The sequence below is a fragment of the Oncorhynchus tshawytscha genome, linkage group LG07, assembly GCF_018296145.1.
Source record: "Oncorhynchus tshawytscha isolate Ot180627B linkage group LG07, Otsh_v2.0, whole genome shotgun sequence".
Taxonomy (NCBI): domain Eukaryota; kingdom Metazoa; phylum Chordata; class Actinopteri; order Salmoniformes; family Salmonidae; genus Oncorhynchus; species Oncorhynchus tshawytscha.
Window position 1 is genome coordinate 65,147,584 of NC_056435.1, and position 72,089 is coordinate 65,219,672.

Here is a 72,089-nt window from a genome sequence, read left to right on the forward strand (position 1 = left end):
TGTATATATATTTTCCGCTGCCACCCGAGACACACATGCACGTACATTCACAACCTCAAGCACATGCATGAAACTCAAACCCACACTAATGCAAAGGGACACCACACCACCACCCCCCACCCCAACACCACACACGTGTAACCTGAACACATGTATGTCTGCATCTCCCTCCCTCCCACACACAAACACACACACACACACACACACACACACCTTCATGATTCACTAATGTGAAGCAGAGATGAAGAGCAATACTGCCCCCTGCTGTTTTATGTTTTAACACAGAACCAGAGTCCTAGGATCAGTTGAGTCTTTCAGATCCTAATGAATCAGATTATAAACTGGAAAGGACCTGATTCTAGATCCAACATTAAATAGTCACGTGAAAAACACAAGTTTCATATGTATATATTTTTCACACATTTCTCCCTTATGATTATTTTTCACCACTTCCACTATGTTTTTCCAAACATTTACAATGAATTTGCTCTCGCATATAACAATTATTTCCTTGCAATATTTTATTTTGCTATCAATACTTATCTCTTGCGTTCAAGATCATTATTTTTGTTTGCAATGCTAAAAATGTTGTTCTCACTTTCAGAAGTTTTGCTTGATATTAATGCACAAAAGTAACTCACTCACTAGAGGATTGCACCATATAATAATACTATTATTTTATTAAATGTTTAAAGCACCAATCCTTATTTAAAACATTAAAAAAAGTTTTCTCCCCACCCCAGTTTCAGTAAAAAGTTGAGGGATGGGAATGGAGAAATGCAACCACTCTCAAACCCATAGATTACGCCATGGATGCAAGGACTGACCATCCATTATATCAAAATTATAGTTTTAACCATGTTGACGCAATACAGTGTTTGTTTACATTTACTTTGTTAAAAACATTGGAGTAAATGTGGAGTTTTCTAACATATGAAACTGCAAATCAAATGTTTTCAAGTCTATGATTTTCACATTTGAACTTGCAATTCCACATGTGAAAGTCATATCTGAAGGTGGAGTTTAAAAAATATATGAAACGACAAATGTGATTTTCACATCTGAATGTTTTTTTTTACATGTGAAAATCCAATTGCACATGTGAATGTTGTTCACGTGTGAAACTGCTTATCAGATTCTCAAGTGAACATTTTTAACATGTGAAACTGCAAATTTCACAAGTGAAACTGCAATTCACATGTGAGTTGAAAACAACATATTATTCTCTTCACATGTGAAAGGTGGTGTTAATATGTGAACTCTACATTTAATACATATACCATGTGCCAATCTCTCCTGGTCCATACACTAATTTGAAGGTAAGGACGTGTGATTTAGGTGAACTATCCTTTTAAGTTAGTTTCCACACTTTGTCTTTATTTTAGCTTGTTCTTCCTTGAGTTTTATTCCCTGCAAGGACCTTAAAACAGACTACAATTTGTGAGGTTGCTTCCAACTTCATTTTTCTACCCCTCTCTGGTGGTTTAATCCAGGAAATAGGGGGTTTACTGAGCAGAGACTGTGGAATAGCGTCAATTTATATTCAGTTACAGTGCATCCGGGAAAGTATCCAGACCCCTTCACTTTTTATACATTTTGTTACGTTATTCCTGATTCAAAAATGTATGTGTATGTTTTTTCCCCTTATCAATCCACACACAATACCCCTTAATTGACAAAGCGAAAGCAGGGTTTTAGAAATGTTTGCTAATTTATTACAAATAAAAACAGAAATACCTTATTTACATAAGTATTCAGACCCTTTGCTATGAGACTTGAAATTGAGCTCAAGTGCATCCTGTTTCTATTGATCATCCTTGAGATGTTTCTACAACTTGATTGGAGTCCACGTGTGGTCAATTCAATTGATTGGACATGATTTGGAAAGGCACACACCTGTCTATATGAAGGTCCAACAGTTGACAGTGCATGTCAGAGCAAAAAAACAATGTTTTTCAGCGGCAGGGACTGGGAGACTATTCAGGATCGAGGGAAAGATTAACAGAACAAAGTACAGAGAGATCCTTGATGAAAACCTGCGCTCAGGACCTCAGACTAATGGCACCGGAGGAGATGGCTCCTAACCAATTGTGCTATTGTGTGTGTTTTTCACGTTATTTGTAACTTATTTTGTACATAATGTTTCTGCCACCATCTCTTATGACCGAAAAGAGCTTCTGGATATCAGGACAGCAATTACTCACCTGTAATATCTTATGTTTCACCGAGTCGTGGCTGAACGACGACATGGATAACATACAGCTGGGTGGGTTTTCGGTGCGTCAGCAAGACAGAACAGCTGCCTCCGGTAAGACAAGGGGTAGAGGTCTGTGTCTATTTGCAAATAACAGTTGGTTCACAAAATCTAATATTAAGGAAGTCTCAAAGTTTTGCTCGCCAGAGGTAGAGTTTCTCATGGTAAGCTGTAGACCACACTATTTACCAGGAGAGTTTTCATCTATATTTTTTGTAGCTGTCCATTTACCACCACAAACCAATGCTGGCACTAAGACTGCACTCAACAAGCTGCATAAAGCTATAAGCAAACAAGAAAATGCTCATCCAGAGGCGGCGCTCCTAGTGGCCGGGGACTTTAATGCATTTTACCTCATTTCTAACGGCATGTCACATGTGCAACCAGAGGAAAAAAATCTTTAGACCACCTTTACTCTACACACAGAGACGCCTATAAAGCTCTCTCCCTCGCCTACCATTTGGCAAATCTGAACATAACCCTATCCTCCGGATTCCTGCTTACAAGCAAAAACTAAAGCAGGAAGTACCAATGGTCAGATGATGCAGATGCAGATGCTAAGCTACAGGACTGTTTTCCTAGCACAGACTGGAATATGCTTTATAATTCTTCCGATGGCATTGAGGAGTACACCACATCAGTCAATGGCTTCATCAATAAGTGCATCGATGACATTGTCCCCAAAGTGATTGTACGTACATACCCGAAGCCATGGATTACAGGCAACATCCACACTGACCTAAATGGTAGAGCTGCCGCTTATAAGAAATCCCGCTATGCCCTCTGACGAACCATCAAACAGGCAAAGCATCAATACAGGACTAAGATTGAATCGGATATGGACGAACAATGTCAGAGTGGCATACACTAAGATACAGTGGAATAGAATATAGTATATGCATATGAGATGACTAATAAAAAATGTAAACATTATTCAAGTGACCAGTGTTCCATTTATTAAAGTGGCCAGTGATTTCAAGTCTATGTATATAGGCAGCAGCCTCTAATTTCCTAGTTATGGCTATTTAACAGTCTGATGGCCTTAAGATAGCTGTTTTTCAGTCTCTCGTTCCCAGCTTTGATTCAACTGTACTGACCTCGCCTTCTGGATGATAACAGGGTGAACAGGTAGTGGCGCGGGTGGTTGTTGTCCTTGATGATCTTTTTGGCCTTCCTGTGACATTGGGTGCTGTAGGTGGTCTGGAAGGCAAGTAGTTTCCCTCGGAAACGTTGGGCAGACCGCACCACCCTCTGGAGTGCCCTGCGGTTGCGGGCGGTGCAGTTGCCGTACCAGACGGTGATACAGCCCAACAGGATGCTCTCAATTGTGCATCTGTAAAATTTTGTGAGGGTTTTATGTGCCAAGCCAAATTTCTTAGCCTCCTGAGGTTGAAGAGGCGCTATTCTTCACCACACGGTCAGTGTGGGTGGACCATTTCAGTTTGTCAGTAATGTGTACGAGGAACTTCAAGCTTTTCACCTTCTCCACTGTGATGCCATCGATGTGAATAGGGGGGGTGATCCCTCTGCTGTTTCCTGAAGTCCATGATCATCTCCTTTGTTTTGTTGACGTTGAGTGAGAGGTTATTTTCCTGAAACCACACTGCCAGAGCCCTCACCTCCTCTCTGTAGGCTTTCTTGTCATTGATGGTAATCAAGCTTACTGCTGTTGTGTCCTCTGCCAACTGGATGATTGAGTTGGAGGTGTGCATGGCCATGCAGTCATGGGTGAACAGGGAGTACAGGAGGGGGCTGAGCTTGCACCCTTGTGGGCCCCAATGTTGTTTCCTACCATCACCACCTGAGGGCGGCCCGTCAGGAAGTCCAGGACCCAGTTGCACAGGGCGGGGTTCAGACCCAGGGCCTCGAGCTAAATGATGAGCTTGAAGGGTACTATGGTGTTGAATGCTGAGCTATAGTCAATGAACAGCATTCTTACATAGGTATTTATCTTGTTCAAATGGGACAATGTGTGCAGTGCGATGGCGATTGCATCGTCTGTGGATCTATTTGGGCGGTAAGCAAATTGAAGTGGGTCTAGTGTGTCAGGTAATGTAGAGGTGATATGATCCTTAACTAGCCTCTCAAAGCACTTCATGATGACAGAAGTGAGTTATGGGGCGATAGTCATTTAGTTCAGTAACCTTTGCTTTCTTGGGTACAGGAACAATGGTGGACATCTTGAAGCAAGTGGGGACAGCAGACTGGGAGAGATTGAATATATCTGTAAACACACCAGCCAGTTGGTCTGCGCATGCTCTGAGGACACGGCTAGATTTTCCATCTGGGCTGGCAGCCTTGCGAAGGGTTAACACGCTTAAATGTCTTACTCACATCGCCTACGGAGAAGGAGAGCCCACAGTCCCTGGTAGCAGGCCTTGTCGGTGGCAATGTGTTGTCTTCAAAGCAGACAAAGAAAGTGTTTAACTTGTCCAGAAGCAAGATGTCGGTGTCCGCGACGTGACTGGTTTTGCTTTTGTAGTCCGTAATTGTCTGTAGAACCTGCCACATACATCTCGTGTCTGAGGCGTTGAATTGCGACTCCATTTTGTCTCTATACTGACGTTTTTCCTGTTTGATTGCCTTACAGAGGGAATAACTACACGGTTTGTATTCTAACATATTCCCAGTAACCTTTGTTGGGGAATAATCAGAATTGGTTGGTAACATAGGTAAGATGTTTTATATTCATCATATGTTTGTAAGTTACTTCTCATCAGAATGTTATTTTTGTATAATACTGTGGCGGGGTGGCAGTTATCTGTTCTATGTCAAGACTAAGTTGCATGGGCCGCAGAGAGGGGAGAGGTCAAGGGGTCATCATGTGTAAACATATCTTTTGCTCTTTTGCTCCACTGTGTCTGTGTGCCAGTCACTCCCTACTTTTCCCATCGGGGAAAGGAGGATGGCAGTGTCTGGAATCATTCTATGCTCCCTCTTTGTTGACCTATAGGGTCACTCTCCTCTCCGTGAGTTTGTCCAGGATTGGTTGTATTTGGAGTTGGTTGTATCTAAATGACAATTTGATATATGCCTGTTGATATGGAGGATTGGTTTATGGTTCTGGGGTTTGAGTAAGGAGACAAAGCTGAACGATTTATTATGTCTATGCTGTCTGACTATGTGTGTTCTTTGCTATTAAAGCATCTCAGTTGCAATGTAGGGGGGCTCTCAGAGAATTCATGGATAGATACAGAATTGCCTGAGAGTCACAGGGTTGTGATAGAGCTCATATAATTAAAGATGGACTTTGATAACTAACTCTGACTTGTGTGTGGTTTGCGCTCATGATTAGGTAAATAGAGGAAATTTCCACGACACCTTACCAGGGTTAAATACGGTGGTTCACTCTTTCAGTTTTATGCCATCTATCCACAGTTTCTGGTTAGGGTAAGTTTTAGTCACTGTGGGTACAACATCTCCTATACACTTCCTGATAAACTCAGTCACCGCATAAGTATATTCGTCAATGTTATTCTCGGAGGCTACCCGGAACATATCCCAGTCCGCGTGATCAAAACAATCTTGAAGCATGGATTCTGATTGGTCAGACCAGCGTTGAATAGTCCTTAGCACGGGTACTTTCTGTTTGAGTTTCTGCCTATTGTTCGTGATCAGATTTGTCGAAGGGAGGGCGGGAGAGGGTCTTGTAGGCATTCCAGAAATTGGAGTAGCAGTGGTCGAGTGTTTTAGCAGCACGAGTACTGCAGTCAAAAGGTTGATAGATATTTGGTAGCGATATCCTCATATTTGCTTTGTTAAAATCCTCAGCTACAATAACTGCGGCCTCAGGATATGTGGTTTCCTTGTATGCATAAAGTCCAGTGAAGTTCTTTGAGGGCCGTCGTGGTATCGGCATGAGGTGGAATGTGACTATAACCGAAGAGAATTCTCTTTGGAGGTAATATGGTTGGCATGTGATTGTGAGGTATTCTAGGTCGGGTGAACAAAAGGACTTGAGTTCCTGTATATTATCACAATCACACCATGAGTAGTTAATCATGAAACATACACCCCCGCTCTTCTTCTTACCGGAGATATATTTAATCCTTTCTGCGGGGCGGCGCACAATTGGCCCAGCGTCATCCGGGTTAGGGGAGGTTTGGCCGGCAGAGATGTCCTTGTCCCATTGCGCACTAATGATTCCTGTGGTGGGCCGGGCGCAGTACAGTAGTGGCCAAACATTTTGAAAAATGTTAATTTCCAAATATTAATTTCCACAAGGTTTGCTGCTTCAGCATCTAGATATTTTTGTCAGATGTTACTATGGAATAATGAAGTAGAATTACAAAAATTTCATAAGTGTCAAAGGCTTTTTTTGACAATTACATGAAGTTGATGCAAAGAGTCAATATTTGCAGTGTTGACCCTTCTTTTTCAAGACCTCTGCAATCGGCCCTGGCATGCTGTCAATTACCTTCTGGGCCACATCCTGACTGATGGCAGCCCATTCTTGCATAGTCAATGCTTGGAGTTTGTCAGAATTTGTGGGTTTTTGTTTGTCCATCTGCCTCTTGAGGATTGACCACAAGTTCTCAATGGGATTAAGGTCTGGGGAGTTTCCTGGCCATGGACCCCAAATATCAATGTTTTGTTCCCCGAGCCACTTTTGCCTTATGACAAGGTGCTCCATTATGCTGGAAAATGCATTGTTGATCACCAAACTGTTCCTGGATGGTTGGGAGAAGTTGCTCTCGGAGGATGTGTTGGTACCATTCTTTATTCATGGCTGTGTTCATGGCTGTGTTCTAAGGCAAAATTGTGAGTGATCCCACTTCCTTGGCTGAGAAGCAACCCCACACATGAATGGTCTCAGGATGCTTTACTGTTGGCATGACACAGGACTGATGGTAGCGCTCACCTTGTCTTCTCCGGACAAACTTTTTTCCGGATGCCCCAAACAATCGGAAAGGGGATTCATCAGAGAAAATAACACAACTCCAGTCCTCAGCAGTCCAATCCCAGTACCTTTTGCAGAATATCAGTCTGTCCCTGATGTTTTTCCTGGATAGAAGTGGCTTCTTTGCTGCCCTTCTTGACACCAGGCCATCCTCCAAAAGTCTTCATCTCACTGTGCGTGCAGATGCACTCACACCTGCCTGCTGCCATTCCTGAGCAAGCTCTGTACTGGTGGCGCCCCGATCCCACAGCTGAATCAACTTTAGGAGACGATCCGGGCGCTTGCTGGACTTTCTTGGGTGCCCTGAAGCCTTCACAACAATTTAACCGTTATCCTTGAAGTTCTTGATGATCTGATAAATGGTTGATTTAGGTGCAATGTTACTGGCAGCAATATTCTTGCCTGTGAAGCCCTTTTTGTGCAAAGCAATGATGACGGCACGTGTTTCCTTGCAGGTAACCATGGTTGACAGAGGAAGAACAATGATTCCAAGCACCACCCTCCTTTTGAAGCTTCCAGTCTGTTATTCGAACTCATGACAGAGTGATTTCCAGCCTTGTCCTCGTCAAAACACACGTGTTAATGAGAGAATCACTCACATGATGTCAGCTGGTCATTTTGAAATTATGTAAATATATCACTAGCCACTTTAAACAATGGGCTGAAATGTAGTGGAAATGTATCACTAGCCACTTTTTGCCACTTGGGATTCAGTTCCTTTGCATGGCTGTGTATAAGAAAGAATTGGGAATTTGAAATGAACTGCAATTCATCTGATCACTGGTCTTCATGTTTTTAACATTCTGCAGTATGAATGCAAATTGCCATCATACAAACTGAGGCAGTAGACTTTGTGAAAATGTATATTTGTGTAATTCTCAAAACGTTTTGTCACGACTGTACACGCTGACACGTTCGCCAGGTGTACAGTGTTTCCCCCGACACATTGGTACGGCTGGCTTCCGGGTTAAGTGGGCATTGTGTCAAGAAGCAGTGCGGCTTGTGTTTGTGTTCGGAGGACGCATGGCTCCCGGCCTTCGCCTCTCCCGGGAGTTGCAGCGATGAGACAAGACTTTAAGCAATTGGATAGCACGAAATTGGGAAAGTCGTATTCCTGGTCGTAATGCTGGTAATTCTGGTGAGTTACCACAGCTCTGATATCCAAAAGTTCTTCCCGGCTGTATCTAATAACACAAAACATTTTCAGGCTTAATAACGTAGGAAATAACACATCAAAAAACAAAATACTTGAAAGTTGCCTACGGGCTAGAAGCTCGGCTGCCCTCTCTGCCGACGCCATTTTTCATAACTAGGCTAAGGACCCTGGGACTGAACACCTTCCTCTGCAACAGGATCCTGGACTTCCTGACGGGCAGCCCCCAGTGGTAGGTCTGATCACCAACAACAATGAGAGTGGTGTAGTGCCAGGATAACAACCTCTCATTCAACGTGATCAAGACAAAGGAGATGATCATGGACTACAGGAAAAGGAGGGCTGAGCATGCTCTTATTCTCTTCGATGGGGCAGTAGTGGAGCAGATTGAGTGCTTCAAGTTCCTTGGTGTCCACATCACCAACAAATTATGATGGTCTAAACACACCAAGACAGTCGTGAAGAGGGCACCACAACGCCTATTCCCCCCTCCGGAGTCTGAAAAGATTTGGCATGCTTCATCAGATCCTCAAAACGTTCTACAGCCTCACCATCGAGGGCATCCTGATTGGTTGCATCACTGCCTGGTATGGCAACTGCTCAGCCTTCGACCGCAAGGCACTACAGAGGGTAGTGAGTACAGCCCAGTACATCAATGGGGCCAAGCTTCCTGCCATCCAGGACCTCTATACCAGGCGGTGTCAGAGGAAGGCCTTAAAAATGACTCCAGCCAAAGACTCCAGCCACCCTAGTCATGGACATTCCTCTGTGCTACCGCACGGCAAGCGATACCGGAGTGCCAAGTCAAGGTCCAAAAGGCTTCTTAACAACTTTTAACCCCAAGCCATAACTCCTGAACAGCTAATCAAATGGCTTCCCAGACTATTTGCATTGCCCCCCCACCACCATTTGTATGCTGCTGCTACTCTCTATTTATTATCTAAGTGTAACCGTATAGCTTCCTTCCCTCTCCTCGCCTCGAACCAGGGACCCTCTGCACACATCAACAACTGACACCCACGAAGCATCGTTACCAATCGCTCCACAAAAGCCACGGCCCTTGCAGAGCAAGGGGAACAACTACTTCAAGGTCTCAGAGCGAGTGACATCACCGATTGAAACGCTATTAGCGTGCATCCCGCTAACTAGCTAGCCATTTCACATCGGTTACATAAGCATATCAAATCAAATCAAATCAAATGTTATTTGTCACATACACATGGTTAGCAGATGTTAATGCGAGTGTAGCGAAATGCTTGTGCTTCTAGTTCCGACAATGCAGTAATAACGAACAAGTAATCTAACTAACAATTCCAAAAAAAAAACTACTGTCTTATACACAGTGTAAGGGGATAAAGAATATGTACATAAGGATATATGAATGAGTGATGGTACAGAGCAGCATAGGCAAGATACAGTAGATGATATCGAGTACAGTATATACATATGAGATGAGTATGTAAACCAAGTGGCATAGTTAAAGTGGCTAGTGATACATGTATTACATAAGGATGCAGTCGATGATATAGAGTACAGTATCTACGTATGCATATGAGATGAATAATGTAGGGTAATGTAGGGTAAGTAACATTATATAAGGTAGCATTGTTTAGTCACTTTACCTCTACCTTCATGTACATATTACCTCAATTACCTAGACTAACCTGTGACCTCGCACATTGACTCTGTACCGGTAACCCCTGTATATAGCCTCGCTACTGTTAAAGAGCAACAATAAAATTAAAACCTCTGAAGGATCCGACACTTTTTCAATTTTAGCCTAAAATGACATACCCAAATCTAACTGCCTGTAGCTCAGGACATGAAGCAAGGATATGCATATTCTTGATACCATTTGAAAGGAAACACTTTGCAGTTTGTGGAAATGTGAAATTAATGTAGGAGAATATAACATATTAAATCTTGTAAAAGATAATACAAAGAAAAAAACATTTTTTTTTGTACCATCATATTTGAAATGCAAGAGAAAGGCAATAATGTATTATTCCAGCCCAGGCACAATTTAGACTTTGGCCACTAGATGGAGGCAGTGTGTGTGTGCAATGTTTTAGACTGATCCAATGAACCATTGCATATTTGTTCAAAATGTATCAAGACTTTCAAAATGTGCCTAATTGGTTTATTCAAACATTTAAGTTCATAATTGTGCACTCTCCTCAAACAGTAGTGTGGTATTATTTCACTGTAATAGCTACTGTAAAATGTACAGTGCAGTTAGATTAACACAAATTTGACAAATAAAATTTGATTTGACTGGGGGTGAAGGTTCACCTTCCAACAGGACAACGACGCTCAGCACACAGCCAAGACAAAGCAGGAGTGGCTTCGGGGCAAGTCTATTAATGTTGAGTGGCCCAGCCAGAGCCCGGATTTTAACCCGATCAAACAGGGAACAGGGTTCTGGGTACTGCCTGTTCAGGTACAGATTTGTACCTTGTCAGCTCAGGGATTTGGACTTGCAACTTTTTGGTTACTAGTCGAACGCTCTAACCACTAGGCTACCCTGTCACCCCGATGACAGAGCTTGAGAGGATCTGCAGAGAACAATGGGAGAAACTCCCCAAATACAGATGTTCCAAGCTTGTAGCATCATACCTAAGAAGACTCGAGGCTGTAATCGCTGCCAAAGGTGCTTCAACAAAGTACTGAGTAAAGGGTCTGAATACCTATATAAATGTGATATTTCTGTATTTTTTAAAAATCATAATAATTTGCAAAAATGTCTAAAAACCTGTTTTTGCTTTGTTATTATGGGGTATTTTGTGTAGATTGAGGTACTAAAAAAAATAGAATAAGGCTGTAACACAACAAAATGTATAAAAAGTGGAGGGGTCTGAATAGTTTCCGAATGCATTGTTTATCAAATTTGAATCAATCTAATATGACATTGATCTGAATAAGTATATTTTGTACCCTCTGTATTGTAGCCGTGTCATATCATTGCCAATGTGTTGAGATGAAATCACTGGAAAGCCACAGATACCTGACATAACCTGGTAGATAACAATGGTTAGCCGAAGAAATGTGATTTATAGCCACTCAGTCATTATTAAGGCTTCTGATTAGCATACAATTCCTATTCAGTTTTTATGGAGGCAACGTTCTGACAGATAATAAATGGAGGGAAAAAAATAGAGAATATTGCACTCCAGAGACAACAGTCCTTTAGGCCCAAGTCACTGCTAAGCTTACCTCAACATTGACTTACTAATGCATCCACAGGTGCAAATCAATGCGACTGAGAGACTGAACATTATTACTGTTGTCACTGAGCGATAGAGGGCTGAGCACGGCCGTTAGAAGGATATCAGCGTTTACAACCACACAGGAAGTGTATTATTCAGTCCAGTCTAATCAGCACCAGTCTGTTCCACAATGGAACAACAGTCCAGTCTCATCAGCACCAGTCTGTTCCACAATGGAACAACAGTCCAGTCTAATCAGCACCAGTCTGTTCCACAATGGAACAACAGTCCAGTCTAATCAGCACCAGTCTGTTCCACAATGGAACAACAGTCCAGTCTAATCAGCACCAGTCTGTCCCACAACGGGAGGGACAGTCCAGGACAAACAAAGACACAGATAACAGGTCACAATGGACAGGCAGGGCAGAATGGTGCACACACACACACACACACACACACACACACACACACACACACGTTCATAAAAAGAGAAAATACAGTGTACAGAAAAGACTCAAAGATATACTAGTCATTTAGAGTAACCTTATACAGACACACATTTCTGAGCACCTTGCCTATCTGTCACTTTGTGCAGGCTCTGTTTCCGTTGTGATGTACACTGACGTATCAGGGTGACCCCTGACCCCCATGACACAGTGGTGTTGGTTTTTTCTGGATCAAAAAAATGGCTTAGATGGTTGGAGTGGAAGTGGTCATGGCAATGGGCTGAAGGGCTGAATTCAGCCTTCACCAAGGTCCGGGGGGACCCACTGCAAATTGGGTATAATGCCTGGTACCTCAGCCCAAAAGAACCCTGAATTGCTCAATTTTGGGATTTTTTTCTTCTTCTGAAAACCTGACTGTCCAGATTTTATTTTGGTGCATTATCTTCTCTACAAACTTTCTGCCCCAAAATAATTGTGTAGTTATTTTGTTTGTTTGTTCTTTTCTACTGTATGGCCCAAGAATTTCCTAAGCAGGAAAAACCCTGTGGTCAAGGCATTGTTCGAGACCAAAGAGTTGAGTCTAATGCAATGGAACAGTGGCTTTTATTACTGGGTGGGATCCATAACATGTCACTAACCTGCCACCTCCCACGCTAGTCTGAGGTCTACTGGCTAAAGTGTGCTAATTGTACTCACGCACATTTGCACACACACACACACACACACACACACACACACACACACACACACACACACACAGGACCAAGCTGAGGGATTAGTTATGCATTGAGTTAAAAAAGGGAACGGTCAAAACCCCAAAACAGCTCTGCATCTGCTCATACAGTACAAGTTAACGGATCAACTTTGGTCTCCTCTGTATACGGTGCATTCGGAAAGTATTCAGACCCCTTCACATTTCCCCACATCATTTTTGTTACGTTACACCCTTATTCTAAAATTGATTCAATTGTTTTTTTTCCCCTCATCATTCCACACAAAATAGCCCATAATGACAAAACAAAAACAGTTTTTGAGAAATGTTTGCTCCTCTGTGCAGATCCTCATAAGCTCTGCCAGGTTGGATGGGGAGCGTTGCTGCACAGCTATTTTCAGCTCTCTCCAGAGATGTTCGATCGGGTTCAAGGCCGTGCTCTGGCTGGGCCACTCAAGGACATTCAGAGACTTGTCCCGGAGCCACTCCTGTTTTGTCTTGGCTGTGTGCTTAGGGTTGTTGACTTGTTGGAAGGTGAACCTTTGCCCCAGTCTGAGGTCCTAAGCGCTCTGAAACAGGCTTTCATCAAGGATCTCTCTGTACTTTGCTCTGTTCATCTTTCCCTCGATCCTGATTAGTCTCCCAGTCCCAGCCGCTGAAAAATCATCCCCACAGCATCATGCTGCACTACCATGTTTCACCTTAGGGATGTTGCCAGGTTTCCTCCAGATGTGAGACTTGGCATTCAGGCCAAAGAGTTCAATCTTGGTTTCATCAGACCAGAGAATCTTGTTTCTCATGGTCTGAGAGTCTTTAGGTGCCTTTTGGCCGACTCCAAGCGGGCTGTCATGTGGCTTTTACTGAGGATTGGCTTCTGGTGGTTCCAAACTTATTCCATTTAAGAATGATGGTGGCCACTGTGTTCTTGGGGACCTTCAATGCTGCAGAAATGTTTTGGTACCCTTACCCAGATTTGTGCCTCGACACAATCCTGTCTCTGAGCTCTACGGACAATTCCTTCGACCTCATAGCTTGGTTTTTGCTCTGACATGCACTGTCAACTGTGGGCCCTTATATAGACAGGTGTGTGCCTTTCCAAATCATGTCCAATCAATTTCATTTACCACAGGTGGACTCCAATCAAGTTGTAGAAACATCTCAAGGATGATCAATAGAAACAGGATGCACCTGAGCTCCATTTCGAGTCTCATAGCAAAGAGTCTGAATACTTATCTAAATAAGGTATTTTAATATATATACACACACACTGTACATAAATTTGCAAAACATAAAAAATAAAAAACTGTTTTCGCTTTGTCATTATGGGGTATTGTGTGTAGATTGCAGAGGAAATGTTTTATTTAATACATTTTAGAATAAGGCTGTAACGTAACAAAATGTGGAGAATGTAAAAGGGGTCTGAATACTTTCCAAAAGGCACTGGTAATACGAAGATATTAACAAAGATTCAATGTCATTTTGGGTAAATTAGACCACATGGGTGAGGATGTTACAAATCAAACAAGGTCATCCTAGAGGTGATTGACTATAGTATATTGCAACAGAATACCGCACTAGGATTTCTCTATGGGTTGTAGAATGGAGCGTATCAGGACAGTGAATACGCTGTCGATTCTGTTGTGTTCCAGGGCTATGTCAAAAATAACGTCATCAAGATGAACAGCTCCACAAGCTCACAAATGTCCTTGTGGTCCAAGGTAAGGTTGACTGCAAGGCGATACACACCCCTACCCAATCCAATAGAAAGATCCGCAACTCTGCAAGGTCAAGGACAATGGAGCTCCACCTGCGGAGAATCAAATCACATGGTGTGAGCTGTCTTTCTCACACATACACACACACTTTGGATCGATAGAAACAGGATCACAGGGAGGGAATATATATATATATATATGCGTAGCACCACTAAGTCATAAAACTGGAGGTCTTCACTGTGCCTGGATGTCATAACAGCACTGAGCTAACACTGTGTCAATGACTCTTGCAGAATCCCACACCTGGCCATTTGGGATCCACAACTGTATGGTGAATTTTTTTTATTTGTACACTAGCATGCATAGACCCACCCACCCACACACACACAGCAACATTAGCAACAAGAGCTTCGCCTCGTACCTACGACCGCAGCAGAGCTGTGCTTAAAAAGTTAAAACCCACTCTCTCCCGTGTACAATTGCTTTATACTGAAATTCTTGTGTTCGCTTTGCAATGTTTTACACTGAACTTCAAACTAACGTTTCAGTCAACAGGTACAGTCAACCAATTAAAACTTGCAATCAAACCATTTAAATGACGCAAAAGGCTGAGACCTATTGAGACACCTCCACGTGACAAATGTTATTTATCCATTTTCTCATCTAAACAAATGTGTACTTTTCTACATTCAACATATTTGCTGTTATTCGCATCCATTCATTTAGCTGGAACGACGAGGTGTCTTTGTTCACACAAAAACCATGGTTCTCTTTACCTGTATCCAACAGTGTAAATGATTCATTCCTAAGCAAGGTAATACTATTGATCTGAGGTTGGACATCCAGGAAGTCTGAATGGAACAGCCCCTGGAGCAGTCTGAGTGGAACAGCCCCTGGAGCAGTCTGAGTGGAACAGCCCCTGGAGCTCGCTCGGGGAGGTAATATTCTTACTGAAACGTTGAAAGACATTCAAATAATCATCAGATCAATGTAATATGAAAGAAAGCTTGTTTCTATACAGCATATAGCACTTGTTTTTTCCTCACTCACTGCAAAGCCATTTGTAATGTACTATGAGAATGAAAAAGGTGCGGTAGCCATGGAAACTGTTATCGTTGATCCAGAGACAAGAGCCTTCACAAGGCTGTGCAACTGCTGTGTCTCCTGGCGACTAAGGGAGTCCCTCTGTGAAGAAGTTTCTCCTTTCCAGGGGAAAACGAGGAGATGGCAAGATTTGTTCCTACTTGTAATGCAGGCTCTGGCCAAGAGAGTGATTGATACACGCAACAGTATTTATTTTGCAAAGTGAAAACTGAGAAGTGCTGAGAAGGCATTTTCCATACTAATTTCACAAAGTAGGGGGTATAAGTATTGGCCCTTGGTGGCACCGGTGACATAGTGGAATAGGTAATGGACGACTTTCATTACTCACATCTCCAGACGTTAACTGTGGCAACCTGTCAGAAGTAGCTGTCCCATATATAACCATAGTGTTCCCGCTCCTCCAATATCTTTAAGCGGCTGACAGCTTGGAGCAGGTCAGGTGCCAACGCAAAGGACAGGAGGCTTTAGTTGGTGTAATGGGAAAACAAGGGGAAGGATTTAATCAAATTTCAAATGGAAAGGGGGGATACCTAGTCAGTTGTACAACTGAATGCATTTCAACTGAAATGTGTCTTCCTCATTTAACCCAACCCCTCTGACGCTGCCAATGTTATTACGCCACAGCTTTAAAATGTGCATTTGAAGATTAAACAAAATATATGAGACTTTGAGAGTCAGAAAATAGGCTAATGTGTTTGATTCATTGGGACTACATGTCCATTTCAGTCATTTTGCAGACACTCTTATGCAGAGCGACTAGGGTTAAGTGCCTTGCTCATCGACAGATTTTTCACCAAGTCGGCTCAGGGATTTGAACCAATGACCTTTCGGTTAAAGGCCCAATGTGCTTAATCGCTAGACTACCTGCCACCCTTAAGCTTTAAACCTGGACAATTTTCTCTCCACCAACAAGAGGGGTGTGAACAGTTTGTGTCATGAACAGTGCTTGTGCCCATAGAAATAGACATGGGGGGGCGCGAGATGTTCCCCAATGCTGGAAGGGCCTGAGTGAAAAAGTTTGGGAACCCCTTCTCTACATGTGTTAGGTAGACTTTCTCCTCACAGATTTATGATTCCAGTTTTAAGAAGAAACCCGTGTATGCAGTCAGTAGACAAATAAAACAGATAGGTCTACCTGCCTACTGCAGAAACTGGTTTGATTGAATCATGCTCCCATTTAGTTGTTTTCAAAATTAAATTGGGTCCATTGGATTTTGCACAATGGTACAATAACTGCTGCACCAATTTTAGTCCTTCACCAGTCCTCCTGAAACCTAGATAATTAGCTATCATTAGTATGGTATTAAGACTTTACAATGGCTTGGGAAGACAACTTGTAACACATTTGTTAGTCTGTAAAGCTTATTTCCTGCAATTCTATACATTTTGCCATTTGTCCGTTGGACTACCAGATGGTGAAGCGTGAGTCCAATGGTGGCGAGCTTTATACCAAACCAGCCGATGTTTGGCATTGCGCATGGTGATCTTAGGCTTGTGTGCGGCTGCTCGGCTATGGAAACCCATTTCAGGAAGCTCCCGGGAAACAGTTATTGTGCTGATGTTGCTTCCAGAGGAAGTTTGGAACCCAGTAGTGAGTATTGCAACCAAGGACAGATGATTTTTACGCGCTACATGCTTCAGCACTTGACGGTCCAGTTCTGTGAGCTTCTGTGGCCTGCCACTTCACGGCTTAGCCGTTGCTGCTCCTAGACGTTTCCACTTCACAATAACGGCACCTACAGTTGCCAGGGCAACTCAAGCAGGGCAGAAATTTGATGAACTGAATTGTTGGAAAGGTGGCATCCTAGTATGGTGCCATGTTGAAAGTCACTCTTCAGTAAGGCCATTCTACTGCCAATGATTGTCTCTGGAGATTGCATGGCTGTGTGTACGATTTTATACACCTGTCAGCAAAGGGTGTGGCTGAAATAGCCAAATCCACTAATTTGAAGGGGTGTCCACATACTTTTGTATATACAGTACCAGTCATTCAAGGATTTTCTTTATTTTTACTATTTTCTACATCGTATAATGACAGTGAAGACATCAAAACAATGAAATAACACATATGGCATCATGTAGCAAACAAAAAAGTGTTAATCAAATCAAAATTCATTTGAGATTTGAGATTATTCTATATTATGGCAAAAACAGCTCAAATAAGGAAAAATAAATGACAGTCCATCATTACTTTAAGACATGAAGGCCAGTAAATACAGAACATTTCAAGAACTTTGAAAGTATCTTCAAGTGCAGTCGCAAAAACCACCAAGTGCTATGATGAAACTGTCTCTCATGAGGACCGCCACAGGAAAGGAAAACCCAGAGTTACCTCTGCTGCAGAGGATAAGTTCATTAGAGTTAACTGCACCTCAGATTGCAGCCCAAATAAATGCTTCACAGAGTTCAAGTAAGAGACACATCTCAACATCAACTGTTCAGAGGAGACTGCGTGAATGAAATTGCTGTAAAGAAACCACCACTAAAGGACCAATAAGAATAAGAGACTTGCTTGGGCCAAGAAACACGAGCAATGGACATTAGACCGGTGGAACTCTGTCGTTTGGTCTGATAAGCACAAATTTGAGATTTTTGGTTCCAACCACTGTGTTATTGGGAGACACAGAGTTGGTGAACGGATGATCTACGCATGTGTGGTTCCCACCGTGAAGCATGGAGGAGGAGGTGTGATGGTCTGTGGGTGCTTTGCTGGTGACACTGTGATTTACTTACAATTCAAGGCACACCTAACCAGCATTCTGCAGCGATACGCCATCCCATGGGTTTGCGCTTAGTGGGACTATCATTTGTTTTTCAACAGGACAATGACCCAAAACACACCTCCAGGCTGTGTAAGGACCAAGAAGGAGAGTGATGGTGCTGCATCAGAAGGCCACAATCACCCGAACTCAACCCAATTGGGATGGGTTTGGGTTTGGGATGAGATGGACCACAGAGTGAAGGAAAAGCAGCCAACAAGTGCTCAGCATATGTAGGAACTCCTTCAAGACAGTTGGAAAAGCATTCCTCATGAAGCTGGTTGAGAGAATGCCAAGAGTGTGCAAAACTGTCATCAAGATAAAGGGTGGCTACTTTGAAGAATCTCAAATAAAATATTTTTTTTAACACTTTTTTGGTTACTACATTATTCCATATGTGTTATTTCATAGTTTTGATGTCTTCACTATTATTCTACAATGTAGAAAATAGTCAAAATAAAGAAAAAACCCTGGAATGAGTAGGTGTGTCCAAACCTTTGACTGGTACATACACAAACATACATATATATATATATATATATAGACACAAATATTGGGAGAGGGGGGACTGCCCCGCCCCCCCAGCCAACCCCTCAGGCGCGCCCCAGAGTTTGGGAACCACTCACGTAGAGTACCAAAAACCTTTCTAAAATGAATTGACTTCAGGGAAAAGGTATATGCCACACACACACACACACACACACACACACACACACACACACACACACACACACACACACACACACACACACACACACACACACACACACACACACACAGGTGGATTTGATTGAATTCACCCTCGGGAAGTGATAAATGAGCAATGAAAATAGAATTAGCAGAACTGTCATCTGTATGCTAAATGTTTACACTGAACCAGCCCCTATGATATACACTGTATGACCACTATTGACCTGTTCTGAATGTTTTTATTATGAACTGAACATGATGTATTGCATTTCTTCTCAGTCTATAGAATATTGCCTACATGCAGTAAGAGTGAACTGCTAGAATGATTAAGGAACAATGTGGCTAAATGTAATACGATCAACAGATCTTTAGAAACTAAGGGTTTATTCGTTTCAAGCTTTAGGTGGGAGGGGTTTGTATGGTAATGATATGTATTGAATTGCCATACACCTGTCCGGCACCCAGACAGTCTCAGTAAGATTAATGCACACTCATGGAGTCTCAGACAGTAGTGTATGCTTGTCTTGCTGCAAGGGTTAGCTGCTGTGACTCAACATGCAATGACACCATAGCTCCTAGACAAAAGCACAATATTCCAACTAATCACTAATGTGCAACAAACAATGTTCCATAATAATAGCGTGTAAGTGATTGATGTGATTGGATTGGTTATTTGCTAGTTATAAAGCCACTTCATTATAAAAAAAACATTTTTTAAATATGTTGTCTGTCATGTCCGTCATTTAAATTAACTTAAAAACAAAAAAACATAACACATCTAGAAAATGGCATTTCGATTGACATTTGGCGCACTGCACCTGTGGCTAGATAGCAATTATTCCTATTAGGCTGTTTGGCAAATGGAAAATTTGGCAAATTTAAAATTCATGTCACACACATCTGCTCACAGACACTATGGTGGCACCCAGCAACCATCCAGGCGTTAACATGATGCCCAGCATAGGATACTATACAGTAGAAGCGCGCATCCTACCTTGCACGACTACTACCTCCGTATTGAAAGACACCTCTTTGTTTGAAGAGCTCGGAGTGGGTTCATCTCCCTCGAACAGTTGGTTCACCTCGCCCTGGATGTCTGACACGTTACGGCCGCTGTCGCTCTTGGAAAAGGCGGTCACGGTAAACCTCTGGCTCATGGTGTCTCCGGTGGTACCTCACAACCGCGAAACGAGCGGCGAGTCTCCTGCCTTGGCGGCGCACCCGTGGAGGAATTCACCGAGGATGCAGATGGAGACGCAGATCGAAGCTTCTGACAGCTGTTGAGAAGGCTGTACACCGACCCAAGCGATTGTCCTCGGTATCATTGACTAGATCTCTATCAGCAACAAGTTTCCCTCTCTCTTGTCTTTGGAAACTGCGGCGTTTTGTTCGTTGATATGAGGTATTGAATGATGAGAATAAGCTATCACATCAACCAGTGTCTGGAAACGGTTGTGCACCTGGGTCCTAAAGCCGGTGTGATATAGGTAAATAGATAGAATAGATAGCCATACCTTTTACCATGAATAACAATGTTCCCTTTACCATGAATGACAATGTTCCCTTTGTGCGTCTAACCATGTGCATTAGCCCCATAATGTAAGCAATGCCACTTTTATAGTTATCTCCCTTATTGCCTATAAGTCATTTAATGTATTATGTAAAGAAATGAGAGGTAATGAAGTATCCAATTTCTTGATAGGCTATGCAGTGTTTGAAATAAGAATGTTCCTACACTGAATAAAAATATAAATGTGAAGTGTTGGTCAAATAATTTATGAGCAGAAATTAAAGATCCCAGAAATGTTCAATACGCACCAAAAGCTTATTTCTCTCAAATGTTGTGCTAAAATGTGTAACTTCCCTGTTAGTGAGCATTTCGCCTTGTCAAGATAATCCATCCACCTGACAGGTGTGGCATATCAAGAAGCTGATTAAACAGCATGATCATTACACAGGTGCGTCTTGTGTTTGGGTACAATAAAATGTGCAGTTTTGTCACACAACAATGTCTCAAGCTTTGAGAGAGCGTGCAATTGCCATATTGACTGCAGGAATGTCCACTAGAGCTGTTGCCAGATAATGTAATGTTTATTTCTCTACCATAAGCCGCCTCCAACATTGTTTTAGAGAATTTGGAAGTACGTCCAACTGGCCTCATAAACGCAGACCATGTGTAACCATGCCAGCCCAGGACATCCACATCCAGCTTCTTCACCTGTGGGATCTTCTGAGACCAGCCACCCGGACAGCTGATGAAACTATGGGTTTGCACAGCCAAAGCATTTCTGAACAAATTGTCATAAACCGGCTCAGGGAAGCTCATCTGTGTACTCGTCGTCCTCACCAGGGTCTTGACTTGACTGCAGTTCAGCATCATAACCGACTTCAGTGGGAAAATGCTCACTTTCGATGGCCGCTGAAGAAGTGTGCTCTTCACGGATCAGGCCCGGTTTCAACTGTACCGGGCAGATGGCAGACAGCGTGTATGGCGTTGTGTGGGTGAGTGGTTTGCTGATGTCAACGTTGTGAACAGAGGGCCCCATGGTGGCGGTGGGGTTATGGTATGGGCAGGCATAAGCTATGGACAACGAACACAATTGCATTTTATCGATGGCAATTTGAATGCACAGAGATAACGTGGCGGGATCCTGAGGCCCATTGTCGTGCCATTCATCCACCTCCATCACCTCATGTTTCACCATGATGATGCATGACCCCATGTCGCAAGGATCTGTACACAATTCATGGAAGCTAAAAATATCAAATTTCTTCCATAGCCTGCGTACTCAGCTGACATGTCACCCATTGAGCACGTTTGGGATGCTCTGGATCAATATGTACAACAGCGTGTTCCAGTTCCCACCAATATCCAGCAACTTCGTACAGACATAGAAGAGGAGAAGGACAACATTCTACAGGTCACAATCAGCAGCCTGATCAACTCTATAGGAAGGAGATGTGTCACGCTGCATGAGGCAAATGGTGGTCACACCAGATACTGACAGGTTTTCTGATCCATGCTCCTACCTTTTTTAAAGGCATGTGACACAACAGATGCATATCTGTAATCCCATTTATGTTGTCACGTGTGCTCCCTCTCCGTCCTCTAGGTCACCAGGCTGCTCGTTATGGCGCACGCCTGTCACCATCAGGACTCCATCACCTCCTTGATTACCTGCCATATATATGTCACTCCCTTTGGTTCCTTCCCCAGGCGTTATTGTTTTAGTGTTTCATGGCCGTGTGTTCGAGTTTCTTGGTTTGTATTATGTTACGTTTATTTATTAAAACCCTCACTCCCTGAACTTGCTTCCCGACTCTCAGCGCACTTGTTACACATGTGAAATCCATAGATTAGGGCATAATGAATTCATTCAAATTGACTGATTTCCTTATATGATGTGTAACTCAGTAAAATCTCTGAAATTGTTGTTTGTATTTTTGTTCAGTGTATTTTCACAAAATAGCAGTGGAGGAAAAAGTACTGACTTGTCATACTTGTGTAAAAGTTTCAATATCTTAATAGAAAATGACTCAAGTAAAAGTCACCCAGTAAAATTCTACTTGAGTAGAAGTCTAAAAGTATTTGGTTTCAAATATACTTAAGTATCAAAAGTAAATGTAATTGCTAAAATACACTTAAGTATCAAAAGTTAAAGTATGCATAATAAAACATTCCTTATATTAAGCAAACCAGACGCCACAATTGCCTTGTTTTTTCAATTTACGGATAGCCAGAGGCACACTCCAACACTCAGACATCATTTACAAACAAAGCATGTGTGTTTAGTGAGTCTGCCAGATCAGAGGCATTGGGGATGACCAGGGATGGTCTCTTGAGAAGTGTGTGAATTTAACCGTTTTCTGTCCTGCTAAGCATTCAAAATGTATTGAGTACTTTTGGGTGTCAGGGAAAATATATGGAGTAAAAAGTACATTATTTTATTTAGGAATGTACTGAAGTAAAAGTAAAAGTAATCAAAAATATAAATAATAAAGTAAAGTACAGATACCCCAAAAAACGATTTAAGTAGTACTTTAAAGTGGTTTTACTTAAGTACTTTACACCACGGCCTATTCATACCAGTATAATAGTAATAATAATAATATAGTATTATTAATATATGCATGTATATTAAATAATTGTATTATTATTAGTATTGTTACGGTAGTTTAGTCTGCCTTCGACCTACTCATTACCACAACTATAGAATAATGACTTTACCACAATGGAATCACATGACTAAGTTTGAGGGAACGCCATGGGTAGTTACACATTGTTTGCATTGGAACGTTTGCATTGAATGGTTGTTGGGACTCGTGTGGAGCCTACCTTTTATGCAAGTTATGTTTTTATTATCAAAATCTTTATTGTAACGTTAATGTAGCCTACTCTGGAATATTTTGTAGTATTTTATTTTAACTTGAATTTGAAGCATTGTGCATTGTCCGTGCATTGTGGACTTTGCACGGACATAAACGAAGTTGTGTAAGGTTTCGTTATTGAAAAATTACTTTTTCCAGAGCCTACGCCTTTTTAACGTTACGTTGTATCCTTTCTGCAGTTGTTGAATTTTGCCTATATTTAATCCGTAGTCACAAGGCTGGAATTGGAACAGAAGGCTGGAAGTACACAGACAATCTAAAAAAAAAGTAAGGGTGTTTTTTTGTGAGTGACGTTTCAGTTTTGAGCAGTGAGTTTAGTCAACAAGGCCTACATCAGACATGTTAATTATGCTGATGATGTACCCTCAAAATTGAGACGTTCTTACTCAGCCGATGCCAAGGATCTCAACTCCATAATTATTTCATCCACGGAGTTGAGCGCAGACTATAGCGTTTTCAAACGAATCGTTCGAGTCACTATGCAGTCAATACTTCACAATCCGTGTACCCATGTTTGTCCTCTGTTGTTGCGTGCTTTGTTTCCTGAAACCGATACGTTAAAACGTTAATAAAATACAACCACCGACTCTTTCCTTGTTGAGATTCAGTTGGCACATGCGCATTCCCGAGTTGCCATTTTAGAGCAACAGCAATTAGTAACAGTTGATGGTTGTATTTGACTAACGTTTTATTATAAGGGTTTATAACAAATATATGGATTTCTGCAAACAAGGAAAGGCACACAAGAACAGAAGACAAACATAGGTACATGGTAAAGGTTTAAGAATTTACATTTTGAAGTATCGACTGCATAGCAACTCGGGAAGGAGTCAGATGTTCATTCTAAAAACTCTAGTCTGCACTTAACTCCGTGGATGAAGTCATTGTAAAGTTGAGGTACTTGGCAAGATCAGCCCTGACCTACTAGTGGGTCGATATGACATTGGTATTACACGTTTGAAATGCATGTAGTGGCCTAGTGGATTTGACATTGGTATTACATATGTGAACATGAAATTGTAATAACGAGTTTAACATGCAAAATATATTTGAATGATGGTGACTTTGTAGTCAATTACCCTATCAGCATTATACATTGTATGTTGTTTAGTAACAGTAAATACATTTAGAATAAGACACCAGATAGATATATAGGTTTCACTGAGAACTGTATTGTTTGGAGAATTGAAGTCTACCCACAACTTTTGTTACTGTGTTTTTATTTCCATACATTTTCATTGAATTCATTCAATATAGTATAGTACTAAAGTATAGTATGGTATAATACTGTGGAACATTCCACAGTTTGTAACTACACCTTATGGGGATGTCTAATCATATGAAATATTTCCTCCCAATAGTGCATTTGGTGGTCCGACGATACAGGCCCTCCGACAAGGATGCTGTTTTAACCCTGTTCTGTGATGGCATCTTGGAGCACATCAACCCTTCGTTCTACAACGCCATTAGCAACCCTGTCAATGTGGGCGTCGCCCTGTTCCTTTCTATGGCTGGGTACATGCTGGGAGGTGGGTCTACTCTCTGGGCCTTGCTGTCGGCTGGAGCCTGGGTAGGTCTGGTCTACTACTGCTGCAGCCAACTGTACGCTAGCTTCGTCAGAGAGAGGCTGCGCACGGACATGCAGGACATTCCAGGATGCTACCTGAGCCACCCCGACAACTGCTTCTGGGTGGCTGAGACTGAGGTCAACGGCTGGGTTGAGATTTTAGGTATGGTGGCCGTTGTGGCCAAAAAGGTGGTGGGCGGAAGAGACGGGGAGATGAGCGGTGAACTATTCAGGATGATTGTATCGACGAAGTGTCGTCGGACAGGACTCGGTTCCAGGATGACCCAGACCGTTATTGACTTTTGTAAAGAGCGAGGGTTCTCTAAGGTCGTCCTGGAAACCAGTTCCACCCAGACTTCTGCAGTGGCCCTGTATAAGAAACTGGGCTTCTCACACATCCTGTCACACACCAAGACGTACTCTCCTGAATGGATGACAATTATATCCCGAGTCACCATTCTGAAGATGGAAAAAGTCATATAGACAAGACGTACTCTCCTGAATGGATGACAATTGTATCCCGAGTCACCATTCTGAAGATGGAAAAAGTCATATAGTCCTTCTCATGCTTTTGTATAGTAAGTGTTAAGACGTGCAACTTTTTGGTTCTGAAGCACAGATTAGATGTCTTTGAGACAAGAATTAGATGCAATACCGTAGGCCTACATTAGTAACTAGATCGAATAAGCAAAGGTATAAATATAAAATAAAATGGTATAATGTAGCCTATTGGAATATGTTTGAAAAATATGTATTTTCCCCTTTCGGGTTTCACACTTGTGAGTTGCGACCCTCGCAAAACATTCTCATGGAGGGGGGTTGGGAAACTGCTCTCTCATTGCCACCACCAGCAAAAGAGTTTTCTCCCTAATTGTCTTCCCTATGACCCATGGCTCTCCAAACCTGTTCCTGTAGGTTTTCACTACAACCCCACTTATAACTAAACTGATTAGGGTTTATCAATCAGCTAATTATTAGAATCAGCTGCACTAGATTAGAGTTGGTATGAAAATCTACAGGACGTAGGTAGTTCTCCAGGAACAGAATCGGAGAGCCCTACATTAATTTATATATATATATATATATATGACCTATATATATATACTATGACCTATATGTACTCTATATACTATATGACCAATATGTACTATAGTCCGGGCTCTGTCTGGGCCACTCAAGGACATTCAGAGACTTATTTTGTCCCCCTACACCAAACGCGATCACGACACGCAGGTTAAAATATCAAAACAAACTCTGAACCAATGACATTAATTTGGGGACAGGTCGAAAAGCATTAAACATGTATGGCAATTTAGCTAGTATTGCTAGCTAATTTGTCCTATTTAGCTAGCTTGTTGTTGCTAGATAATTTGTCCTGAGATATAAACATTGAGTTGTTATTTTACATAAAACGGCCAATCGAATCGTTTCTAGTCATCTCTCCTCCTTCCAGGCTTCATCATCTTTGAACTTATATGGTGATTGGCATCTAAACTTTCATAGTATTACCATGACTACCGTCAAAACATTTAGTCTTTCAATCACCCACGTGGGTATAACCAATGAGGAGATGGCACGTGAGTACCTGCTTCTATAAACCAATGAGGAGATGGGAGAGGCAGGACATTCAGTGCGATCTGCGTCAGAAATAGAAAGGAGTTCTATTTTAGCCCGTGGCAACGCAGACGCTTGTTGGCGCGCGTGAGCAGTGTGGGTGCAATAATTGAATAACATGGATTTCTATATTTATTTTGCAACGCTCCCGCACGCGACGTGTCCGGTCTGGTCAGCATGTGAGAGTCTTTAGGTGCCTTTTGGCAAACTCCAAGCAGGCTGTCATGTGCCTTTTACTTAGGAGTGGATTCTGTCTGGCCACTCTACCATAAATGCCTGATTGGTAGAGTGCTGCAGAGTCCTTCTAGAAGGTTTTCCCATCTCGACCGAGGAACTCTGAGTGACCATTGGGTTCTTGGTCACCTCCTTGACCAAGGCCCTTCTCCCCTGATTGCTCAGTTTGGCCAGGCGACCAGCTCTAAGAAGAGTCTTGGTGGTTCCAAACTTCTTACATTTAATAATGATGGAGGCCACGGTGTTCTTGGGGACCTTCAATGCTGCAGAATTGTTTTGGTACTCTTCCCCAGATCTGTGCCTCGACACAATCCTGTTTCAGAGGTCTACGGACAATTCCTTCGACCTCATGGCTTGGTTTTTGCTCTGACATGCACTGTTAACTGTGGGACCTTATATAGACAGGTGTGTGCCTTTCCAAATCATGTCCAATCAATTGAATTTACCACAGGTGGACTCCGATCAAGTTGTAAAAACATCGTCTGAATGATGATCAATAAAAACAGGATACACCTGAGTTCTATTTCGAGTCTCATAGCAAACGGTCTGAATACTTACGTAAATAAGGTATTTCTGTTTTTTATTTTTAATACATTTGCAAAAATTTCTATAAACCTGTTTTCACTTTGACATTATGGGGTATTGTGTGTAGATTGATGAGGAACGGAGAAAAGTACAGAGATCCTTGATGAAAACCTGTTACAGAGTGTTCAGGACCTTAGACTGGGGTGAAGGGTCACCTTCCAACAGAACAACGACCCAAAGCACACAGCAAAGAGAAACACGGGAGTGGCTTCAGGACAAGTCTCTGAATGTCATTACATGTCCTCCTCATCCAAAATGACAGAGCTTGAGAGGATCTGCAGAGAAGAATGGGAGAAACTTCCCAAATACAGGTGTGCCAAGCTTCTAGCGTCATACCTAAGAAGATTCAAGGCTGTAATCGCTGCCAACAGTGCTTCAACAAAGTACTGAGTAAATGTGATATTTCATTTATTGATTTTAAATACATTTTTATACATTTGCCAACATTTCTAAAAACCTGTATGTGTAGATTGATGAGGGAAAAAAATGTTTTAATCCATTCTAGAATAAGGCTGTAATGTAACACAATGTGGAAAAAGTAAAAGGGGTCTGAATGCTTTTCGAATGCACCGTTTACTCTCAGAACAGCCTCGATTCGTTGGGGCATGGGCATGGACTCTACAAGGTTTCGAAAGCGTTCCACAGGGATGCTAACCCATGTTGACTCCAATGCTTCCCACAGTTGTGTCAAGTTGGCTGAATATCCTCTGGGTGGTGGATCATTCTTGACACATACAGGAAACTGTTTGAAAAACCTATCAGCGTTGCAGTTCTTGACACAGTTAAACCGGTGTACCTGACACCTTCTACCATACAAACATGCTTACATGTTTTGTCTTACCCATTCACCCTCTGAATGGCACACATACTTGTACACAATCCATGCCTCAATTATCTCAAGGCTTAAAAATCCTCCTTAATTCCTGCAGTCAAATGACCTAGTGACTCATGGGTGGAATGTATTTTTCATAATTTCATAATTAAACATTATTTGAAGTGTTTCTATGTCAAACTATTTTGTTAAATTTCAGTCTTCTGTGATGTATATAAAGCTTAACACATTTCAACTCTATATCTGACATGGTACAGGTGTATTTTTTTAAAGCCCATAACCATGTGTGTGAGGTGTATACTTTTGTTTCGAAGTAGATTTGTTTAAGACTACCAAGAAACGCTGTTTGTGACCCTGATTTAGCCCATTGCAGTAAAAAATGTACCTGTCTCCTCCCCTTCATCTACACTGTTTGAAGTGGATTTAACAGGGGACATCAATAAGGGATCATAACTTTCACCTGGTCAGTCTATGTCATGGAAGAGCAGATGTTTGAATCCAGGCTGTATCACATCCAGCTGTGATTAGGAGTTCCATAGGGTGGAACACAATTGGCCTAGTGTTGTCCGGGGTTTTGCCGGGGTCATTGTTAATAACAATTTATTCTTAATCTTCTTGCCTAGTTAAATAAAGGTTCAATGTAAAACAATAAAATCGTATGTGGTCAATCTTGTGCCGTGTGCCTGAAGCCGATGCCAGCCAGATCACAATCTTGGTTTTAATGTTTCGTCATCATCATCATTCACCAAAGAAGCCTAATTGAATCTTAAATCACACAAAATGTGTGTTTTCTTGCTGTTGTTGGCAAGACTAGTCGTTAATTGAAACATGAAGTTTGAAGTACCCTCCATAAATTTAAGCTTGAATGTATTGTTTGTCTAATAGTGAGACGTCCAGATTTTTGCTCTCTGTTCGGCACTAACAGATTCTGGTGTATTACGAAGACTCACGGAGGGGTACTCAGTTTTCTCTGCTCTATATATAGTAGCCATTCATCTTTGACACATATGGTAAACAATGGGAACTAATGGCTAGTCATTATAATCATTTTTAATAACTCATTTATTAACATTAATAAATTCAACAGTAATGTACAGGTTACTGACAAAATAAAGGAAACACCAAGTGTCTGATAGGGCCACCACGAGCTGCAAGAACAGCTTCAATGCACCTTGGCATTGATTCTACAAGTGTACACCATTCTTCCACGAGAAATTTGGTGTTTTGTTTATGGTGGTGGAAAATGCTGTCGCATGCCCTGCAGAATCTCCCATAATTTTTCAATTGGGTTGAGATCTGGTGACTGAGACACACACACACTTTAAATGCCCTATGCTCCTCTGAGACCCCTCTTTCAAAGTCACTGAGGTCTCTTCGTATAGCCATGGTAGCTGAAATAATGGGCAACTGATTCCAGTACATAAATATGTATATATCATCATGTGTTTACGTAATTCCTTCATATCTGAGCATTGTTTCAAAAAACAACTATGACTATCAAACTGATATACAATGAATATATTTAATCTGATTTCAAATGGGATCAAGGATTCTGACTGGACCGTCAGAATCAGCAGTATCAGCACAGAGACCAAGGTATTGTAGACTCTCTGGTTCTCCTCTCCGTGCCTGTCTTCCTCTCATCCTAAATGGGTATGGAACACATTTTAAGGGTCATTCGATTGAAGGTGCATGGGCAAAAAAAGAAGACAATGGAAGTGATAATGCACAGATTGCTGACACTTACTGTTTTAATATACATGGATATGTAGTAGATGGCAGAGTTCTATCTCATTTCACAAGCGTCTCAAGAGTATGAGTGCTAATCAAGAATCAGACCCCCCTGTCCATAATCTGATTGAATTTAATCTGATTTAACAGTCAAAACTGATCCAAGGTTAGCACTCCTGTGCAGTATATACTCTGAGACACATTTTGAATAGGGGCCTAGACAGGGTTGTGCTACCACATTTGGGGCCCCAGGGCACCTGTTGTTGTGGAACTCAGCTAAAGTACTGCATTTCACCACATTTTGCCATGGTGCAGAGAGAAAACTGCAGTCTTATAATGCTATTCTACACATTTTGCCATGGTGCAGAGAGAAAACTGTAGTCTTATAATGCTATTCTACACATTTTGCTATGGTGCAGAGAGAAAACTGTAGTCTTATAATGCTATTCTACACATTTTGCCATGGTGCAGAGAGAAAACTAGTTTTATAATGCTATTCTACACATTTTGCCATGCTGCAGAGAGAAAACTGTAGTCTTATAATGCTATTCTACACATTTTGCCATGGTGCAGAGAGAAAACTGTAGTTTTATAATGCTATTCTACACATTTTGCCATGGTGCAGAGAGAAAACTGCAGTTTTATAATGCTATTCTACACGCTTTGTCATGAGGCTAAGTGAAAATGTTGCCGTTTTAAAGCTAATTTCCTGCAATTCTACACCTCCCAGGGTTGTGGGCCCCTTGGAGGTCGGGGCCTGAGTGCTCATTCAATAGTAGAGGAGATTTGTCTTGATTGTGTCATGCTTGACTACTTTATTATGGGGAGATTACAGCAATTAAGCTGGGCAGTGTAGGTTACAGGCACAATAAGACTATGTGAATTAGACCTGGGTTCAAATACTATTTGAAATCATTGCAAATACTTCAGCTGTGCTTGATTGAGTTTGCAAACCCCGCCCACCTGGCACTCCAGGCAGATTTAAGCAAATGCTGAAAGTATTTTAAGACTTCAAATAGCATTTGATCCCAGGTGTGATGTGAAAGTGGTTAACGTACACAGCATAGCCAGTCCTCTTGCTCCACAGTGGCTAACACCGCCTCATTCACTCTATGATAGAGCCGTTCTCCCTCTGGTGTCTGAAAGGTGAAGAGTCCCTCTCCAGTGTCACACATCCTGGGGAAAATACAGTTTACCATTCATTCTGTGAATGGCCTATGAAAAATGTATTTGGTACAGACTCCCAATAGTTACTTACACTTTCAAAAAATGATCATAAATAAGCATTAGCAAATATTTCTAAGCATTACAATCCACAAGAATTATAAAGCATAGAATTGCTTATTCACTAAAGATATTATTTTGTGTAATCCAACAATGTTTCATAATCTTAAATAACACTTTCACTTTCTCTTGAGGACCTCTGACTGGTCAATGGGCTGGATCGGTATCAACCGTCTTACTTTCACCTATTAAGTCATTTCAGATCAGCTGTTTCAGAGCAGTGGTCATTGGTAATGGAGCAGAGCAGCGTGAAGTCCATTGGAGGTTTGGGCTTTTTCCAAATGATCTCTCCTTCCTCCTAAGTATGCTCTAATCACTTCTCTTCAATGATTAGAAATGAAATGACTGGTATAGTAAATATGTCTATTCCCAGTGGCCCATGTCCAAAGAGTCCCAAGACAGGGTATGAACCCTGCATCAATTCTACCCCTAGCAGTATACTGTACACACCTCTTGGTCTATGAGGTCACTTATGTATTTAGATGTATGATGTACGGCTCAACATAGAGTATCCAATAGGAAGACAGCTACAAACTATGTTGACTTGGTTATACAGTATATACATTACATTGGTTAATAAAATTCTTATGAAGTGGTTTTATACCCAGATCCTCACCTCCCAGCTTCAAATGTGAACCAGTTTTGACCCCGACCGTAACGCCGAAGTGACCGCAGTGGCCAGGATGTGATTTTGAGACCAGGGTTCTGGGTGTCCCACAGCAAGAGAGTGTCACAAGTGATCTGTAGATTACATTCCCCACTGAATTCCATACACTGTGATGGCTTCATGAACACGTGGAACTGCTCTGGAAAAGAGAACAGAATACATTGATAAGCCAGAGACAAGGTGCGATCTGTGATATTTATTTTGGTAGTTTAAACTAATTAAATGGAACAATGTTACTTACATTACATAATTCATAGTTTCAAAATGTGGCTAAATATTTAGAGCTTCTATAAATGTGAGTGTTTTTTTTTTCTTTCTTTGAGCCCCGTCCCTCAGCTTTATATCACGCCAAGTGTAGTCGGCTTGTTGTTTTTCAGATGGAAAGATTGGGCCTTTAAAGCATGTTGCTCATATTTTTCGACCCATTTATTGAAAGCATTTGATCAGTACAGTAGCTTGTGTCATTGCTGGAGTATTATACGAACGTGGTCTATACCTCTGTGATCTCGATGTAGGCTCATGTTAAATAGGACTGGCTCCTCCAAGGGCAGGTCAGTAATTTTAGTCTCCAGACATTCCATTTGTAGCACATTGCACCATTCTTTGGCGTCCAACTCTGTTAGGAGTTGTTGAACGAAACGCTTTTAGAATGTGCTATACTTGTAAATCATTTCAATTTGTAGTTAGTTGTGTTGACAAAATACATTAGTTCAATTCAGTTCAATTCAATACAACATTAAGTTAATGTTTCCCCAAACTCACCTGAATCACATGCAAACGCCTTTGGTGAGTCATCATTGAACGTCAGAACCACAGCGTGTTTCTTTTTATCCCGTGGGGGTCTGGTAACATTTCTTATTTTTGTGAGGTCTGTCACCTGAAAGAATATAGGACACATGACACAATATTGGCCCTGTTTGTTGCTCCCAAAAGTTCTCTTTAATAATAAAGCGTTCATTATATAATAACAACCCTTCAACCAACACAGTCTTTATCAGATTGTTGAAACTATAGAATTACCCATATAACTTTTAATAGGATCTCTGTGGTTGAAACATAGTTATTTCATCTCTACTAAGCCACAAAGCTATATGTCAATTTCAGCTCACGGCAAGCAAACAGTGAGCCAATCTTCTTTATACTTCTAAATATATATCTCTTCTCATTTAATTGTCGAGACCATGTGGTACATTTGAGTGTGCAATGACTCTCATTTTCACAAATCAACAAAATAACCACAACTCTCAATGTTATTGATAATCATGGGGGGGATAATAATCTCCAAAGAAAACCACAGTGGTACACCACTCCAGTACTTCAGTTTGATTGCTTACTTTGTGGTGACATTGGCAGTTAGCCGCCTGTTCATTTGAGAACCTCTCCAATCTCTTGGGTCCTTTACTGGAGTCTCTTCTTAGAACAAGCCAGAACCTCCGATAGATCTGGACAAAACAGAGAATGATTGAGAAAAGAGTTCATCCACGTTGGGTCCAATGACTTGGTCTGAGGCTGGTTTGAAAACAGGCACTTACCCATAAATGCTTGCTGCGAAAATACACATATCCCTGTTTAACAATGTCATTAAAATACAAATCCATTGCTTGAACCCACCATCAGACACTCATGCTTGGGAGAAACTGGCACACAGAAGTCCCTTTGCTCTCTCTTTATCATGTGTCTCCTCCCGTCTCTGATTTGACAATACAACGCAGTGTAACGCAGGAGTAACGCTATAGCCCAATGCTCATGGGACTATTATGGGACTGGTCTCCTTCTGTGATGTAGATATTATGGGTGAGGCGGTTGGGGGGGGTGAGAGAGGGGAGAGAGAGAGAGACAGTGAGTCTGAAGTTTATATTCGGTAGGGAAGGATCTCGTCCAAAGAACCAGGATTCTCACAGGACCTCTAATTAGTAGCCTGTCAGCCTTGAGACTTAAATATAAACACAAATAAATATATCCTCGATCAAACCCTGTCGCTGTCTGTTTTCCTATTTAAGTGAATCGTGTTAGAAGCAACTCTCCCAACCGTTGCTACGGTACAATCTAGCCTCCTTAATTTCAACTCTGGACCTAGAAGCCAGTTCCACTGACGTTTATTATTATTATTTCCCCCTAACCCTACCACCCCTCCCTTAATTGGAGTAAACTGATGGACAACAACATCTAGGCTTCTACTTCCAGCTTATACATATTATATTCATATTACGGACACAGTATATTTTACATTAGTTATCTTTTGTTTGTTTTTAGTCCGATCCTTCAGCTACCCTCAACCCCTCCCATCTATCTCTGAAGACCATCTCGTTTTCTATTTGCCATATATTTTTCAACTGTGCTGTGATGTTTCACAAAAGTTCTGAACCTTTCTATTCTCATAGTTTCTACATTTCTACATTGTAATTTAAAGAAACATTTTTTTTCTAAGAGTATTATATTATCAATCGATTAACTTTCAGATCACCCAGCAGTGCTATTTGAAGAATTAACTCCAGGTAAATCTTGCAATTCTTCGGCCATTCCTGAACGTGCGACCAAAAACAAGCTACATTTGGACAGTACCAAAACAAATTATCTAGTGATTCTGTCTCTTTATAGCAAAATCTGCAGAGCTGAGATGGTTGTATCCCCCATATATACAGTAGCAGTCAAAAGTTTGGACACACCTACTCACCTCCAGGCTGTTTAAGGGCTATTTGACAAAGAAGGAGAGTGATGGAGTGCTGCATCAGATGACCTGGCCTCCACAATCACCGACATCAACCCAATTGAGATGGTTTGAGATGAGGTGGACCACAGAGTGAAGGATTAACAGCCAACAAGTGCTCAGCATATGTGGGAACTCCTTCAAGACTGTTGGAATAGCATTCCTCATGAAGCTGGTTGAGAGAATGCCAAGAGTGTGCAAAGTTGTCATCAAAGCAAAGGGTGGCTACTTTGAAGAATCTCAAATATAAAATATATTTTGAACACTTTTTTGTTTACTACATGATTCCATATGTGTTATTTCATAGTTTTGATGTCTTCACTATTAATGTACAATGTAGAAAATAGTACAAATAAAGAAAAACCCTTAAATGAGTAGGTGTGTCCAAATTCTTGACTGGTACTATATATAAGAATTTTGTATAATCATTTAAATTGAAAAACTGTGTCCCCACTGCCTTTTTTCATTGTTCTCCTCCAGTCAGGGACCGATTTAGACCTGGGCCACCAATGAATTATCAGGTAGAACAGAAAAACATCATGTTCCAGACCTCATAGGGTAACAACCTATTCAGCCCTTTCCCAAGCAGGATTACCCCTAATGCAGACTTAGACTATGATCCAATATGTTATCCTTGTTTTGAACAGGATTACCCCTAATGCAGACTTCGACTATGATCCAATATGTTATCCTTGTTTTGAACAGGATTACCCCTAATGCAGACTACGACTATGATCTAATATGTTATCCTTGTTTTGAACAGGATAACCCCTAATGCAGACTTCGACTATGATCTAATATGTTATCCTTGTTTTGAAAAGGATAACCCCTAATGCAGACTTCGACTATGATCTAATATGTTATCCTTGTTTTGAACAGGATAACCCCTAATGCAGACTTAGACTATGATCTAATATGTTATCCTTGTTTTGAAAAGGATAACCCCTAATGCAGACTTCGACTATGATCCAATATGTTATCCTTGTTTTGAACAGGATTACCCCTAATGCAGACTACGACTATGATCTAATATGTTATCCTTGTTTTGAACAGGATAACCCCTAATGCAGACTTCGACTATGATCTAATATGTTATCCTTGTTTTGAACAGGGTAACCCCTAATGCAGACTACGACTATGATCTAATATGTTATCCTTGTTTTGAACAGGATAACCCCTAATGCAGACTACGACTATGATCTAATATGTTATCCTTGTTTTGAACAGGATAACCCCTAATGCAGACTTCGACTATGATCTAATATGTTATCCTTGTTTTGAACAGGATTACCCCTAATGCAGACTACGACTATGATCTAATATGTTATCCTTGTTTTGAACAGGATTACCCCTAATGCAGACTTCGACTATGATCTAATATGTTATCCTTGTTTTGAACAGGATTACCCCTAATGCAGACTTCGACTATGATCTAATATGTTATCCTTGTTTTGAACAGGATTACCCCTAATGCAGACTACGACTATGATCTAATATGTTATCCTTGTTTTGAACAGGATAACCCCTAATGCAGACTTCGACTATGATCCAATATGTTATCCTTGTTTTGAAAAGGATAACCCCTAATGCAGACTTTGACTATGATCCAATATGTTATCCTTGTTTTGAACAGGATAACCCCTAATGCAGACTTCGACTATGATCCAATATGTTATCCTTGTTTTGAACAGGATAACCCCTAATGCAGACTTAGACTATGATCTAATATGTTATCCTTGTTTTGAACAGGATAACCCCTAATGCAGACTTAGACTATGATCCAATATGTTATCCTTGTTTTGAACAGGATAACCCCTAATGCAGACTTAGACTATGATCTAATATGTTATCCTTGTTTTGAACAGGATAACCCCTAATGCAGACTTAGACTATGATCTAATATGTTATCCTTGTTTTGAACAGGATAACCCCTAATGCAGACTTAGACTATGATCTAATATGTTATCCTTGTTTTGAACAGGATTACCCCTAATGCAGACTTAGACTATGATCTAATATGTTATCCTTGTTTTGAACAGGATTACCCCTAATGCAGACTTAGACTATGATCTAATATGTTATCCTTGTTTTGAACAGGATAACCCCTAATGCAGACTTAGACTATGATCTAATATGTTATCCTTGTTTTGAACAGGATAACCCCTAATGCAGACTTCGACTATGATCCAATATGTTATCCTTGTTTTGAACAGGATAACCCCTAATGCAGACTTAGACTATGATCCAATATGTTATCCTTGTTTTGAACAGGATAACCCCTAATGCAGACTTAGACTATGATCTAATATGTTATCCTTGTTTTGAACAGGATTACCCCTAATGCAGACTACGACTATGATCTAATATGTTATCCTTGTTTTGAACAGGATAACCCCTAATGCAGACTTCGACTATGATCTAATATGTTATCCTTGTTTTGAAAAGGATAACCCCTAATGCAGACTTCGACTATGATCCAATATGTTATCCTTGTTTTGAACAGGATAACCCCTAATGCAGACTTAGACTATGATCTAATATGTTATCCTTGTTTTGAACAGGATAACCCCTAATGCAGACTACGACTATGATCTAATATGTTTTCCTTGTTTTGAACAGGATAACCCCTAATGCAGACTTAGACTATGATCTAATATGTTTTCCTTGTTTTACACACACAGTCATCCATACAATAGATATTTTCAGACCACATGTCATTCCAACTCGCCAATGAAATGAGAAAATAAACTCTACACATTCCTTTACACATGCTTGAAATTGAATGAGGACTACCAATGCAGTATTACTTACAGTTATTCTAAAAACAGCCCATTATACTCAGGCATATGTCTATGGGGCGTGAGGTTCACAAAGTCCTATTTAGTAAGGCAGGGTCATCAATTGCTAATGCTAATTCAAGACCTGTGGCCTCTTGCTACCACTACTGCCAACGTCAGCTAACTGTGAGAAACATTTACACACATACCGATGACATGGGCAGTCGTGTGGCGTGTATAAACAGCATTGATACCATGCACTCAACAACTCTTAAAATATAGACTTTTCAGTCTGACTTTAAACAAACTATAACTTATAAAGGCCTTATGAAGCTTCATAGTCCTTTATAAGGCCTACATAGATGCTTCACAAATCATTTATTAGAACAATGATCATGCTATTTACTGTATATGAACCCAAGTTTAGCAAAGCCCGGATATATGATATTAAAACCTGAAACTAAGAACGGATAGTTTACATCTGTTAATCAATTATTTGTATGGCATCTACGTAGGCTTTATAAAGGGCTTATGAAGTTTTTTATCTAGCTGAAATGTATGCACAATGATGATGGGAACACATAATAGGCTAAATGAATAAAAAACTATTAGTATGTCCAGCTTCTCTTCTAGCCTGCTTCCCAGTAGGCTTTTTGAGTATGCTAGAATAGGAAAGGAGTTGTTGATGGTCTATTCTCCCAAAGGAGCGATCCGCCTAAACGTGTAAGTAGGAAAGTAAGAATAGGACGTTTTGTAGTATGTGACATTTCTTAACTTTGAGTCAGGATGCCACACACTCATTTCTGCTTTTCATCTAGTATGAATTTTCAATATACCTAATTACCACTTTTTTTTGTAAGGAAAACTATTTCACTTGTGTTGTACGCAATTATAGGTCATATTTCATAGAAATATGGAGACACTGGACAGTTACTTTACTAGAATGTTCTAAAAATAGTATGTAGTTTGGTTAATAGCTAGTTAATATTTTAGTAAGCAGTAGGCTAGTAGTCATAGGATTATTTATCAGTACTTCCTCTTCCATTAGTTATTGTACCTGACTCAAAATTACAATGTATGTTGACTGATAAGGATCCAACTAGCTAATAAAGAGCTATGTCAAGATGATCGTACCACGGTGATCACACCTTATTCATGCCACCCTGCATCCCACTGCTGGCTTGCCATTGAAGCTAAGCTGTGGTTGGACCTGATCAGTCCACGGATGGGAGACCAGGTGCTGTTGTTGGAGGGCCAGTAGGAGGCACTCTTTCCTTTGGTGTAAAAATAAACAACAATCCCAATGCCCCAGGGCAGTGACATTGCCCTGTGTATGGCGTTGTCTTTCAGATGGAATCTTTTATTGTAAGACTAGGGGTGTTAACCCTGGTGTCCTGGGTAAATTCCTCATCTGTCCCACATGGCCACCTAATCATCCCCAGCTTCCAATTGGCTCATTCACCCCCCATCCCCTGTAATTATTCCCCAGGTTGTTGCTGTAAATTAGAAGGTGTTTTCAGTCAACTTACCTGAAAATCAAGGGTTAATTTAATTATGCCTCTGATACACCAGTCCTCTGACTTTCACAGGACCGCATAGTGACCAGCCCAGGTTTCAAATAGTATCCTGCGTTGTGTTTGCCTGAAGTGTCAAATGTGCTGGGACGGTTCCGCTGTCCACTGAGCCAGGCAAGCTCAATTACTCTAGACTACATCACTTTCAACAGCTTATACTCTTATTATGCATAGCCTTGTACTCACAAAGCAACAAATTACATTTGTTTTGAGTTTAGCTCCACACGCATTTCAGGTGAATGACACTTGGCAGCGGTCCAAAGCAAAGACCATGTTGAGAAACCGAGGGTAAAGTTACTCTCACCTTTGTTATAACACTTGCCAATGTTTTTGTGTGCTTTACGTCAATGCTTTGTCAATGCTTTGAGTTCAAAACTTGTGAAATAGCAGAACATGAGGAAAATATTGAATCTGTGTCAATCAGGTGGTGACAGACAGTCCCTTTTGGGAAAACACATACCGTAAACATGCTGCATGTGTACACAGTGTGATATTTGTATTGGGGAAATCTTTTTTTTTTTGGCAATCTGGTTCTCTTAGACTGGGACTTTAGTCAAATATCATGATAGGTGAAAACACTTTACTTAAGAGGCCACCAATAAGGTCACACATACAGTGTTGTGCAGTCATGCTTCAAATACAGTATCCCCATTATATGTAGTAAAAAAGACATACAATACATTTTTCACTTGAGGTGTGATGAATCTACTTAAAAAGGCATGTTAACCCTCAGAACATATTTTACATAAATGTATTACCAACTGGAGTCATTTTGAAACCTAGAAGAAGCTATTGGAAAAACTAACAATCCTAGCAAAATGTCCACTTAATTATCATCAAAACATCATTAGACATGTACAATAATAAAAATTAAGAAAACAAAGCAGACTGTTATTTTAGCAAAATAACAGTTAATTTGCATATTCTGTCAAACGAAAATCTACATTTTCCCCTTAAATAATGTTGCAGCTTTTTTTTAAAAGTATAATCCACATTAGTACTAAAAAGCAGATGTTATTCTAGTACCATTTCGGTTTTTTTATAATATTTTTTGTAAATATAGATTTTGCCATATTTCTGTGGTAAAAACGACTGCCATTTAAAAGGGTGGTACACCAACATTTGAAATATACTTCAGTTTATTGAAAGAAAAGTGATTAATTCATTGATCCTGCTAGACAATTACCCAAAATATGGCTTTGTTTCTTATTTTAATTTACTTACCCTACAGCCAGCATTATCATTGCTGCTAGTCAAGTAATGGGGTTTGTATTGGTCTATTGCAGGATGTTTCAAAAAGCATGGGCAAATCCTGAAAGTCACTTCAAACCAAATGTTATAGCAACCCAAATACTATAATACGTTGCACATATAGAATATTGTAGGATATTATATAAATTCTGGTATTTATATAACATTTCCTGTAGAATAACTATTTTTCAGGGGGAGATACACACCAATACAGCACTATGTGTACATTCAGAGGGTAGCTGGTGTCTGTTTTACAGTTCTACCAACTATTCATATCCCTGACAGACTTTAATGAGGTAATTGTGATTATACCAAGGTCATGCCTAGTTATAACCAGTTATAACCATAGGAGAGTACACAAGGTGCTTCGTTTCTGCAGGTCACTGATACAGGTCAAAATGACCCCAAAGGACATGCATTTTCTTTAAAGTCCATATTGATACAGAAACACTAAACAATGATCTTGATTCATTAAGAACAAGTTGATTGACAACGTCATGAAAAATTGGGAGTATTTCATAAATCACCTTTGGGCTATGATCAGAAATACGCCTCAAAATGACTCCAGTCGGTAGGTAGTATGAGGGTTAAAAAAGCATGATATGCTATATGATGCTATAACTATATTATAATGATAATACTATTACATTACTACATAATTGTTCTTACTATTTCATTATTACTACATGTATACTGCATAATTTTCTTTCCTGTATCACATTTATTGATTTACAGTAGCATGTCTTTTTGAATTTCCTGTTGTACTCTACTTTTAGCACCCATGTATACTGGAATAAAATGAAACTAAATTAAAACATTATTGTAGACTACAGATTCATAATATTTTCATAATGTCAACGTAAATAATGTAATAGGAAATGATATTATTCAGTCCAAATCAGTTTCTTCTTGTGATACAAGACATCTCGTGACATGACTTGAAGTATATGTTTTGAACAGTAGATGGCAGAAGTACACTATCTTAAATATCCAGCTGTGCATTTCAAATCAGCGTATTTCAAATCAGTGATTTCAAATCAGTGTATTTCAAATCAGTGTATTTCAAATCAGTGTATTTCAAATCAGTGTATTTCAAATTAGTGTATTTCAAATCAGTGTATTTCAAATTAGTGTATTTCAAATCAGTGTATTTCAAATCAAAGGACCATAATAGAGTACTTGCAGCTTTGGGCAATGAATAACAGGTAGACATTACAATGAATAACAGGTAGACATTACAATGAATAACAGGTAGACATTACAGGTAACAACAGGTAGACATTACAATGAATAACAGGTAGACATTACAATGAATAACAGGTAGACATTACAGGTAATAACAGGTAGACATTAGAATGAATAACAGGTAGACATTACAGGTAATAACAGGTAGACATTACAATGAATAACAGGTAGACATTACAATGAATAACAGGTAGACATTACAGGTAATAACAGGTAGACATTACAATGAATAACAGGTAGACATTACAATGAATAACAGGTAGACATTACAATGAATAACAGGTAGACATTACAGGTAATAACAGGTAGACATTACAATGAATAACAGGTAGACATTACAATGAATAACAGGTAGACATTACAGGTAATAACAGGTAGACATTACAATGAATAACAGGTAGACATTACAATGAATAACAGGTAGACATTACAATGAATAACAGGTAGACATTACAGGTAATAACAGGTAGACATTACAATGAATAACAGGTAGACATTACAATGAATAACAGGTAGACATTACAGGTAATAACAGGTAGACATTACAATGAATAACAGGTAGACATTACAATGAATAACAGGTAGACATTACAATGAATAACAGGTAGACATTACAATGAATAACAGGTAGACATTACAGGTAATAACAGGTAGACATTACAATGAATAACAGGTAGACATTACAATGAATAACAGGTAGACATTACAGGTAATAACAGGTAGACATTACAATGAATAACAGGTAGACATTACAATAAATAACAGGTAGACATTACAATAACAGGTAGACATAATACAATGAATAACAGGTAGACATTACAATGAATACAATGAATAACAGGTAGACATTACAATGAATAACATGAATAGACATTACAAGGTAATAACAGGTAGACATTACAATGAATAACAGGTAGACATTACAATGAATAACAGGTAGACATTACAAGGTAATAACAGGTAGACATTACAATGAATAACAGGTAGACATTACAAGGTAATAACAGGTAGACATTACAATGAATAACAGGTAGACATTACATGAATACAGGTAGACATTACAGGAATAACAGGTAGACATTACAGGTGAATAACAGGTAGACATTACAATGAATAACAGGTAGACATTACAATGAATAACAGGAATAGACATTACAATGAATAACAGGTAGACATTACAATGAATAACAGGTAGGAATAACAGGTAGACATTACAATGAATAACAGGTAGACATGAATAACAATAATAACAGGTAGACATTACAATGAATAACAGGTAGACATTACAATGAATAACAGGTAGATTACAGGTAATAACAGGTAGACATTACAATGAATAACAGGTAGACATTACAATGAATAACAGGTAGAATTACAATGAATAAGACATTACAATGAATAACAGGTAGACATGAATAACAGGTAGACATTAATGAATAACAGACATTACAATAGACATTACAATGAATAACAGGTAGACATTACAATGAATAACAGGTAGACATTACAATGTAATAACAGGTAGACATTACAATGAATAACAGGTAGACATTACAATGAATAACAGGTAGACATTACAATGAATAACAGGTAGACATTACATGAATACATAATAACAGGTAGACATTACAATGAATAACAGGTAGACATTACAATGAATAACAGGTAGACATTACAAGGTAATAACAGGTAGACAATGAATAACAGGTAGACATTACAATGAATTACATTAATGAATAACAGGTAGACATTACAATGAATAACAGGTAGACATTACAATGAATAACAGGTAGACATTACAGGTAATAACAGGTAGACATTACAATGAATAACAGGTAGACATTACAATAGAATTACAAGGAAGACATTACAAGGTAATAACAGGTAGACATTACAATGAATAACAGTAGACATTACAAGACATTAGACATTACAATGAATAACAGGTAGACATTACATGAATAACAGGTAGACATTACAATGAATAAAGGAATAACAGGTAGACATTACAATGAATAACAGGTAGACATTACAGGTAATAACAGGTAGACATTACAATGAATAACAGGTAGACATTACAATGAATAACAGGTAGACATTACAATGAATAACAGGAATAAGACATTACAATGAATAACAGTAGACATTACAAGAATAACAGGTAGACATTACAATAATAACAGGTAGACATTACAATGAATAACAGGTAGACATTACAATGAATAACAGGTAGACATTACATGAATAACAGGTAGACATTACAATGAATAACAGGTAGACATTACAATGAATAACAGGTAGACATTACAATGAATAACAGGTAGACATTACATGAATAACAGGTAGACATTACAATGAATAACAGGTAGACATTACAATGAATAACAGGTAGACATTACAAGGTGAATAACAGGTAGACATTACAATGAATAACATGTAGACATTACAGGTAATAACAGGTAGACATTACAATGAATAACAGGTAGACATTACAATGAATAACAGGTAGACATTACAGGTAATAACAGGTAGACATTACAATGAATAACAGGTAGACATTACAGGTAATAACAGGCAGACATTACAGGTAATAACAGGTAGACATTACAATGAATAACAGGTAGACATTACAATGAATAACAGGTAGACATTACAATGAATAACAGGTAGACATTACAGGTAATAACAGGTAGACATTACAATGAATAACAGGTAGACATTACATGAATAACAGGTAGACATTACAGGTAATAACAGGTAGACATTACAATGAATAACAGGTAGACATTACATAATACAATGAATAACAGGTAGACATTACAATGAATAACAGGTAGACATTACAATGAATAACAGGTAGACATTACAATGAATAACAGGTAGACATTAACAGGTAGACAATGAATAACAGGTAGACATTACAGGAATAAATAACAGGTAGACACAATGAATACAATGAATAACAGGTAGACATTACAATGAATAACAGGTAGACATTACAATGAATAACAGGTAGACATTACAATGAATAACAGGTAGACATTACAATGAATAACAGGTAGACATTACAGGTAATAACAGGTAGACACTACAATGAATAACAGGTAGACATTACAATGAATAACAGGTAGACATTACAATGAACAGGAATAACAGGTAGACATACAATGAATAACACAATGAATAACAGGTAGACATTACAATGAATAACAGGTAGACATTACAATGAATAACAGGTAGACATTACAATGAATAACAGGTAGACATTACAATGAATAACAGGTAGACATTACAATGAATAACAGGTAGACATTACAATGAATAACAGGTAGACATTACAATGAATAACAGGTAGACATTACAATGAATAACAGGTAGACATTACAATGAATAACAGGTAGACATTACAAGACATTACAATAATAACAGGTAGACATTACAATGAATAACAGGTAGACATTACAATGAATAACAGGTAGACATTACAATGAATAACAGGTAGACATTACAATGAATAACAGGTAGACATTACAATGAATAACAGGTAGACATTACAGGTAATAACAGGTAGACATTACAAGAATAACATTACAAGGTAATAACAGGTAGACATTACAATGAATAACAGGTAGACATTACAATGAATAACAGGTAGACATTACAATGAATAACAGGTAGACATAACAGGTAGAGAATAACATTACAGGTAATAACAGGTAGACATTACAATGAATAACAGGTAGACATTACATGAATAACAGGAATAACAGGTAGACATTACAATGAATAACAGGTAGACATTACAATGAATAACAGGTAGACATTACAGGTAATAACAGGTAGACATTACAATGAATAACAGGTAGACATTACAATGAATAACAGGTAGACATTACAATGAATAACAGGTAGACATTACAATGAATAACAGGTAGACATTACAATGAATAACAGGTAGACATTACAATGAATAACAGGTAGACATTACATAATAACAGGTAGACATTACAATGAATAACAAGACATTACAATGAATAACAGGTAGACATTACAATGAATAACAGGTAGACATTACAATGAATAAATAGACATTACAGGAATAACAGGTAGACATTACAATGAATAACAGGTAGACATTACAATGAATAACAGGTAGACATTACAATGAATAACAGGTAGACATTACAATGAATAACAGGTAGACATTACAATGAATAACAGGTAGACATTACAATGAATAACAGGTAGACATTACAATGAATAACAGGTAGACATTACAATGAATAACAGGTAGACATTACAATGAATAACAGGTAGACATTACAATGAATAACAGGTAGACATTACAATGAATAACAGGTAGACATTACAATGAATAACAGGTAGACATTACAATGAATAACAGGTAGACATTACAATGAATAACAGGTAGACATTACAATGAATAACAGGTAGACATTACAAGGAATAACAGGTAGACATTACAATGAATAACAGGTAGACATTACAATGAATAACAGGTAGACATTACAATGAATAACAGGTAGACATTACAATGAATAAATAGACAGGTAGACATTACAATGAATAACAGGTAGACATTACAATGAATAACAGGTAGACATTACAATGAATAACATAGACATTACAATGAATAAGAGACATTACAATGAATAACAGGTAGACATTACAATGAATAACAGGTAGACATTACAATGAATAACAGGTAGACATTACAATGAATAACAGGTAGACATTACAATGAATAACAGGTAGACATTACAATGAATAACAGGTAGACATTACAATGAATAACAGGTAGACATTACAATGAATAACAGGTAGACATTACAATGAATAACAGGTAGACATTACAATGAATAACAGGTAGACATTACATGAATACAATGAATAACAGGTAGACATTACAATGAATAACAGGTAGACATTACAGGTAATAACAGGTAGACATTACAATGAATAACAGGTAGACATTACAATGAATAACAGGTAGAGGAATAACAGGTAGACATTACAATGAATAACAGGTAGACATTACAATGAATAACAGGTAGACATTACAATGAATAACAGGTAGACATTACAATGAATAACAGGTAGACATTACAATGAATAACAGGTAGACATTACAATGAATAACAGGTAGACATTACAGGTGAATAACAGGTAGACATTACAATGAATAACAGGTAGACATTACAATGAATAACAGGTAGACATTACAATGAATAACAGGTAGACATTACAATGAATAAAGGTAGACAACAGGTAGACATTACAATGAATAACAGGTAGACATTACAATGAATAACAGGTAGACATTACAATGAATAACAGGTAGACATTACAATGAATAACAGGTAGACATTACAATGAATAACAGGTAGACATTACAATGAATAACAGGTAGACATTACAATGAATAACAGGTAGACATTACAATGAATAACAGGTAGACATTACAATGAATAACAGGTAGACATTACAATGAATAACAGGTAGACATTACAAATACATTACAAGGAATAACAGGTAGACATTACAATGAATAACAGGTAGACATTACAATGAATAACAGGTAGACATTACAATGAATAACAGGTAGACATTACAATGAATAACAGGTAGACATTACAATGAATAACAGGTAGACATTACAGGTAATAACAGGTAGACATTACAATGAATAACAGGTAGACATTACAATGAATAACAGGTAGACATTACAATGAATAACAGGTAGACATTACAATGAATAACAGGTAGACATTACAATGAATAACAGGTAGACATTACAGGTAATAACAGGTAGACATTACAGGTAATAACAGGTAGACATTACATGAATAACAATTGAATAACAGGTAGACATTACAATGAATAACAGGTAGACATTACAGGTAATAACAGGTAGACATTACAATGAATAACAGGTAGACATTACAATGAATAACAGGTAGACATGAATACAATGAATAACAGGTAGACATTACAATGAATAACAGGTAGACATTACATGAATAACAGGTAGACATTGAATAACAGGTAGACATTACAATGAATAACAGGTAGACATTACAATGAATAACAGGTAGACATTACAATGAATAACAGGTAGACATTACAATGAATAACAGGTAGACATTACAATGAATAACAGGTAGACATAATACAGACATTACAATGAATAACAGGTAGACATTACAATGAATAACAGGTAGACATTACAGGTAATAACAGGTAGACATTACAATGAATAACAGGTAGACATTACAATGAATAACAGGTAGACATTACAATGAATAACAGGTAGACATTACAATGAATAACAGGTAGACATTACAATGAATAACAGGTAGACATTACAATGAATAACAGGTAGACATTACAATGAATAACAGGTAGACATTACAATGAATAACAGGTAGACATTACAATGAATAACAGGTAGACATTACAATGAATAACAGGTAGACATTACAATGAATAACAGGTAGACATTACAATGAATAACAGGTAGACATTACAATGAATAAATACAATAATAACAGGTAGACATTACAGGAATAACAGGTAGACATTACAATGAATAACAGGTAGACATTACAATGAATAACAGGTAGACATTACAGGAATAACACATTACAATGAATAACAGGTAGACATTACAATGAAGGTAGACATTAATAACAGGTAGACATTACAATGAATAACAGGTAGACATTACAATGAATAACAGGTAGACATTACAATGAATAACAGGTAGACATTACATGAATAACAGGTAGACATAACAGAATAACAGGTAGACATTACAATGAATAACAGGTAGACATTACAATGAATAACAGGTAGACATTACAATGAATAACAGGTAGACATTACAATGAATAACAGGTAGACATTACAGGTAATAACAGGTAGACATTACAATGAATAACAGGTAGACATTACAATAGACATTACAATGACATAACAGGTAGACATTACAATGAATAACAGGTAGACATTACAATGAATAACAGGTAGACATTACAATGAATAACAGGTAGACATTACAATGAATAACATTACAATGAATAACAGGTAGACATTACAATGAATAACAGGTAGACATTACAATGAATAACAGACATTACAATGAATAACAGGTAGACATTACAGGTAATAACAGGTAGACATTACAATGAATAACAGGTAGACATTACAATGAATAACAGGTAGACATTACAAAGAATAACAGGTAGACATTACAGGTAATAACAGGTAGACATTACAATGAATAACAGGTAGACATTACAATGAATAACAGGTAGACATTACAATGAATAACAGGTAGACATTACAGGTAATAACAGGTAGACATTACAATGAATAACAGGTAGACATTACAATGAATAACAGGTAGACATTACAATGAATAACAGGTAGACATTACAATGAATAACAGGTAGACATTACAATGAATAACAGGTAGACATTACAATGAATAACAGGTAGACATTACAATGAATAACAGGTAGACATTACAATGAATAACAGGTAGACATTACAGGTAATAACAGGTAGACATTACAATGAATAACAGGTAGACATTACAATGAATAACAGGTAGACATTACAATGAATAACAGGTAGACATTACAATGACAATGAATAACAGGTAGACATTACAATGAATAACAGGTAGACATTACAAGGAATAACAGGTAGACATTACAATGAATAACAGGTAGACATTACAATGAATAACAGGTAGACATTACAATGAATAACAAGACATTACAATGAATAACAGGTATTACAATGAATAACAGGTAGACATTACAATGAATAACAGGTAGACATTACAATGAATAACAGGTAGACATTACAATGAATAACAGGTAGACATTACAATGAATAACAGGTAGACATTACAATGAATAACAGGTAGACATTACAATGAATAACAGGTAGACATTACAATGAATAGGTAGACATTAGACATAACAGTAGTAATAAGGTAGACACAATGAATAACAGGTAGACATTACAATGAATAACAGGTAGACATTACAATGAATAACAGGTAGACATTACAATGAATAACAGGTAGACATTACAATGAATAACAGGTAGACATTACAATGAATAACAGGTAGTAGACATTACAATAACAGGTAGACATTACAATGAATAACAGACATTACAATGAATAACAGGTAGACATTACAGGTAATAACAGGTAGACATTACAATGAATAACAGGTAGACATTACAATGAATAACAGGTAGACATTACAGGTAATAACAGGTAGAAATGAATAACAGGTAGAATTACAATGAATAACAGGAATAGACATTACAATGAATAACAGGTAGACATTACAATGAATAACAGGTAGACATTACAGGTAATAACAGGTAGACATTACAATGAATAACAGGTAGACATTACAATGAATAACAGGTAGACATTACAGGTATGAATAACAGGTAGACATTACAATGAATAACAGGTAGACATTACAATGAATAACAGGTAGACATGAATACAATTACAGGAATAACAGGTAGACATTACAATGAATAACAGGTAGACATTACAATGAATAACAGGTAGACATTACAATGAATAACAGGTAGACATTACAGGTAATAACAGGTAGACATTACAATGAATAACAGGTAGACATACAATGAATACAATGAATAACAGGTAGACATTACAATGAATAAATAGACATTACAAGAATAACAGGTAGACATTACAATGAATAACAGGTAGACATTACAATGAATAACAGGTAGACATTACAATGAATAGACATTACAATGAATAACAGGTAGACATTACATGAATAACAGGTAGACATTACAATGAATAACAGTAGACATTAGTAATAACATAGACATTACAATGAATAACAGGTAGACATTACAATGAATAACAGGTAGACATTACAGGTAATAACAGGTAGACATTACAATGAATAACAGGTAGACATTACAATGAATAACAGGTAGACATTACAATGAATAACAGTAGTAGACATTACAATGAATAAATAACAGGAATAACAGACATTACAATGAATAACAGGTAGACATTACAATGAATAACAGGTAGACATTACAATGAATAACAGGTAGACATTACAATGAATAACAGGTAGACATTACAGGTAATAACAGGTAGACATTACAATGAATAACAGGTAGACATTACAATGAATAACAGGTAGACATTACAATGAATAACAGGTAGACATTACAATGAATAACAGGTAGACATTACAGGTAATAACAGGTAGACACTACAATGAATAACAGGTAGACATTACAATGAATAACAGGTAGACATTACAATGAATAACAGGTAGACATTACAATGAATAACAGGTAGACATTACAATGAATAACAGGTAGACATTACAATGAATAACAGGTAGACATTACAATGAATAAATGAATAGACACAATGAATAACAGGTAGACATTACAATGAATAACAGGTAGACATTACAATGAATAACAGGTAGACATTACAATGAATAACAGGTAGACATTACAATGAATAACAGGACATTAATGAATAACAGGTAGACATTACAATGAATAACAGACATTACAATGAATAGAGACATTACAATGAATAACAGGTAGACATTACAATGAATAACATAGACATTACAATGAATAACAGGTAGACATTACAATGAATAACAGGTAGACATTACAATGAATAACAGGTAGACATTATGAATAACAGGTAGACATTGAATAACAGGTAGACATTACAATGAATAACAGGTAGACATTACAATGAATAACAGGTAGACATTACAATTAACAGGTAGACATTACAAGGAATAACAGGTAGACATTACAATGAATAACAGGTAGACATTACAATGAATAACAGGTAGACATTACAATGAATAACAGGTAGACATTACAATGAATAACAGGTAGACATTACAATGAATAACAGGTAGACATTACAGGTAATAACAGGTAGACACTACAATGAATAACAGGTAGACATTACAATGAATAACAGGTAGACATTACAATGAATAACAGGTAGACATTACAATGAATAACAGGTAGACATTACAATGAATAACAGGTAGACATTACAGGTAATAACAGGTAGACATTACAATGAATAACAGGTAGACATTACAATGAATAACAGGTAGACATTACAAGGTAATAACAGGTAGACATTACAAGGAATAAATAGACATTACAATGAATAACAGGTAGACATTACAATGAATAACAGGTAGACATTACAATGAATAACAGGTAGACATTACAATGAATAACAGGTAGACATTACAATGAATAACAGGTAGACATTACAAGGAATAACAGGTAGACATTACAATGAATAACAGGTAGACATTACAATGAATAACAGGTAGACATTACATGAATAACAGGTAGACATTACAATGAATAACAGGTAGACATTACAATGAATAACAGGTAGACATTACATGAATAACAGGTAGACATTACAATGAATAACAGGTAGACATTACAATGAATAACAGGTAGACATTACAATGAATAACAGGTAGACATTACAATGAATAACAGGTAGACATTACAATGAATAACAGGTAGACATTACAATGAATAACAGGTAGACATTACAGGAATAACATTACAATGAATAACAGGTAGACATTACAAGACATTACAATGAATAACAGGTAGACATTACAATGAATAACAGGTAGACATTACAATGAATAACAGGTAGACATTACAATGAATAACAGGTAGACATTACAATGAATAACAGGTAGACATTACATGAATAACAGGTAGAATAACAGGAATAACAGACATTACAATGAATAACAGGTAGACATTACAATGAATAACAGGTAGACATTACAATGAATAACAGACATTACAATGAATAACAGGTAGACATTACAATGAGGTAGACATTACAATGAATAACAGGTAGACATTACAATGAATAACAGGTAGGAATAAGAGGTAGACATTACAATGAATAACAGGTAGACATTACAATGAATAACACATTGAATAACAGGTAGACATTACAATGAATAACAGGTAGACATTACAATGAATAACAGGTAGACATTACAATGAATAACAGGTAGACATTACAATGAATAACAGGTAGACATTACAATGAATAACAGGTAGACATTACAATGAATAACAGGTAGACATTACAATGAATAACAGGTAGACATTACAATGAATAACAGGTAGACATTACAATGAATAACAGGTAGACATTACAATGAATAACAGGTAGACATTACAATGAATAACAGGTAGACATTACAATGAATAACAGGTAGACATTACAATGAATAACAGGTAGACATTACAATGAATAACAGACATTACAATGAATAACAGGTAGACATTACAGGTAATAACAGGTAGACATGAATACAGACATTACAATAATAACAGGTAGACATTACAGGTGAATAACATTAGACATTACAATGAATAACAGGTAGACATTACAATGAATAACAGGTAGACATTACAATGAATAACAGGTAGACATTACAGGTAATAACAGGTAGACATTACAATGAATAACAGGTAGACATTACATGAATAACAGGTAGACATAACAGGAATAACAGTAGACATTACAATGAATAACAGGTAGACATTACAATGAATAACAGGTAGACATTACAATGAATAACAGGTAGACATTACAGGTAATAACAGGTAGACATTACAATGAATAACAGGTAGACATTACATGAATAACAATGAATAACAGGTAGACATTACAATGAATAACAGGTAGACATTACAATGAATAACAGGTAGACATTACAATGAATATTACAATGAAGGTAGACATTACAATGAATAACAGGTAGACATTACAATGAATAACAGGTAGACATTACAATGAATAACAGGTAGACATTACAATGAATAACAGGTAGACATGAATACAGTAGACATTACAATGAATAACAGGTAGACATTACAATGAATAACAGGTAGACATTACAATGAATAACAGGTAGACATTACAATGAATAACAGGTAGACATTACAATGAATAACAGGTAGACATTACAATGAATAACAGGTAGACATTACAATGAATAACAGGTAGACATTACAATGAATAACAGGTAGACATTACAATGAATAACAGGTAGACATTACATGAATAACAGGTAGTAATAACAGGTAGACATTACAATGAATAACAGGTAGACATTACAATGAATAACAGGTAGACATTAGACATTACAATGAATAACAGGTAGACATTACAATGAATAACAGGTAGACATTACAATGAATAACAGGTAGACATTACAATGAATAACAGGTAGACATTACAATGAATAACAGGTAGACATTACAATGAATAACAGGTAGACATTACAATGAATAACAATGAATAAGGTAGACATTACAATGAATAACAGGTAGACATTACAAGGTAATAACAGGTAGACATTACAATGAATAACAGGTAGACATTACAATGAATAACAGGTAGACATTACAAGGTAATAACAGGTAGACATTACAATGAATAACAGGTAGACATTACAATGAATAACAGGTAGACATTACAATGAATAACAGATAGACATTACAATGAATAACAGGTAGACATTACAGGTAATAACAGGTAGACATTACAATGAATAACAGGTAGACATTACAATGAATAACAGGTAGACATTACAATGAATAACAGGTAGACATTACAATGAATAACAGGTAGACATTACAATGAATAACAGGTAGACATTACAATGAATAACAGGTAGACATTACAGGTAATAACAGGTAGACATTACAATGAATAACAGGTAGACATTACAATGAATAACAGGTAGACATTACAGGTAATAACAGGTAGACATTACAATGAATAACAGGTAGACATTACAATGAATAACATGTAGACATTACAGGTAATAACAGGTAGACATTACAATGAATAACAGGTAGACATTACAGGTAATAACAGGTAGACATTACAATGAATAACAGGTAGACATTACAAGGTAATAACAGGTAGACATTACAATGAATAACAGGTAGACATTACAATGAATAACAGGTAGACATTACAATGAATAACAGGTAGACATTACAATGAATAACAGGTAGACATTACAATGAATAACAGGTAGACATTACAAGGAATAACAGGTAGACATTACAATGAATAACAGGTAGACATTACAATGAATAACAGGTAGACAGACATTACAATGAATAACAGGTAGACATTACAATGTAATAACAGGTAGACATTACAATGAATAACAGGTAGACATTACAATGAATAATTACAATGAATAACAGGTAGACATTACAATGAATAACAGGTAGACATTACAATGAATAACAGGTAGACATTACAGTAATAACATTACAATAATAACAGGTAGACATTACAATGAATAACAGGTAGACATTACAATGAATAACAGGTAGACATTACAATGAATAACAGGTAGACATTACAATGAATAACAGGTAGACATTACAATGAATAACAGGTAGACATTACAGGTAATAACAGGTAGACATTACATGAATAACAGGTAGACATTACAATGAATAACAGGTAGACAATAACAGGTAGACATTACAATGAATAACAGGTAGACATTACAATGAATAACAGGTAGACATACACAATGAATAACAGAATAGACATTACAATGAATAACAGGTAGACATTACAATGAATAACAGGTAGACATTACAATGAATAACAGGTAGACATTACAATGAATAACAGGTAGACATTACAATGAATAACAGGTAGACATTACAATGAATAACAGGTAGACATTACAATGAATAACAGGTAGACATTACAGGTAATAACAGGTAGACATTACAATGAATAACAGGTAGACATTACAATGAATAACAGGTAGACATTACAGGTAATAACAGGTAGACATTACAATGAATAACAGGTAGACATTACAATGAATAACAGGTAGACATTACAGGTAATAACAGGTAGACATTACAATGAATAACAGGTAGACATTACAATGAATAACAGGTAGACATTACAGGTAATAACAGGTAGACATTACAATGAATAACAGGTAGACATTACAATGAATAACAGGCAGACATTACAGGTAATAACACAGGTACAGACACAGGTACAATGAATAACAGGTAGACATTACAATGAATAGACATTACAGGAATAACAGGTAGACATTACAATGAATAACAGGTAGACATTACAATGAATAACAGGTAGACATTACAATGAATAACAGGTAGAATAACATTACAATGAATAACAGGTAGACATTACAATGAATAACAGGTAGACATTACAATGAATAACAGGTAGACATTACAATAATAACAGGTAGACATTACAATGAATAACAGACATTACAAGAATAACATTAGACATTACAATGAATAACAGGTAGACATTACAAGGTAATAACAGGTAGACATTACAATGAATAACAGGTAGACATTACAATGAATAACAGGTAGACATTACAATGAATAACAAGACAACAAGGTAGACATTACAATGAATAACAGGTAGACATTACAATGAATAACAGGTAGACATTACAATGAATACAGGTAGACATTACAATGAATAACAGGTAGACATTACAGGTGAATAACAGGTAGACATTACAAGGAATAACAGACATTACAATGAATAACAGGTAGACATTACAATGAATAACAGGTAGACATTACAATGAATAACAGGTAGACATTACAATGAATAACAGACATTACAGGAATAACAGGTAGACATTACAATGAATAACAGGTAGACATTACAATGAATAACAGGTAGACATTACAGGTAATAACAGGTAGACATTACAATGAATAACAGGTAGACATTACAATGAATAAAGGTAGACAGGTAGACATTACAATGAATAACAGGTAGACATTACAATGAATAACAGGTAGACATTACAATGAATAACAGGTAGACATTACAATGAATTACATTAATGAATAACAGGTAGACATTACATTATGAATAACAGGTAGACATACAATATAACAGGTAGAATAACAGGTAGACATTACAATGACAGGTAATAACAAGAATAACAGACATTACAATGAATAACAGGGTAGTAATAACAGGTAGATTACAATGAATAACAGGTAGACATTACAATGAATAACAGGTAGACATTACAATGAATAACAGGTAGACATTACAATGAATAACAGGTAGACATTACAATGAATAACAGGTAGACATTACAATGAATAACAGGTAGACATTACAATGAATAACAGGTAGACATTACAATGAATAACAGGTAGACATTACAGGTAATAACAGGTAGACATTACAATGAATAACAGGTAGACATTACAGGTAATAACAGGCAGACATTACAGGTAATAACAGGTAGACATTACAATGAATAACAGGTAGACATTACAATGAATAACAGGTAGACATTACAATGAATAACAGGTAGACATTACAATGAATAACAGGTAGACATTACAGGTAATAACAGGTAGACATTACAATGAATAACAGGTAGACATTACAATGAATAACAGGTAGACATTACAATGAATAACAGGTAGACATTACAATGAATAACAGGTAGACATTACACAGGAATAACAGGTAGACATTACAGGTAATAACAGGTAGACATTACATAGACATTACAATGAATAACAGGTAGACATTACAATGAATAACAGGTAGACATTACAATGAATAACAGGTAGACATTACAATGAATAACAGGTAGACATTACAATGAATAACAGGTAGACATTACAGGTAATAACAGGCAGACATTACAGGTAATAACAGGTAGACATTACAATGAATAACAGGTAGACATTACAATGAATAACAGGTAGACATTACAATGAATAACAGGTAGACATTACAGGTAATAACAGGTAGACATTACAATGAATAACAGGTAGACATTACAGGTAATAACAGGTAGACATTACAATGAATAACAGGTAGACATTACAGGTAATAACAGGCAGACATTACAGGTAATAACAGGTAGACATTACAATGAATAACAGGTAGACATTACAAAATAACAAATCAAATCAAATCAAATTTTATTTGTCACATACACATGGTTAGCAGATGTTAATGCGAGTGTAGCGAAATGCTTGTGCTTCTAGTTCCGACAATGCAGTAATAACGAACAAGTAATCTAACTAACAATTCCAAAAAAAAAAAAACTACTGTCTTATACACAGTGTAAGGGGATAAAGAATATGTACATAAGGATATATGAATGAGTGATGGTACAGGCAGCATAGGCAAGATACAGTAGATGATATCGAGTACAGTATATACATATGAGATGAGTATGGCATAGTGGCATAGTTAAAGTGGCTAGTGATACATGTATTACATAAGGATGCAGTCGATGATATAGAGTACAGTATCTACGTATGCATATGAGATGAATAATGTAGGGTAAGTAACATTATATAAGGTAGCATTGTTTAAAGTGGCTAGTGATATATTTACATCATTTCCCATCAATTCCCATTATTAAAGTGGCTGGAGTAGAGTCAGTGTCATTGACAGTGTGTTGGCAGTAGCCACTCAATGTTAGTGGTGGCTGTTTAACAGTCTGATGGCCTTGAGATAGAAGCTGTTTTTCAGTCTCTCGGTTCCAGCTTTGATGCACCTGTACTGACCTCGCCTTCTGGATGACAGCGGGGTGAACAGGCAGTGGCTCGGGTGGTTGATGTCCTTGATGATCTTTATGGCCTTCCTGTAGCATCGGGTGGTGTAGGTGTCCTGGAGGGCAGGTAGTTTGCCCCCGGTGATGCGTTGTGCAGACCTCACTACCCTCTGGAGAGCCTTACGGTTGAGGGCGGTGCAGTTGCCATACCAGGCGGTGATACAGCCCGCCAGGATGCTCTCGATTGTGCATCTGTAGAAGTTTGTGAGTGCTTTTGGTGACAAGCCGAATTTCTTCAGCCTCCTGAGGTTGAAGAGGCGCTGCTGCGCCTTCCTCACGATGCTGTCTGTGCGAGTGGACCAATTCAGTTTGTCTGTGATGTGTATGCCGAGGAACTTAAAACTTGCTACCCTCTCCACTACTGTTCCATCGATGTGGATGGGGGTGTTCCCTCTGCTGTTTCCTGAAGTCCACAATCATCTCCTTAGTTTTGTTGACGTTGAGTGTGAGGTTATTTTCCTGACACCACACTCCGAGGGCCCTCACCTCCTCCCTGTAGGCCGTCTCGTCGTTGTTGGTAATCAAGCCTACCACTGTTGTGTCGTCCGCAAACTTGATGATTGAGTTGGAGGCGTGCGTGGCCACGCAGTCGTGGGTGAACAGGGAGTACAGGAGAGGGCTCAGAACGCACCCTTGTGGTGCCCCAGTGTTGAGGATCAGCGGGGAGGAGATGTTGTTGCCTACCCTCACCACCTGGGGGCGGCCCGTCAGGAAGTCCAGTACCCAGTTGCACAGGGCATTACAGGGGGGTACGAGACCCAGGGTCTCGAGCTTGATGACGAGCTTGGAGGGTACTATGGTGTTGAATGCCGAGAATAAGGCTGACATGTAGTCGATGAACAGCATTCTCACATAGGTATTCCTCTTGTCCAGATGGGTTAGGGCAGTGTGCAGTGTGGTTGAGATTGCATCGTCTGTGGACCTATTTGGGCGGTAAGCAAATTGGAGTGGGTCAAGGGTGTCAGGTAGGGTGGAGGTGATATGGTCCTTGACTAGTCTCTCAAAGCACTTCATGATGACGGATGTGAGTGCTACGGGGCGGTAGTCGTTTAGCTCAGTTACCTTAGCTTTCTTGGGAACAGGAACAATGGTGGCCCTCTTGCAGCATGTGGGAACAGCAGACTGGTATAGGGATTGGTTGAATATGTCCGTAAACACACCGGCCAGCTGGTCTGCGCCTGCTCTGAGGGCGCGGCTGGGGATGCCGTCTGGGCCTGCAGCCTTGCGAGGGTTAACACGTTTAAATGTCTTACTCACTTCGGCTGCAGTGAAGGAGAGACCGCATGTTTTCGTTGCAGGCCGTGTCAGTGGCACTGTATTGTCCTCAAAGCGGGCAAAAGTTATTTAGTCTGCCTGGGAGCAAGACATCCTGGTCCGTGACTGGGCTGGGTTTCTTCCTGTAGTCCGTGATTGACTGTAGACCCTGCCACTTGCCTCTTGTGTCTGAGCCGTTGAATTGGGATTCTACTTTGTCTCTGTACTGGCGCTTAGCTTGTTTGATAGCCTTGCGGAGGGAATAGCTGCACTGTTTGTATTCAGTCATGTTATCAGACACCTTGCCCTGATTAAAAGCAGTGGTTCGCACCTTCAGTTCCACACGAATGCTGCCATCAATCCACGGTTTCTGGTTAGGGAATGTTTTAATCGTTGCTATGGGAACGACATCTTCAACGCACGTTCTAATGAACTCGCACACCGAATCAGCGCATTCGTCAATGTTGTTGTCTGACGCAATACGAAACATCTCCCAGTCCACGTGATGGAAGCAGTCTTGGAGTGTGGAGTCAGCTTGGTCGGACCAGCGTTGGACAGACCTCAGCGTGGGAGCTTCTTGTTTTAGTTTCTGTCTGTAGGCAGGGATCAACAAAATGGAGTCGTGGTCAGCTTTTCCGAAAGGGGGCGGGGCAGGGCCTTATATGCGTAACAGAAGTTAGAGTAACAATGATCCAGGGTCTTTCCACCCCTGGTTGCGCAATCGATATGCTGATAAAATTTAGGAGTCTTGTTTTCAGATTAGCCTTGTTAAAATCCCCAGCTACAATGAATGCAGCCTCCGGATAAATCGTTTCCAGTTTGCAGAGAGTTAAATAAAGTTCGTTCAGAGCCATCGATGTGTCTGCTTGGGGGATATATACGGCTGTGATTATAATCGAAGAGAATTCTCTTGGTAGATAATGCGGTCTACATTTGATTGTGAGGAATTCTAAATCAGGTGAACAGAAGGATTTGAGTTCCTGTATGTTTCTTTCATCACACCATGTCACGTTGGCCATAAGGCATACGACCCCGCCCCTCTTCTTACCAGAAAGATGTTCGTTTCTGTCGGCGCATGCGTGGAGAAACCCGCTGGCTGCACCGGTCGGATTGCGTCTCTCCAGTTAGCCATGTTTCCGTGAAGCAGAGAACGTTACAGTCTCTGATGTCCCTCTGGAATGCTACCCTTGCTCGGATTTCATCAACCTTGTTGTCAAGAGACTGGACATTGGCAAGAAGAATGCTAGGGAGTGGTGCACGATGTGCCCGTCTCCGGAGTCTGACCAGAAGACCGGTTCGTTTCCCTCTTTTTCTGAGTCGTTTTTTTGGGTCGCTGCATGGGAACCATTCCGTGGCACTGGTCGTAAAGGCAGAACACAGGATCCGCATCGCGAAAAACATATTCTTGGTCATACTGATGGTGAGTTGACGCTGATCTTATATTCAGTAGTTCTTCTTGGCTGTATGTAATGAAACCTAAGATGACCTGGGGTACTAGTGTAAGAAATAACACGTAAAAAAAAAAAAAAAAAAACTGCATAATTTCCTAGGAATGCGAAGCGAGGCGGCCATCTCTGTCGGCGCCGGAAGTCAATACTATAGACATTACAGGTAATAACAGGTAGACATTACAGCTAATAACAGCTAATAACAGGTAGACATTACAGGTAATAACAGGTAGACATTACAATGAATAACAGGTAGACATTACAATGAATAACAGGTAGACATTACAGGTAATAACAGGTAGACATTACAGGTAATAACATGTAGACATTACAATGAATAACAGGAAGACATTACAATGAATAACAGTTAGACATTACAATGAATAACAGGTAGACATTACAGGTAATAACAGGTAAACATTACAGGTAATAACAGGTAGACATTACAGCTAATAACAGCTAATAACAGGTAGACATTACAGGTAATAACAGGTAGACATTACAATGAATAACAGGTAGACATTACAATGAATAACAGGTAGACATTACAGGTAATAACAGGTAGACATTACAGGTAATAACATGTAGACATTACAATGAATAACAGGAAGACATTACAATGAATAACAGTTAGACATTACAATGAATAACAGGTAGACATTACAGGTAATAACAGGTAAACATTACAGGTAATAACAGGTAGACATTACAGGTAATAACAGGTAGACATTACAATGAATAACAGGTAGACATTACAGGTAATAACAGGTAGACATTACAATGAATAACAGGTAGACATTACAATGAATAACAGGTAGACATTACAGGTAATAACAGGTAGACATTACAGGTAATAACAGGTAGACATTACAATGAATAACAGGTAGACATTACAAAGAATAACAGGTAGACATTACAGGTAATAACAGGTAGACACTACAATGAATAACAGGTAGACATTACAATGAATAACAGGTAGACATTACAATGAATAACAGGTAGACATTACAATGAATAACAGGTAGACATTACAATGAATAACAGGTAGACATTACAGGTAATAACAGGTAGACACTACAATGAATAACAGGTAGACATTACAATGAATACAATGAATATCAGGTAGACATTACAGGTAATAACAGGTAGACATTACAGGTAATAACAGGTAGACATTACAATGAATAACAGGTAGACATTACAATGAATAACAGGTAGACATTACAATGAATAACAGGTAGACATTACAGGTAATAACAGGTAGACATTACAGGTAATAACAGGTAGACATTACAGGTAATAACAGGTAGACATTACAGGTAATAACAGGTAGACATTACAATGAATAACAGGTAGACATTACAGGTAATAACAGGTAGACATTACAATGAATAACAGGTAGACATTACAGGTAATAACAGGTAGACATTACAATGAATAACAGGTAGACATTACAGGTAATAACAGGTAGACATTACAATGAATAACAGGTAGACATTACAATGAATAACAAATCAAATCAAATCAAATCAAATTTTATTTGTCACATACACATGGTTAGCAGATGTTAATGCGAGTGTAGCGAAATGCTTGTGCTTCTAGTTCCGACAATGCAGTAATAACGAACAAGTAATCTAACTAACAATTCCAAAAAAAAACTACTGTCTTATACACAGTGTAAGGATAAAGAATATGTACATAAGGATATATGAATGAGTGATGGTACAGAGCAGCATAGGCAAGATACAGTAGATGATATCGAGTACAGTATATACATATGAGATGAGTATGGCATAGTGGCATAGTTAAAGTGGCTAGTGATACATGTATTACATAAGGATGCAGTCGATGATATAGAGTACAGTATCTACGTATGCATATGAGATGAATAATGTAGGGTAAGTAACATTATATAAGGTAGCATTGTTTAAAGTGGCTAGTGATATATTTACATCATTTCCCATCAATTCCCATTATTAAAGTGGCTGGAGTAGAGTCAGTGTCATTGACAGTGTGTTGGCAGTAGCCACTCAATGTTAGTGGTGGCTGTTTAACAGTCTGATGGCCTTGAGATAGAAGCTGTTTTTCAGTCTCTCGGTTCCAGCTTTGATGCACCTGTACTGACCTCGCCTTCTGGATGACAGCGGGGTGAACAGGCAGTGGCTCGGGTGGTTGATGTCCTTGATGATCTTTATGGCCTTCCTGTAGCATCGGGTGGTGTAGGTGTCCTGGAGGGCAGGTAGTTTGCCCCCGGTGATGCGTTGTGCAGACCTCACTACCCTCTGGAGAGCCTTACGGTTGAGGGCGGTGCAGTTGCCATACCAGGCGGTGATACAGCCCGCCAGGATGCTCTCGATTGTGCATCTGTAGAAGTTTGTGAGTGCTTTTGGTGACAAGCCGAATTTCTTCAGCCTCCTGAGGTTGAAGAGGCGCTGCTGCGCCTTCCTCACGATGCTGTCTGTGCGAGTGGACCAATTCAGTTTGTCTGTGATGTGTATGCCGAGGAACTTAAAACTTGCTACCCTCTCCACTACTGTTCCATCGATGTGGATGGGGGGTGTTCCCTCTGCTGTTTCCTGAAGTCCACAATCATCTCCTTAGTTTTGTTGACGTGTTGAGTGTGAGGTTATTTTCCTGACACCACACTCCGAGGGCCCTCACCTCCTCCCTGTAGGCCGTCTCGTCGTTGTTGGTAATCAAGCCTACCACTGTTGTGTCGTCCGCAAACTTGATGATTGAGTTGGAGGCGTGCGTGGCCACGCAGTCGTGGGTGAACAGGGAGTACAGGAGAGGGCTCAGAACGCACCCTTGTGGTGCCCCAGTGTTGAGGATCAGCGGGGAGGAGATGTTGTTGCCTACCCTCACCACCTGGGGGCGGCCCGTCAGGAAGTCCAGTACCCAGTTGCACAGGGCGGGGGTCGAGACCCAGGGTCTCGAGCTTGATGACGAGCTTGGAGGGTACTATGGTGTTGAATGCCGAGCTGTAGTCGATGAACAGCATTCTCACATAGGTATTCCTCTTGTCCAGATGGGTTAGGGCAGTGTGCAGTGTGGTTGAGATTGCATCGTCTGTGGACCTATTTGGGCGGTAAGCAAATTGGAGTGGGTCAAGGGTGTCAGGTAGGGTGGAGGTGATATGGTCCTTGACTAGTCTCTCAAAGCACTTCATGATGACGGATGTGAGTGCTACGGGGCGGTAGTCGTTTAGCTCAGTTACCTTAGCTTTCTTGGGAACAGGAACAATGGTGGCCCTCTTGCAGCATGTGGGAACAGCAGACTGGTATAGGGATTGGTTGAATATGTCCGTAAACACACCGGCCAGCTGGTCTGCGCCTGCTCTGAGGGCGCGGCTGGGGATGCCGTCTGGGCCTGCAGCCTTGCGAGGGTTAACACGTTTAAATGTCTTACTCACTTCGGCTGCAGTGAAGGAGAGACCGCATGTTTTCGTTGCAGGCCGTGTCAGTGGCACTGTATTGTCCTCAAAGCGGGCAAAAAGTTATTTAGTCTGCCTGGGAGCAAGACATCCTGGTCCGTGACTGGGCTGGGTTTCTTCCTGTAGTCCGTGATTGACTGTAGACCCTGCCACTTGCCTCTTGTGTCTGAGCCGTTGAATTGGGATTCTACTTTGTCTCTGTACTGGCGCTTAGCTTGTTTGATAGCCTTGCGGAGGAATAGCTGCACTGTTTGTATTCAGTCATGTTATCAGACACCTTGCCCTGATTAAAAGCAGTGGTTCGCACCTTCAGTTCCACAGGTAGAATGCTGCCATCAATCCACGGTTTCTGGTTAGGGAATGTTTTAATCGTTGCTATGGGAACGACATCTTCAACGCACGTTCTAATGAACTCGCACACCGAATCAGCGCATTCGTCAATGTTGTTGTCTGACGCAATACGAAACATCTCCCAGTCCACGTGATGGAAGCAGTCTTGGAGTGTGGAGTCAGCTTGGTCGGACCAGCGTTGGACAGACCTCAGCGTGGGAGCTTCTTGTTTTAGTTTCTGTCTGTAGGCAGGGATCAACAAAATGGAGTCGTGGTCAGCTTTTCCGAAAGGGGGGCGGGGCAGGGCCTTATATGCGTCGCAGAAGTTAGAGTAACAATGATCCAGGGTCTTTCCACCCCTGGTTGCGCAATCGATATGCTGATAAAATTTAGGGAGTCTTGTTTTCAGATTAGCCTTGTTAAAATCCCCAGCTACAATGAATGCAGCCTCCGGATAAATCGTTTCCAGTTTGCAGAGAGTTAAATAAAGTTCGTTCAGAGCCATCGATGTGTCTGCTTGGGGGATATATACGGCTGTGATTATAATCGAAGAGAATTCTCTTGGTAGATAATGCGGTCTACATTTGATTGTGAGGAATTCTAAATCAGGTGAACAGAAGGATTTGAGTTCCTGTATGTTTCTTTCATCACACCATGTCACGTTGGCCATAAGGCATACGACCCCGCCCCTCTTCTTACCAGAAAGATGTTCGTTTCTGTCGGCGCGATGCGTGGAGAAACCCGCTGGCTGCACCGAATTCGGATTGCGTCTCTCCAGTTAGCCATGTTTCCGTGAAGCAGAGAACGTTACAGTCTCTGATGTCCCTCTGGAATGCTACCCTTGCTCGGATTTCATCAACCTTGTTGTCAAGAGACTGGACATTGGCAAGAAGAATGCTAGGGAGTGGTGCACGATGTGCCCGTCTCCGGAGTCTGACCAGAAGACCGCATTCGTTTCCCTCTTTTTCTGAGTCGTTTTTTTGGGTCGCTGCATGGGAACCATTCCGTGGCACTGGTCGTAAGGCAGAACACAGGATCCGCATCGCGAAAAACATATTCTTGGTCATACTGATGGTGAGTTGACGCTGATCTTATATTCAGTAGTTCTTCTTGGCTGTATGTAATGAAACCTAAGATGACCTGGGGTACTAGTGTAAGAAATAACACGTGAATAAAAAAAAAAAAAAAAAAACTGCATAATTTCCTAGGAATGCGAGCGAGGCGGCCATCTCTGTCGGCGCCGGAAGTCAATACTATAGACATTACAGGTAATAACAGGTAGACATTACAGCTAATAACAGCTAATAACAGGTAGACATTACAGGTAATAACAGGTAGACATTACAATGAATAACAGGTAGACATTACAATGAATAACAGGTAGACATTACAGGTAATAACAGGTAGACATTACAGGTAATAACATGTAGACATTACAATGAATAACAGGAAGACATTACAATGAATAACAGTTAGACATTACAATGAATAACAGGTAGACATTACAGGTAATAACAGGTAAACATTACAGGTAATAACAGGTAGACATTACAGCTAATAACAGCTAATAACAGGTAGACATTACAGGTAATAACAGGTAGACATTACAATGAATAACAGGTAGACATTACAATGAATAACAGGTAGACATTACAGGTAATAACAGGTAGACATTACAGGTAATAACATGTAGACATTACAATGAATAACAGGAAGACATTACAATGAATAACAGTTAGACATTACAATGAATAACAGGTAGACATTACAGGTAATAACAGGTAAACATTACAGGTAATAACAGGTAGACATTACAGGTAATAACAGGTAGACATTACAATGAATAACAGGTAGACATTACAATGAATAACAGGTAGACATTACAATGAATAACAGGTAGACATTACAGTGAATAACAGGTAGACATTACAGGTAATAACAGGTAGACATTACAGGTAATAACAGGTAGACATTACAATGAATAACAGGTAGACATTACAATGAATAACAGGTAGACATTACAGGTAATAACAGGTAGACACTACAATGAATAACAGGTAGACATTACAATGAATAACAGGTAGACATTACAATGAATAACAGGTAGACATTACAATGAATAACAGGTAGACATTACAATGAATAACAGGTAGACATTACAGGTAATAACAGGTAGACATTACAATGAATAACAGGTAGACATTACAATGAATAACAGGTAGACATTACAGGTAATAACAGGTAGACATTACAGGTAATAACAGGTAGACATTACAATGAATAACAGGTAGACATTACAAAGAATAACAGGTAGACATTACAATGAATAACAGGTAGACATTACAGGTAATAACAGGTAGACATTACAATGAATAACAGGTAGACATTACAGGTAATAACAGGTAGACATTACAGGTAATAACAGGTAGACATTACAATGAATAACAGGTAGACATTACAGGTAATAACAGGTAGACATTACAATGAATAACAGGTAGACATTACAGGTAATAACAGGTAGACATTACAATGAATAACAGGTAGACATTACAGGTAATAACAGGTAGACATTACAATGAATAACAGGTAGACATTACAATGAATAACAAATCAAATCAAATCAAATCAAATTTTATTTGTCACATACACATGGTTAGCAGATGTTAATGCGAGTGTAGCGAAATGCTTGTGCTTCTAGTTCCGACAATGCAGTAATAACGAACAAGTAATCTAACTAACAATTCCAAAAAAAAAAACTACTGTCTTATACACAGTGTAAGGGGATAAAGAATATGTACATAAGGATATATGAATGAGTGATGGTACAGAGCAGCATAGGCAAGATACAGTAGATGATATCGAGTACAGTATATACATATGAGATGAGTATGGCATAGTGGCATAGTTAAAGTGGCTAGTGATACATGTATTACATAAGGATGCAGTCGATGATATAGAGTACAGTATCTACGTATGCATATGAGATGAATAATGTAGGGTAAGTAACATTATATAAGGTAGCATTGTTTAAAGTGGCTAGTGATATATTTACATCATTTCCCATCAATTCCCATTATTAAAGTGGCTGGAGTAGAGTCAGTGTCATTGACAGTGTGTTGGCAGTAGCCACTCAATGTTAGTGGTGGCTGTTTAACAGTCTGATGGCCTTGAGATAGAAGCTGTTTTTCAGTCTCTCGGTTCCAGCTTTGATGCACCTGTACTGACCTCGCCTTCTGGATGACAGCGGGGTGAACAGGCAGTGGCTCGGGTGGTTGATGTCCTTGATGATCTTTATGGCCTTCCTGTAGCATCGGGTGGTGTAGGTGTCCTGGAGGGCAGGTAGTTTGCCCCCGGTGATGCGTTGTGCAGACCTCACTACCCTCTGGAGAGCCTTACGGTTGAGGGCGGTGCAGTTGCCATACCAGGCGGTGATACAGCCCGCCAGGATGCTCTCGATTGTGCATCTGTAGAAGTTTGTGAGTGCTTTTGGTGACAAGCCGAATTTCTTCAGCCTCCTGAGGTTGAAGAGGCGCTGCTGCGCCTTCCTCACGATGCTGTCTGTGCGAGTGGACCAATTCAGTTTGTCTGTGATGTGTATGCCGAGGAACTTAAAACTTGCTACCCTCTCCACTACTGTTCCATCGATGTGGATGGGGGTGTTCCCTCTGCTGTTTCCTGAAGTCCACAATCATCTCCTTAGTTTTGTTGACGTTGAGTGTGAGGTTATTTTCCTGACACCACACTCCGAGGGCCCTCACCTCCTCCCTGTAGGCCGTCTCGTCGTTGTTGGTAATCAAGCCTACCACTGTTGTGTCGTCCGCAAACTTGATGATTGAGTTGGAGGCGTGCGTGGCCACGCAGTCGTGGGTGAACAGGGAGTACAGGAGAGGGCTCAGAACGCACCCTTGTGGTGCCCCAGTGTTGAGGATCAGCGGGGAGGAGATGTTGTTGCCTACCCTCACCACCTGGGGGCGGCCCGTCAGGAAGTCCAGTACCCAGTTGCACAGGGCGGGGTCGAGACCCAGGGTCTCGAGCTTGATGACGAGCTTGGAGGGTACTATGGTGTTGAATGCCGAGCTGTAGTCGATGAACAGCATTCTCACATAGGTATTCCTCTTGTCCAGATGGGTTAGGGCAGTGTGCAGTGTGGTTGAGATTGCATCGTCTGTGGACCTATTTGGGCGGTAAGCAAATTGGAGTGGGTCAAGGGTGTCAGGTAGGGTGGAGGTGATATGGTCCTTGACTAGTCTCTCAAAGCACTTCATGATGACGGATGTGAGTGCTACGGGGCGGTAGTCGTTTAGCTCAGTTACCTTAGCTTTCTTGGGAACAGGAACAATGGTGGCCCTCTTGAAGCATGTGGGAACAGCAGACTGGTATAGGGATTGGTTGAATATGTCCGTAAACACACCGGACAGCTGGTCTGCGCCTGCTCTGAGGGCGCGGCTGGGGATGCCGTCTGGGCCTGCAGCCTTGCGAGGGTTAACACGTTTAAATGTCTTACTCACTTCGGCTGCAGTGAAGGAGAGACCGCATGTTTTCGTTGCAGGCCGTGTCAGTGGCACTGTATTGTCCTCAAAGCGGGCAAAAAAGTTATTTAGTCTGCCTGGGAGCAAGACATCCTGGTCCGTGACTGGGCTGGGTTTCTTCCTGTAGTCCGTGATTGACTGTAGACCCTGCCACTTGCCTCTTGTGTCTGAGCCGTTGAATTGGGATTCTACTTTGTCTCTGTACTGGCGCTTAGCTTGTTTGATAGCCTTGCGGAGGGAATAGCTGCACTGTTTGTATTCAGTCATGTTATCAGACACCTTGCCCTGATTAAAAGCAGTGGTTCGCACCTTCAGTTCCACACGAATGCTGCCATCAATCCACGGTTTCTGGTTAGGGAATGTTTTAATCGTTGCTATGGGAACGACATCTTCAACGCACGTTCTAATGAACTCGCACACCGAATCAGCGCATTCGTCAATGTTGTTGTCTGACGCAATACGAAACATCTCCCAGTCCACGTGATGGAAGCAGTCTTGGAGTGTGGAGTCAGCTTGGTCGGACCAGCGTTGGACAGACCTCAGCGTGGGAGCTTCTTGTTTTAGTTTCTGTCTGTAGGCAGGGATCAACAAAATGGAGTCGTGGTCAGCTTTTCCGAAAGGGGGCGGGGCAGGGCCTTATATGCGTCGCAGAAGTTAGAGTAACAATGATCCAGGGTCTTTCCACCCCTGGTTGCGCAATCGATATGCTGATAAAATTTAGGGAGTCTTGTTTTCAGATTAGCCTTGTTAAAATCCCCAGCTACAATGAATGCAGCCTCCGGATAAATTGTTTCCAGTTTGCAGAGAGTTAAATAAAGTTCGTTCAGAGCCATCGATGTGTCTGCTTGGGGGATATATACGGCTGTGATTATAATCGAAGAGAATTCTCTTGGTAGATAATGCGGTCTACATTTGATTGTGAGGAATTCTAAATCAGGTGAACAGAAGGATTTGAGTTCCTGTATGTTTCTTTCATCACACCATGTCACGTTGGCCATAAGGCATACGCCCCCGCCCCTCTTCTTACCAGAAAGATGTTCGTTTCTGTCGGCGCGATGCGTGGAGAAACCCGCTGGCTGCACCGCTTCGGATTGCGTCTCTCCAGTTAGCCATGTTTCCGTGAAGCAGAGAACGTTACAGTCTCTGATGTCCCTCTGGAATGCTACCCTTGCTCGGATTTCATCAACCTTGTTGTCAAGAGACTGGACATTGGCAAGAAGAATGCTAGGGAGTGGTGCACGATGTGCCCGTCTCCGGAGTCTGACCAGAAGACCGCTTCGTTTCCCTCTTTTTCTGAGTCGTTTTTTTGGGTCGCTGCATGGGAACCATTCCGTGGCACTGGTCGTAAGGCAGAACACAGGATCCGCATCGCGAAAAACATATTCTTGGTCATACTGATGGTGAGTTGACGCTGATCTTATATTCAGTAGTTCTTCTCGGCTGTATGTAATGAAACCTAAGATGACCTGGGGTACTAGTGTAAGAAATAACACGTAAAAAAAAACAAAAAACTGCATAGTTTCCTAGGAATGCGAAGCGAGGCGGCCATCTCTGTCGGCGCCGGAAGTCAATACTATAGACATTACAGGTAATAACAGGTAGACATTACAGCTAATAACAGCTAATAACAGGTAGACATTACAGGTAATAACAGGTAGACATTACAATGAATAACAGGTAGACATTACAATGAATAACAGGTAGACATTACAGGTAATAACAGGTAGACATTACAGGTAATAACATGTAGACATTACAATGAATAACAGGAAGACATTACAATGAATAACAGTTAGACATTACAATGAATAACAGGTAGACATTACAGGTAATAACAGGTAAACATTACAGGTAATAACAGGTAGACATTACATAATAACAGGTAGACATTACAATGAATAACAGGTAGACATTACAATAATAACAGGTAGACATTACAGGTAATAACAGGTAGACATTACAGGTAATAACAGGTAGACATTACAGGTAATAACAGGTAGACATTACAGGTAATAACAGGTAGACATTACAATGAATAACAGGTAGACATTACAGGTAATAACAGGTAGACATTACAATGAATAACAGGTAGACATTACAATGAATAACAGGTAGACATTACAATGAATAACAGGTAGACATTACAGGTAATAACAGGTAGACATTACAATGAATAACAGGTAGACATTACAATGAATAACAGGTAGACATTACAGGTAATAACAGGTAGACATTACAGCTAATAACAGGTAGACATTACAGGTAATAACAGGTAGACATTACAATGAATAACAGGTAGACATTACAATGAATAACAGGTAGACATTACAGGTAATAACAGGTAGACATTACAGGTAATAACAGGTAGACATTACAATGAATAACAGGTAGACATTACAATGAATAACAGGTAGACATTACAATGAATAACAGGTAGACATTACAGGTAATAACAGGTAGACATTACAGGTAATAACAGGTAGACATTACAATGAATAACAGGTAGACATTACAGGTAATAACAGGTAGACATTACAATGAATAACAGGTAGACATTACAATGAATAACAGGTAGACATTACAGGTAATAACAGGTAGACATTACAATGAATAACAGGTAGACATTACAATGAATAACAGGTAGACATTACAGGTAATAACAGGTAGACATTACAGGTAATAACAGGTAGACATTACAATGTATAACAGGTAGACATTACAGGTAATAAACGGTAGACATTACACTGAATAACAGGTAGACATTAGAATGAATAACAGGTAGACATTACAGGTAATAACAGGTAGACATTACAGGTAATAACAGGTAGACATTACAATGAATAACAGGTAGACATTACAATGAATAACAGGTAGATATTACAATGAATAACAGGTAGACATTACAATGA

The 72,089-nt window shown here is 39.1% G+C and overlaps 2 protein-coding genes across 4 annotated transcripts; one reads left to right on the forward strand and one right to left on the reverse strand.

The window, feature by feature from the left end:
- The first annotated feature begins 23,232 nt into the window (after positions 1-23,232).
- Positions 23,233-26,145, forward strand: nat8l2 (N-acetyltransferase 8-like 2). The gene is made up of 2 exons (XM_024428517.2): positions 23,233-23,595; positions 24,690-26,145. Coding segments are annotated over exons 1-2 (690 nt in total). The 5' UTR covers positions 23,233-23,594; the 3' UTR covers positions 25,379-26,145.
- A 3,059-nt stretch (positions 26,146-29,204) lies between these two features.
- On the reverse strand, positions 29,205-33,599 carry LOC112255045 (docking protein 5-like). Of its 3 annotated transcripts, none has more exons than XM_024428095.2 (7): positions 33,375-33,599; positions 33,177-33,284; positions 32,605-32,719; positions 32,339-32,458; positions 31,792-31,981; positions 30,950-31,067; positions 29,205-29,805 (listed from the first exon to the last, which is right to left on the reverse strand). In XM_024428095.2, the coding sequence occupies exons 1-7, from the start codon at positions 33,438-33,440 to the stop codon at positions 29,740-29,742; spliced, it is 783 nt and encodes a 260-aa protein (XP_024283863.2). In that variant the 5' UTR covers positions 33,441-33,599; the 3' UTR covers positions 29,205-29,739. The 3 variants fall into 3 exon arrangements, with proteins under 3 accessions (XP_024283863.2, XP_042180757.1, XP_042180758.1); XM_042324823.1 differs by having other exon boundaries at positions 33,454-33,585; XM_042324824.1 differs by lacking the exon at positions 32,339-32,458 and having other exon boundaries at positions 33,375-33,585.
- Between the last annotated feature and the right edge of the window lie 38,490 nt (positions 33,600-72,089).

Excerpts from the sequence above, each read along its gene's own strand:
- LOC112255045 (XM_024428095.2), bottom strand. The coding sequence starts at position 33,440 with ATGGATTTGTATTTTAATGACATTGTTAAACAGGGATATGTGTATTTT. Across the intron at positions 32,720-33,176 it reads ACTGCCAATGTCACCACAAA|GTGACAGACCTCACAAAAAT; the intron begins GTAAGCAATCAA and ends ATATTCTTTCAG. Across the intron at positions 29,806-30,949 it reads AAGAGGACTGGCTATGCTGT|GATGAGAGGAAGACAGGCAC; the intron begins GTACGTTAACCA and ends ATACCCATTTAG.